This window comes from Triturus cristatus, chromosome 2_1 (genome assembly GCF_964204655.1).
Source record: "Triturus cristatus chromosome 2_1, aTriCri1.1, whole genome shotgun sequence".
Classification (NCBI taxonomy): Eukaryota; Metazoa; Chordata; class Amphibia; order Caudata; family Salamandridae; genus Triturus; species Triturus cristatus.
Window position 1 is genome coordinate 1,015,540,764 of NC_140581.1, and position 72,089 is coordinate 1,015,612,852.

Genomic DNA, 72,089 nt, shown 5'->3' on the forward strand with positions numbered 1-72,089 from the left:
ACCTTTCTCTTTCCCCTTCTTTTCTCTTTTACTGTCTTTCTCTCTCTTGCTCTGGGTCAAAGTCAGACAACAAAAGATAAGTCCTCGTGCTAAAAAAAAAAGTGTTGGTGGGCCCCACCTGCAACCACCGGTTCATATTAAGCACTGTTCAGTGTCAGACCACAGTACCCGATCATGACAGATTTTCAAGATATTCACACAAAAGAGGTCTACAAAGAATATATCTAAATTGAATACATTTACACAGGCAGTGGCTAGATGAATATCTGACAATGGTTTGGTCCTCCTGTACATATAGTAGACATCCCTGAAGTAGTCTCTTCAAGTGTGAGTTGGCATCAGAGTAGTCAGAAAATGAAAGGGAAACAGCAGAAAATCGGAGTTTGAAGCAGCTACTACATTTAACAGGACTGTTGATTTTGAAGATGGAGGAGAGTTGTAATACCACATCATTTACACAGTGCTATAAAAGTAGAAAAAAATAAAAGTGGGAGTACTCACTGTCCAGAGTAGCTGTTTGGCACTGGTAACTGTGGTACTCCCTCATTAAATGTATTGTGGCAGTGCTGAGAAGTGCAGGTACTCCCTTTCAAATGAAAGAAGTGCAGGTAATTTGTACAAGAGAGGACCTGTCCATTCAAACCCCTGCCGCTACAACGATAAATAGCCAAGCATGGATAGGACATACAAGGCACCCATGCTGGAAGATGCTTACATTAATTGAATTAGTGTGCACCCAGGGGATATAGGCAGGGCCCTCTGATTGAAAGTGATTAGTGGGAGTGTACACAACTGGTAGGTGAAAGTTCTGTAGACACTTTTCAGGCTAAGGACCCACTCTATTATCCAAGCACATTTATAATGTATTCAATTGTTACACTTCCTATTACTTTGCTCATAACTATGATCAGGAACAGCCTGATGCTACAGACAGTAGGGCGCTGAGGGCAGACACCAACGGGCAGCACCACAGACAGTAATGCTGGGTATCTAGGCTTCTGGACACTGGTGAGGCCAGATAATGGCTTGTGCAATACTGAAAAGCCACAGTCTGCCCTCATCCAAGCTGAGGCATCTGATCAGTATCTGAAGTAATACTCTATTGGAGACTGGCAAGGCAGGGAAGGGTGGGTAGCTCAGCTCATGCACCACATCAATGGACAGCACTTTCAATGCTCGAATCCTAAATAAAATTCATAAGCAGGCTTATTCAGCTAAATGACACATGAGCTTCTAGAGCTCTGACAGAATGTCTGACAAAAACACTAAGCACAAAGAGATACACACACTATTCGACCTGCAAGCCTTAATTTTTCCCAAATGATTCCCAAATGTTTTGCCTTCTCCCATCCTGTTTTGCTGAATTCATTTTTGCAGGCCTTGGGACTCGGTGCACTTTACCATTGCTAACCAGTGCTAAAGTACTGGTGATCAATCAGTAAAACATGGTGAAATTGGCTTACACCTAATTGGTTGATTTACTTTTCTTAGAAGTCCTCAATAAAGTGGTATACTGTGAGACCTGGCACCATTGGCGTGGGTCTCCCTTCCATTGTTTGCTGTTACCATCTGTGTTTTTGCTATGTTTTTGCTGGTCTAGATGCTTCGGCACTTTGCCACTGCTTTAAAGTGCCCCCCCCGCTCGGTTCCATGATGGAATATCGTTAACATAAATATCGTCAGAAATAAATATCGTCACTAAAATATCGCTTACATTAATATCGTCATCCTATACTTAAACAAGGATTCACACAAGTATCGATTATTTTTTTATCGACAACCCTAATATCGTTCACACTAATATCGACAACATAAATATCGACTACTACATGATCGACTTTATTTTAAATAACATGACCTTAGACATATATATCGACTACACTAACATCGACGACCTATCTGCTTATAGAAATATACAAAAAATATCGTCTTTTTATTACCAACTCGATATGCACTATTCTTTTATTTTACACACTTTTTTTTAACTATTTAACTTTACAAAACTATTCACACATATAATTATTTAACGGTTTTCTAATTCTAAATAACGTTCTCGACCAATGATTTTGAAATTTCACTAATTGAACCAATCAAAAGATACCATTAATTAACTCACTAATATAAAAACAATTATACACTTAACGTAATTTACCATTTTTGGGCCAAACTTGGAGAAAAACAGTTACCTCGCTGAGAGAAGAAAATACAAACCTACGACTACAACTACAAAACGTCATACTACACTTGAAGTAAGTAAAATCCCATTGCTTTTTTCATTCGAACTTAGCATAAAGTAGATAAACTCCCTAAATTAAAAAGTGTTCTTCTTTAGAGTGAAAAAAGAACATGTTGAACTTATCAACAACGACCAGAAACTTACATGTAAAAACATTTATTAACTACCTTATCCATGTCTACTTAGATAGCTGACAAAAATTATTTAAACTTGCTAAGTAAATGTACAATTTACTTCATATATTAACAACTACTATCATCAAAATACTATAAGTAACACAATGATTAGAAAAAAAAAATGAATGCTGCACTAGGTTGCTGTCCAGTAGCACAGGCGCAAAGGAGGATAGTTCAGTTAATCCATGAATGTATAGGCAGCATACGTGGCAACTGCTTCCAACAAAAAATCGTTTGCAGGGCCACTAAAAGTCTCAGCCATCCAATTAATTAAAGAAAAGGAACATACGTGTTCTTCAACCATCGGAGCCTCTAGCACAATCAGAGGGCAACCGGAATGTTCCTCTAAATAGCTCATAGCCAAGAAGTCGTAGGCAGCCGTTGATATGTCCCAATTACCCAGGATACCATGCGCCGCACCACAAGCCATAATCCGGACACCAGAACAGGCCAACTCGTGAGACACTAAGGGCCTCATCAGTCGATCGAAATCCGGCACCGGAGACACCGTGTTGGTCAAGCACAAATCCAGAGGCCATTCAAAGGGACAATCCAGGCAGTGAAATACAGGTTGCAAGCAGGTGAAGTAGGAATACCTGAAGGATAATCCATATGCCAGGCTTAAAGTCGCCAATGGCAGAGTACCATAAAAGTCAAGCATCCTATCACGAAGAAGATGCAGACGTGACAGGTGCTCGTGTGGCACAGAAACAGCAGCCATTCCGTAGTATGAAAAGTAAAAGCAGCACACCTGCCACCAGCGCCAGAAGCAGCGGAACACCTTCAAAGATGCTCGAGAAAATCGAATGAAAAAATGCCGGAATCACACCAAAAATAGTTTGGAAAGAGGTCACGAGGCCTGAGCCTACAAGTTTAAAAAAATGAGCCAGGCCGGTCGTGGACGAGGCATTGAAAATAGTTAGGATCAAAGCTCCGAAATGTAGGGGGAGGTCAGTATTCAAAACCGCCTGTACCTCAGTGCGCGTATTAGCAACGTGAAGGACAAATGTTTCACGAGAGGAAGTCAATGACACCTCTTTTTGGAACAATACAGCTCTTATTCTGCTCAACTTGTTGAACTCTGCTTTCAAGGTTGGAATCGAAGGCCAGATGGAAACATCCAGCCGCCCGTGCGGGGGTGAAAAGAGAACATTATTGCAGGAGACAACCCTCTCCGATACAGTTACTATATATGGGATTCCCACTAACATCACGCAGCAAGCTTCATTATTCAAAATTAAATAACTACTGTTTGCAAGCAGCGTCAAAGAAGGCGTAATCACAGGCACTGGGACACCTCGTAGGATGCAGGCCAAAATGGGGGCTTGTACATTGCATGCACCGTGTAATTGAATGTGCCTACATACCAAGGAAAGATCTGGTGTCGTGGTACATTCCTCACCCTTCAGATAAACCTCAGTTCCGTCCCTAGTACATCTATACGTAAAGGGGAGGGACCAAACCTCATGTATGAAAGCGGTGCCCAGCTGTTCATATCTACCCAGAGCATAATGTTTCATACAAGACGAAAACTTAAGAAGTGCGAACGGTAGAGTTATCAACCCGTATATAAGCCACGTGACTGAATTGATTTCCGCCACAGAGAAAGGTAACGGTTATAATTTTTCAATATGTAATAATGAATATTTAGCATCTTTCATGGACATAAATAGCTGCTTATCAGTAATGTTAAAAGGAATGAATAACGATGTAGTGCTCAAATAGTCCCAAGGGACCCTCCCTGCCTTTAACGTCTGCAATGTCCATGCAAACTGCATAACAGAACGCAACTGGTTTTGACCATTATATAACACAGACATATCATCATGCACAATATCAACAACTGACGAAACAATATTATCTAATGTATAAATACTGGAAGAGAGAGTGCTAATGCTGTTATCTATAACGGCTAAAACCTTTTCCATGTTTGCTTGGTCAATAGCTCTCAATCTTGAAGCCGCCTCAATTTGCGAAAATTTCCACACTTCGTTGTAAATAGCATACGCCCACCTTTTGGTTCTGCCACCCACAGGACCTTTAACAAAAGAATTCAAATCTATTTTGTCATGTAACTTCGATAAATGAACTTTGACAGATGCTAAGGTGGAATGTCGCAGCCAGGATTGACATAACTTTCCCACAGAATATGTAGTTACAGTATGTGACGACTCAAACCGAGGGTCTACGCGTTCCAGAGGACTAAATACCCTTTTGATCAAAAATAAATTGTAAACTCAGGGAAAGTTCTGGATAGTAAACCATAATAAATTACTATTCTAACTCCAATCCAACATAAGTCAGGGAAAGTGCTGGATAGTAAACCATAATAAATTACTATTCTAACTCCAAACATAACATAACTCAGGGAAAGTGCTGGATAGTAAACCATAATAAATTACTAATCTAACTCCAATCCAACATAAGTCAGGGAAAGTTCTGGATAGTAAACCATAATAAATTACTATTCTAACTCCAATCCAACATAAGTCAGGGAAAGTGCTGGATAGTAAACCATAATAAATTACTATTCTAACTCCAAACATAACATAAGTCAGTGAAAGTGCTGGATAGTAAACCATAATAATTTACTATTCTAACTCCAATCCAACATAAGTCAGGGAAAGTGCTGGAAAGTAAACCATAATAAATTACTATTCTAACTCCAATCCAACATAAGTCAGGGAAAGTGCTGGATAGTAAACCATAATAAATTACTATTCTAACTCCAAACATAACATAAGTCAGGGAAAGTGCTGGATAGTAAACCATAATAAATTACTATTCTAACTCCAATCCAACATAAGTCAGGGAAAGTGCTGGATAGTAAACCATAATAAATTACTATTCTAACTCCAATCCAACATAAGTCAGGGAAAGTGCTGGATAGTAAACCATAATAAATTACTATTCTAACTCCAAACATAACATAAGTCAGGGAAAGTGCTGGATAGTAAACCATAACATAAGTCAGGGAGAGTGCTGGATAGTAAACCATAATAAATGACTATTCTAACTCCAATTCAACAAAAGTCAGGGAAAGTGCTGGATAGTAAACCATAATAAATTACTATTCTAACTCCAAACATAACATAAGTCAGGGAAAGTGCTGGATAGTAAACCATAACATAAATCAGGGAGAGTGCTGGATAGTAAACCATAATAAATGACTATTCTAACTCCAATCCAACATAAGTCATGGAAACTGCTGGATAGTAAACCATAATAAATTACTATTCTAACTCCAAACATAACATAACTCAGGGAAAGTGCTGGATAGTAAACCATAACAAATTACTATTCTAACTCCAATCCAACATAAGTCAGGGAAAGTGCTGGATAGTAAACCATAATAAATTACTATTCTAACTCCAAACATAACATAACTCAGGGAAAGTGCTGGATAGTAAACCATAAGAAATTACTATTCTAACTCCAATCCAACATAAGTCAGGGAAAGTGCTAGATAGTAAACCATAATAAATTACTATTCTAACTCCAATCCAACATAAGTCAGGGAAAGTGCTGGATAGTAAACCATAATAAATTACTATTCTAACTCCAAACATAACATAACTCAGGGAAAGTGCTGGATAGTAAACTATAATAAATTACTATTCTAACTCCAATCCAACATAAGTCAGGAAATGTGCAGGTTAGTAAACAAAATAAATTTTTCTATCTAAATTATTTTTTAGACCCTATTCCCCTATAATACCAAAATAACGCTTCTTCAATATTAATTTAATATTTTTTATTAATATTAAAAAATAAATTTCGTGTAAAAATTTTAATTTCGATGTTAAATTTTGATTTCATGATACATTTCTAATTTATTAATATTTTATGCAATTTTTAAAGACTACATTTTTAAATTACTACCCACCCTAATCCCCTATAATACCAAAAACCCGCTCCTAAAATTTTTATTTGAAATTTTTAAATTTAATTACAAATTTAAATTCGTAAACAATTAGAAATTTAAAATTAAATTTTTAATTTCGTAATTATTTTCAAATTTGTTTATATTTTATAATAATTTACTATTCTAACTCCAATCCAACATAAGTCAGGAAATGTGCAGGTTAGTAAACAATATACATTTTTCTATCTAAATTATTTTTTAGACCCTATTCCCCTATAATACCAAAATAACGCTTCTTCAATATTAATTTAATATTTTTTATTAATATTAAAAAATAAATTTCGTGTAAAAATTTTAATTTCGATGTTAAATTTTGATTTCATGATACATTTCTAATTTATTAATATTTTATGCAATTTTTAAAGACTACATTTTTAAATTACTACCCACCCTAATCCCCTATAATACCAAAAACCCGCTCCTAAAATTTTTATTTGAAATTTTTAAATTTAATTACAAATTTAAATTCGTAAACAATTAGAAATTTAAAATTAAATTTTTAATTTCGTAATTATTTTCAAATTTGTTTATATTTTATAATAATTTACTATTCTAACTCCAATCCAACATAAGTCAGGAAATGTGCAGGTTAGTAAACAATATACATTTTTCTATCTAAATTATTTTTTAGACCCTATTCCCCTATAATACCAAAATAACGCTTCTTCAATATTAATGTAATATTTTTTATTAATATTAAAATATAAATTTCGTGTAAAATTTTAAATTTCGAGGTTAAAATTTGATTTCATTATAAATTTCTAATTAATTAATATTTTATACAATTTTTAAACACTACATTTTTAAATTACTACCCACCCTAATCCCCTATAATACCAAAAACCCGCTCCTAAAATTTTTATTTGAAATTATAAAATTTAATTACAAATTTAATTTCGTGAAGAATTCGAAATTTCAATTTAAAATTTGGATTTCTTAAATATTTTCTAATTTGTTTATATTTTATACATTTTTTAAAAAACAAATTTTAAATTACTACCCACCCTTATCCCCTATAATACCAATAACCCGCTACTAAAATTTTAACAATTCTTTTGTAGAAAATATTTTTTAACACATATTATTACTAGTAGGAGTTTTGTAAGTTTTTTAAAAACATAATACATATTTTTTTATAAATTTTATAACAACTTATATTTTTCTGTCGATATTATATGAAACGACATTTTCTTCAACGATATTCTGTTCATCGATATTTTTTTATGACGATATTTTTGTCATTCTCACAAAACGATATTTTTTAAAAAGATATTTTCTATAACGATATTTTTCACAGTCGATATTCTTACCACGATATTAATGCTAGTCGATATTTTCCCGTCAATATTCTATCTTTATACCCCCCGCTCGCCCATTTGTCCACTCCCTCCTCCCAACTGCTCCTCCCTCCCACCTCCCCTTCTTATGGCGGCCAATGCGCGGTGAGGAGAGCGACCCTTGACCCTGCTCCAGGCAGGTCGCTCCCCACGCTGCAACAGCACCACCTGTTGCGCCTGCGTTTCCCTGCTCGCTGTTGCTGCCACTGCAGCGAGTTCGAGGCCCTCCTCCACCCGCAGGCTACCACATGCGCCTCATCCCTGGTGGCCAGTGGCTGGCCGTAAGTTTGCTGGTACTGTATTGCTCTTAGTTTATTGTTTAACTGTTTTGTTGTTTCCTCCTCTGTTTTGACGGTTATCTTGTTCATTTTGCCTCCTTTCTCCCTCGGTATTGCTCCTAGTTTATTGTTTAACTGTTTCGTTTCTCTCCCCCTCTGCTTGACTGCTATTCTGTTAATTTTGCCTCCTTCTCCCGTTGTATTCTGTGCCCTGTGCCCCCTTTTGCCTTCTGTTCCCTAGCCATCCCTGCCCCTGTTTCTCCCGCCGCTGCGTCCCCTGCGGCCCGCCCCCCCTGCTCTGTGCTATATTGCCTCTGTGTTCCCTGATCACTGTTCACTGTTAATTCCCTCGTTATTCCCCTCATTGTATTCTGTGCCCTCTTTTTGCCTTCTGTTCCCTCGCCCCCGTTTTTTCCCGCCGCTGCGTCCCCTGCGGCCCCGCCCCCCCTGCTCGCCCATTCGTCCACTCCCTCCTACCAGCTGCTCCTCCCTCCCACCTCCCCTTCCTATGGCGGCTGTGCGCAGCAGGTGCGCCGCTAGTGCGCCGAAGGCGCGCCTAAGGCAAGCCCGTCTACGCCCGTCCGCGCCTGGACCATGCCCAGCATCAGAACCACTGGCCCCCGCGAACACCACGACACCCATCTCCGCTACGACTCCAGCACCCTCCACGCACTCAGCGCCAGATGACCACGCACCTGCTGCCTGGCCGCCCTGAAGCGCACCTAAGGACCCTTCTCCTGCCGGAACTGCAGATTCACCAGCATCCGGCCCGCCAACCCACCGACCAGGAAAGAACCCAACTACCTCAGCTGCATTCTTCTCAACACCCGCTCCACCCGCAAACACGCCGCTGAACTCTGGGACCTACTCAACTCAACCTTCCCAGACGTCGCCTTCCTGCCGGAGACCTGGCTGAACCCCTCCTCGGCACCCGACATTGCCATAGCCATCCCGGATGGCTACAAGATCACCCGCAGGGCCCGCACCAATGGAGTAGGAGGAGGAGTCACCATCGTCCACAGGAACACTCCCAGAGTCTCGACCAACACCGACGACATCCTCAGCACCGCCGAACACCTGCACTTCCAGGTCCACACCGACCCCAACACCACCCTCAGAGGAACCCTCGTCTACAGACCCCCCGGACCCCGACCACAGTTCAGCGACTCCATCGCCGACTTCATCAGCACACACACCCTCGCTTCCACAGACTACATCCTCCTCGGGGACCCGAACTTCCACCTCGAGAACAACAACGACACCAACTCCACCACCCTGATTGCCAACCTTGCCAACCTTGGACTCAGAGAATTTGTCACAACACCCACCCACTCCGCCGGCCACGCGCTTGACCCCATCTTCTCCGCAATCTCCCACGTCTCCTTCAACCACACCACCGAACTCCACTGGACCGACCATTGCTGCATCCACTTCACCTTCTGGAAACCCACCAGCACCACCGCACCCAACAGATCCCCCGCCGCTGCTGGAACAAAGTCACAGAGGACCAGCTAACCACCACCCTCACCCGGAGCCCACCCATCGACCCCACTGACCCCGGTTCTGCCGCCCGCAACCTCAGACAGTGGATCGACGACTGCACGAACACCCTTGCCGCGATCAAGAAACCCTCCAACAACCACACCAGCAAGAAAACCAGCTGGTTCACTGAAGACCTCCAGGCCTCCAAACAAACCTGCCGAAAGCTTGAGAAGAAATGGCAGCGTGAACGAATACCGGACAGCCACGCAGCTCACAAGAACGTCACCCGCAGACACCATCACCTCATCAGATCCGCCAAAAGGACCTCCTTCAAAGACCGCCTAGACAACAACGCACACAACAACAAAGAGCTCTTCAATATCGTGAAGGGACTCTCCAACCCCAGCCTCAACACCAATGACATCCCACCTTTGCAAGACCTGTGCGACTCCCTTGCCACCTTTTCCATCGCAAGATTGCAGACATCCAAGACAGCTTCAACACCACAACTGCCCCGACAACCACTGAGACCTCCGCCCCCACGACCACCATCTGCACCGACCGCCTGCTCTCCTGGACCAACATAAACGACGACGACACCATCAAAATCATGAACACCATCCACTCCGGATCTCCATCAGACCCATGCCCACACCACATCTTCAACAAAGCCAGCACCCCCATCGCACCCCATCTCTGGAAAGCCATCAACATCTCCTTCGAGACAGCAACCTTCCTGGAGAGCTGGAAGCATGCCGAGATCAACGCCTTACTCAAGAAACCCAAGGCGGACCCCAAGGACCTCAAGAACTTCCGGCCCATCTCCCTGCTCCCGTTCCCGGCGAAGGTCATCGAGAAGACCTTCAACAAACAACTGATCTGCTACCTTGAGGAGAACAGCATCCTGGACACGTCCCAGTCCAGGTTCCACAGCAACCACAGCACCAAAACTGCCCTCATTTCCGCCACCGACGACATCAGGGCCCTGCTCGACAACGGAGAAACCGCGGCCCTCATCCTCCTGGACCTGTCAGCCGCCTTCGACACGGTCTGCCACTGCACTCTACGCACACGCCTCCACGACGCCAGGATCCAAGAGAAGGCCCTGGACTGGACCACCTCCTTATTCTCCGGCAGAACACAGAGAGTCTGCCTCCCCCCTTTCCGCTCCGAAGCCACCGAGATCATCTGCGGCGTACCCCAGGGCTCATCCCTCAGCCCAACGCTGTTCAACATCTACATGGCACTGCTCACCCACGTCACCCGACTGCACAACCTCAACATCATCTCCTACACCTATGACACCCAACTGATCCTCTCCCTCACCAAAGACCCCCACACCACCAAAACCAACCTCCATGAAGGAATAAAAGCCGTCGCCGAGTGGATGAAGAACAGCCAACTGAAGCTGAACTCGGACAAGACGGAAGTCCTCATCCTCGGCTCCACCCCCTCAGCCTGGGATGACTCCTGGTGGCTGACCACACTGGGAACAGCTCCAACACCCACCGACCATGCACACAACCTAGGGTTCATCCTCAACTCTACCCTCTCCATGTCAAAGCAGGTAAACGCTGTCTCGTCCTCCTGCTTCAACACCCTCCGCATGCTCCGCAAGATCTACAAGTGGATCCCCACCGAAACGAGAAGAACGGTCACCCAGGCCCTCGTCAGCAGCAGGTTGGATTACGGAAACGCCCTCTAAGCAGGAGCCTCGGCCAAAGTCCTGAAACGACTTCAACGCATTCAGAACGCCTCTGCACGCCTGATCCTTGACATCCCTCGCCGCAGCCACATCACACCCCACCTGAGAGACCGCACTGGCTCCCTGTCAACAAGAGGTTCACCTTCAAGCTCCTCACCCACCACACAAGGCACTCCACAACACCGGACCAGCGTACCTCAACAGACTACTCAGCTTCTACACCCCCACCCGCCAGCTCCACTCCGCCGACCTCACCCTTGCCACAGTCCCCCACATCCAAAGAGCGGCAGATCGTTTTCCCACCTCGTCGCCAAGACCTGGATCACCCTCCCCATCCATCTTCGGCAGACCCAAGACCTTCTGACCTTCAGAAGACTCCTCAAGACCTGGCTTTTCGAGCCGTAGCAGCACTCCCCCCCGCCAGCGCCTTGGGACCCTCACAGGTATGTATTGTGCTTTACAAATGCTCTGATTGATTGATTGAAAGTGCAAGTGCTTCCTATTGTAAATTGCTGTAATGGATTAGTGACTCCATGATTGGCCTATTTGATTTACTTGTCAGACCCTAGTACAGTGTACCATGTGTGCCCAGGGCCTGTAAATCAAATGCTGCTGGTGGGCTTGCAGCACTGGTTGGTTGTACCACCCACAGAAGCAGCTTGTAAAGTGTGGCTCAGGACTGCCATTGCAGAGCCTATGTGCAGTCTGGGACTCCCATGACGACTTAGCAAGTACACCCACTTGCCAGTCCTTAAACCTTCCCTTTTCTGCATGTTAGTCACCCCTATGGGCAGGGTGCATTGTATGTGAAAGGTAGGACCTGCCCTGGTGTGCATGGCATGCCATGATAGTGAACTACAACCAATTTCGTTTTTCACTATTGCAAGGCTACCTGTTCCCATAGGACAGAATGGGCAGTTGATTATACAAGGAACAAGGTAGAAAAACAAGTTTAGTATGTCTGAACTCAGAATGTTTAAATACATCTTTTAGTGTGGGTGATTTTTAGGTCTCGCCTGACCCAGCGCATTCGCTGGTCTGGCGAGACTTTTTGTGAGGGCTAAAAAAATGCTACCATGGCCAGCCTAGAGCTACAGTGCATGTGCGCGGGTGCGCGCTTAGGAGCAGAGGCTGGCAAACCTTGTCATGCTCATTAAGCGCCCATGATCACTTTCACTTTCGCCCACGATCACTTTCGAGGCGCCCCTTTGATGTTCTCAAACATCAAAAAACATGTTGTGTTAATGCTTTGCTGCGCCCGTTTGACTTACAATGTGCTTTCTGTTTCCACAGATGTTTGAGTTCCTTTATTTTGAGATGCTTTTAGTATTACTGTTTTGTGACTTAAAGAACATTAAGGAAATGTTACTGTGAAACTGGACAACGTTCACAGTGTTTATTTCTGATCGCAGCGGTTGCTTCATGTCCGTTGCACCATTCAGGGAGTCCTTTCGTTGGCGCTTTCATGAGGACATGATGAGGAAGTTGGAAACTTTTGGCACATTCTCTTTAAAAGCACAGCATGTTGGCGACTGGTTAATCGATTAGACCTATGTAGCGCTTTAGATCTCAAAGCGCCATGGTGGGTGCAGCAGTTACAACTCATGGAATATGGGGTGCAACTCACAAGGAGGGGGCAGGTTTGAGTGCACATTGGCTGCAATCGAACTCTTAATATGATGGGCTGTGTGTATCCATTATCAGCACTCAGTCTTCGCTAAGTGATCTTGTTAGTTTTGTTGTTGTGTTAATGCTTTGCTGCGCCTGTTTGACTTACAACGTGCTTTCTCTTTCCACAAACTCAATGTTTGTGTTCCTTTATTTTGTGATGCTTTTAGTATTACTGTCACACACACAACCACAACCACACACACAACCACACACACAACCACAACCACACACACAACCACACGCACAACCACACACACAACCACACAACCACACACACACATAAAAACAACCACAACCACACACACAACCACACACACAACCACACATACAACCACACACACACACACACAACCACACACACACAACCACACACATACACACAACCACACACACACACACACACACACACAACCACACCCACACACAACCACACCCACAACCACACACACACAACAACCATACACACAACCACACACACACACGTACAACCACACAACCACACCTACAACCACACACACAACCACATACACACACAACCACACACACACACAACCACACACACAACCACAACCACACACACAACCACACACAACCACACACACAACCACACACAAACACACACACACACACAACCACATACAACCACACACACAACCACACAAACAACCACACACACACAACCACACCCACAACCACAACCACACACACATACACAACCACACCCACACCCAACCACAACCACACACACACACACAACCACAACCACACACACACAACCACACACACAACCACAACCACACACACAACACACACAACCACACACACAACCACACAACCACACACACAACCACACACACACAACCACACACACACACACACAACCACACACACAACCACACACAACCACAACCACACACACAACCACACATACAACCACACACACAACCACAACCATACATACAACTACACATACAACCACACATACAACCACACACACAACCACACACACGCACACAACCACACACACACACAACCACCCACACAACCACCCACACAACTACACACAACCACACACAACCACACACACACACAACCACACACACAACCACACCCACACACCCACACACCCACACACACACCCACACACACAACCACACACACACACAACCACACACATACAACCACACACACACAACCACAAACACAACCACACACACAACCACACACAACCACATACACAACCACACCAAGCATTGGCATAGCCAATAGGTCTCGCCTTTGGGTCCTTATAAGTGTTTAGCCACACAACATTGATGTGGTTGCACCAAGGATATTGTGCTGCATAACTAAATACTTAGAAGGTCCCAAAAGCGAGACATATTGGCTATGCCAATGCTTGTTACATTCTGTGTTTGAAAATACCACTTTTAGAAAATAGGTATTTCTTGCCTAACCATCCAGTATACCTCTGCTAGGTTTGTGTATTCAATGTCTGGTTTGTGAGTGACAGGGGGCTGGAGATGGCTTTGGCTCCAGCAGTCTGATGAGTCAGGGCTGGGCTGAATAGGACCTGGGTTGAATAGAGAGTAGGGGGAGGAGATTTCCTTTCACTTGCCTGAGCCTACATAGAATAGAGAGTAGGGGGAGGAGATTTATTTTCAGCTACCTGGGCCAGGTCTGCTTTCAACAATGCTGTCTCCACCTCCTGCCAGGAAGCTGCACCAGGGAGGACAGAACTGGTTTTGACTAGGTACATACACTCTCTGCCTTCAGAGAACAAAGGATTTAGTAGTATAAATATTGGGGCCCAGACCCCAGACCTTTAGATCACTTCTGGCAATCAAGACAACCCTTTGCCAAGGAGAGAAACCAAGGAAGTTCAAGGAGGAGACTGCCCCTGTGCTGTGTGCTGTTTTGGGTTGGCCTGCAGTGGTTACTCATTGCCAAGGAAAGGAGAAAAGGAACTTTGTGTGTACTTTGTCATCTTGAGGAAGAGCTCCAAGGGCTTGAAGCTGAGCTTGCCTCCTGTTCTGAAGTCTCAGGGACACAAAGACTTCACCACCAGCTCTACTGAATTTCCTTGCTGGGAATTCTCCCTACAGTGAGGTGCCTGCTCCTGTTTTTGGGACCTCTAGAGACTGCGTGTCGCTGGGAGCTGGAAGTGCGAAGCAACGAATAAGAAGCGTGTCACCGCCGCAGCTGTTGCCATCGCATCGCCAAAGAAGCATGCCGCAGCTGTTTGCCGACACATCGCAGAAAGAAGCGTGTCGCATTGCCGGAGAAGCGTGTTGCCGCCGCAGAGGTTGCCGTCTCATCACCTGAGAAGCATGTCGCAGGGCCTGTCGCGGCTCAAGAGTCCACCGGATTGCGGGACGGCCATCGGGCATGCACGCATCGCATCCAAGTTGTCGCATTGCATCAAAGACATAATTTTGACGCGGTGCCATCTTGTCGCATCGTACCAGGATGCAGTAAGAATCTGAGCATCAACTCCCCATGCAGTAAGGAAGTGGCGCGTCAACTCTCCTGTGCAGCAGTAAGGAACCGACGCATCAACTCCCCATAGTGTAAGGAATGGTGCATCACCTTCCCTGCGACCCGTTTGTTTGTTTTGCGGACGCATCTAAGGTACTTTGAGAGTGAAGTGTCGCATTTACTATCTACATTGAACTAAGCTATTTTTACCATTTTAAAGTCATATTCTTGATATTGTATTGTGGATTTTTGTTGTTGGTCTTGAGTTAAGTCTAGTAAAGATTACTTATTTTTCTAAACTGGTGTGGTGTCCATTTGTAGTGTTTTCACTGTATTACTGTATGTGTTCACAAATGCTTTACACACTGTCTCTGAGATAAGACTGTCAGCTCGTGCCAAGCTACCAAGGGGGTGAGCAGGGGTTATTTTAGGAGTGTATCCCCCTTTCCCAGACTAGAAGCAAGTTCCCTATTTGGACAAAGGTGCTAACCATTGCCAACTAGAGACCCCCATTTCTAACATATACCATATATCCAAGGCTTTTAAATGAAAAAATGCTACTATTGGACCTGGTAAAAACAAAGGAAGGTTGGTGTACCGTAGGGATAAATTAATAAAAAAGCACACATATCACAATGAAATATTTAATTTCCACTGGGATTTAGACTCAATCATTCCTCAGTTTCTTTATCAATTAATTACATGAGCCTGTCTGCTTATCTGCTAACATCCCATCACATCTGTAGACAATCTCCTTACTTCTTTGATGGAAACTCACTTCCACTTCAAAGCTGCCACCAGATATAAAATTATGACCCACTCTTCAGGTCACTTCTGGACCTGCGGAGGACTCTCAGAAGACTGCTCTGCTTCCGGTAGCCTGCTGTGTTCTTCAGAGGACTGCACTGCTGCACCATAATGACTGCCCCCTGCTGCCTAAAGCCTGTCCTGTGCCTCCAGAGGACTGCCTGCTGCTTGAGACCTGCTTCCCTGCTTGAACCCAGGACTTCCAGAGTGGCTCCAAGGGCTAGTTGGCTGGCCTCCAGATCAGAGCCTCAGAGCCTCAGAGACAGAAAATGCTCCAACCATTAGACTCTACACCTGGACCCAGCCTGAGTGGGCCCTGACCCTCTAAGTTGTGCCCCTCTAGACCAAGGCCCTTGTAAGTGGTGTTAAAGGTGACCAGTTAGCCCAAATCCAAAACTTGGGACTTAGAAATTTTAAGCCAAAAAGTACCCTGAGAACCAAGAAGAGACGCTGCACCTACCTTCTCCCTGATCAGCACACCTGTTCAGCGGCTCCTCACAGAAGGGGTATCCCCCCAAGGATCCCTCATCAATTGCAGCCTGCAGCTTTATGCCGCAGGAGATTTTGGACTTCCAAAAATGAGACTAAGTCCGAACATAGAAATCTAAACTGTGACTTTGTCCAGGAACTCCAGACGATGTCGCCTCCTCCTCGGACACTGCCAGCTGCATTTTCCCATTGAAATATACCTTCTCACACATTTTTTACTCAGAAAGCCTTCTATTTCCAAAAGTTAGTGCAGACCAGGCCCAATCCATTTGTGTACACAAACCATGCTTCATCGAGGTCAGCCATAACTTTCAACTTTGCTCTGGTCTGGTGCGACTAGATGTCTGCAGGTGGTGCTTTGATCTTTTATGAGCTATTTTTTTTATTTAAACTTTGAAACTTCAGAACTCTGACTCTACAGATTGAATTTGTGCCAATGCTTCTCTGCCATAACGGAGGAGCTGCCCGTGAGCCTCACTGCTTTTTTGTGCCAAGCTATCAGAGGGTTGAGCATAGGTGATTTTAGTGATTTTTTGTGGTTCACCCTGACAAGGATTATGGCTGTTACTTGGAAAGGGTTCACAACCAACAACTACATTTTTTCACACCATCCCTCCGTGATAGAAATTTGCACAACAGTTCAGTTCTCAGCCAAGACAAACAGTCATGTATTCATTATAGGTGTAACTCTTTCCTGGTACATTTGATAACTTATTGAGCAGTGAATTCTTTCCACTGCAGCTACATACAAACTTTGGAAACACTTGCAAATGCCAGAATGAGAACTTCAAATCTCCCTGATCTGCCCATGTCATCCGAAGTTCAGCACTAACAAATGCCTTTAATAATTAGTTGATTAAGCTCATGTGTGGATTAGCACTGTGGAAATGCATTTACTTGACTTAACCAAGAAGGAGCTGATTACGTTTTTCGCAATATCAGCCCACTTGTTCATAGCACTAGTCGGACTTGCATGGGTGGCATACCCATGATGTAAAGGGATGTCACCAGTGAGGGTTACCTACCTCGACACAGATAGAGTACCAGGGTAGGCCATTTTTTAACAGGCAACACCACCTGCAGGTGGACTGGAAGAGTCCCAGTCCCCTGAAATATGTGCTGGGGTGCCGTCCGACACCCGCTGGTAAACATTAATTAGTCTTGAAGACTAAGAGGCTACAATGAGCCACAGGTAATGGGGTGGGTACCAACAGCTTGCATGAGCAATTAGCGACAGAGCACTCAACACGTCCTACCTCAAGATTAAGGTTACTATTGCCATTGTGCATGTCCAAAAAAACTTTCCCAGCATGGAGATGCAGGAAGTAGAAACAAATGACAGTCAGTAGAGACCATTTATCGGGCAGCAGAGTGAAACCAACTCTTGAAATATATGAACTGTGGAACCTACTGGGTGATCTGAATGCCAACATCATGGGGTCATTTAGACCAATGAAGAACATTTGCACCAGTTTCTGCACATTTATCCATTTGCTCATTTGTTTGGACACGCATTTATCAGAAACCTGTAGGTGTTGGTAACTGCCCCTTAAAGTAAGAAGTATGGGATAGTAAGTCATATGAGGTACATCAACTCACCCAAGACCTGATATTAACGAAATTTGCACCAAGGTTTTTTGCAATTGTTATTAGTCCAGTGAATAGAAGATTTTCTAGCTATCGCAACAAGAATTTTCAATTCTATTAAGGACATGGAGGCGAGGATTATACTTCTCTTTACTTTACTGACATTAACAGCAGCCAATAAAACTTTAAATTAGCATAACCCCGGAAGGACAACCCCCTCCATCGTATGCACCAATCACAAGTCAGTCCCATACATAAGTGTCCATGTATGATCTTCCTCTTCCTTTATCTTTGCGAAATACCTTTAACTTCAGCCTTTAACTCGACTGTTGAGCTGGAACGGCGCCAATCGCACCCTCGGCTATAACTTGAACCTTAACCATCGAGATTCTTTATGATGCTCCCAATCAACTCCATCATGATCGCTCAGGTCTGTTTAGGCTGGTCTCCTGCAAAGAGAATAGTAGTCGTGATATACCATTCATAATACCTATATTTTCAAATTATTCATGTTATTCAATATTCATAACACTTATATTTCCGACATAATAAGAACGTGTGGGAAGAAATCCAAATCATTATACCTAAAAGTATATGAAATCACAAATCTTGAAATGAACACTCTATCACATAAAATACCATCATCCTATTTCTAGGGTGGGATAATCCTCGCCTCCGTGTCCTTAATAGAATTGAAAATTCTTGTTGCGATAGCCAGAATTTTTTTTATTCTATGTCAGTCCATGGAGGCTCTGATTATGCTAGTTTAAATTTGTTCCACCACCGTAGAGGCCACATCAACAATCGGTTTATGATAAGATGTTTTAAATGTTGAATCAGAGGCCCAATCTGCCGCAGTCATTATGTCCTGTAACCGGGACCTGGTATAGAAAGCCTTAGAGGCCATCTCTTCTCTAACAGAATGTGCTCCAAACATTGCAGTATCAATTCCTGCTAGTCTTAATAACCAAGTATCCCACCTGGCCAAAGTTGCTGCAGTGACTGGGCGGAAAGGTCTCTGTAGGCAAATCAACAATTTCCCTAAAACATCATTCCTGAACTCCCTAGTACAATCCTCATAACATTTCAAACATTGTACCACGCATAACTTGCTATGATGAGGAAACGCAGGATATGAAATACATTCGGATTTTGTCTTTGTCCTCCTTAAAATTGTGAAAGATACTCCCGAAAATACTCTTCCTGCTAGATCCAATGCTCGCACATCCAAAACACGCCTGCAGGATACAAGACACAATAACACCGTACGTTTTGCTGACAGTTGCTTACGTGATAGTCCCTTGTTTGCTGGCCAATTCTTAAGGAAATGTAACAGTACATTAACGTCCCACTAAGAAGAATACTTGGGCTTCGGAGGGTTAACCAATCGTATGCCCCTCACCACTTTACACACCAGAGGATGTTCCCCCACCGGTTTACCATCCACATGTGGATGACCCGCTGAAATTGCTGAACGAAAGTTATTAACTGTCCAATAGGCCATGCCTGACTTTGCCAGTTCTGAGAAAAAATTAACTATCATATGGATACTGGATCCAACTAACCCATCTATGCCAGGCTGATTCATATTGTTTGTGCGTAGCGGGTGCCCAAAACTGAGATATGAAGAACAGAGCCTCCTGTGAAACTCCAGGCACTTGCCACTGTCGCCTGAAAGTCTCCATGCCATGAGTGATAATCGGTCTTACATCACCAACGGATGAGGCAAGCCCAGAGGGTCCTCCAGTATCTCTGGAAATGAACGTAGACACACTGGCGGTGCAAGGTTAGAGCCACCGGAAACAACACCTGTGCTTTCCAACATGGTGAGATCAGTATGACTTCCACTCTCTGCCAGCAGATCTGTGCTAATACCCTCGGGATCAAGGCGAATGGCGGAAATGCATATAGAATGCCCGTCGTCCATGACTGAAGGAATGCGTCCGAGCTGATCACCTGAGGATCTGCAGCAGTAAAACTGAGGTAGCTGTGTGTCGAGTCTGGACGCAAAAAGATCCATCGAACACGGACCCCACTTGTTCAGTTCCCTGAATGTACTGGGATACAGCCTCCAATCGATGGCATCCCATAGGAACACCGGGAATTCCAGTCTGCTACAACATTGGAAGTTCCCGGCATGTACTCTGCCGTCACAGATATATGATGCTCCAGACAATAATGCCAAAAGTCTTTGGCTATCTCTACCAGGAGACGAGACCTTGTGCCGCCCAGACGATTGATGTATCGTAATGCTGACACATTGTCCATTCGCAGTAGAATACAGCAACTCGCTTGTTGCGGTGAGAGTGTTCGAATCGCAAATGAGCCTGCAAAAAGTTCCAGGCAGTTGATACGGAGTTTCGATTCCTCCTAGGACCACCGACCCCCAGTCTCCACAGAGCCGCATCGGGCTCCCCAGCCCCATCTGCTGGCATCGGATTATATGACTATCTCCGGGCTGGCTGCAAAAATGGCCTTGCCATTCCATGCGTCCATGTGGTCCAACCACCAAGTCATCTCTGTCCGGACCTCTTTGGAGATCAGGATTTGTTCTGCATTACTCAAACCCATGTAAGTGCAGAATCTTCAGTCTCTGAAGCGCCCTGTAATGTAATGGCCCCAGAAATATCGCCTGAATTGATGCAGCAAAAAGCCCCACCAGTCGGGCAAGCGTCCTCAAGGATATAGTTGGAGAGGCAAGCGCCCTCCTCAACTCCGTCTTGATAGCTACTCTCTTTCTCAAAGGTAACAGTAGTTGTGCTGCGATCGAGTTCACCTGAAACCCCAGGAATTCCATTGATTGTGTTGGAATCAGAATAGACTTCTGCGCGTTGATGATGAATCCCAACTCCTGTAAGAGTTGGACTGTCCAGGTCAGATGAAGAAGAACTGTGTTCATATTCTGTGCCATAATCAGAATATCGTCCAAGTAGATTTTAAGTCTCACCCCTCTTTCTCTCAGGTACTGAACTATGGGCTTTAGCAACTTAGTGAAACACCAAGGGGCGGACGAGAGACCAAATGGCATGTCCGAAAACTCGAACCAATGGTCTCTCCACTGGAATTGCAGAAACCTCCGGTGAGGAGGAAAAATGGGCGCTGCCAGATACGTGTCTTTCAAATCCAGACACACCATCCAATCCTTCTCCAACAGGATGTCTCGTAGCAAATGTATGCCGTCCATTTTGAAATGGCGATACACTACCCAGGAGTTGAACTCTCTCAGATTGAGCACCAGTCAGAAAACCTGGTCCTTCTTGGGCACTAGAAAAATTGGACTTACGAAACCCTGTGGGTGAGGAAGTGTTTGTACAATTGCCCCTTTTTGCAGCAATAATTGAACCTCTTCGTCCATGAAGGACATCTCTACGAGGGAAAAATGTTGGGGCGGAGGAATTTGTGCCTGATAAGGGGAGGCATAGAATTCTATCTGAAACCCTCGTACCTTTTGAAGTATCCAAGGATTGTGTGTGTGATTCTCCCACCTGTGGTGAAACAAAGCAATTCGACCTCCCACCATGGTGTCCCCAGTTTGCATTAAATTTACCTGATTAAGACCTCTTCCACCGCGATTGCCGGTAGGGTAGAAGTTGGAGCATTGGACACCACCTCGACCACGCTGTTCGAAACCTCGAGAGGTCTGGTTAAAACCTCGGCCGGTCGTTCGACCCCTGAAGCTTCTGACCCTTTTAAAAAGGCCAGTGTGAAAAACTTTTTTAATGTTCGCTTGTGCCTTATCCAGAGCGGAGAACGTGGCCACGTACTTTCCCATTTCCTTTACAAACTTCTCACCGAAAAACATGCCATTGGCAAGAGTGCCTGGTTCTGTGGTCGCCATCTCTGCTAATTGCGGGTCAATCCGCATAGGGAAAGACCTCCTCCGTTCTGCCGATAGGGCACAGTTCGCATTTCCGAGGAAGCACATAGCTCTTTGTGCCCAATCCAGAACTGCCGAGGGGTCCAAAGGAGTATTGGAGTTTTTGACAGTTACAGCGGCATCCAGAATCTTAGTAAGGGGTCCTGTAACATCGATGAGTTTATCTTGACAGGCCCTCCAAGCCCGGTCGAGCCCTTTTTTAGGGTCCTTCGCGAACTTTCGCATAAATGTGGCCATATTAGGATCCAACTCTGGTATGTCTGCCACCTTTCCCAATAATGAAGGCCTGGACATTCTGGGCCCGATTCACAGAACTAACTTAAGACAAAGTCCTAAACTTACTACCATTTTGGTATTCACAGAAGGCACTTACTCATTTTGGTATTCACAGAAGGCACTTACTCATTTCGGTATTCACAGAAGTTAGGAGTCCTAACTTTAGGACTCCTAAATGCCTTCTGTGAATACCGAAAGTCTTAAAATTAGGATTTTTCTCAATTTAGTAGTAGTAAAGTTAGGACTCCTAACTTTAGGACTCCTAAATGCCTTCTGTGAATACCGAAAGCCTTAAAATTAGGATTTTTCTCAGTTTAGTAGTAGTATAGTTAGGTCTCCTAACTTCAGGACTCCTAAATACCTTCTGTGAATACCGAAAGTCTTAAAATTAGGATTTTTCTCAATTTAGTAGTAGTAAAGTTAGGACTCCTAACTTTAGGACTCCTAAATGCCTTCTGTGAATACCGAAAGCCTTAAAAATAGGATTTTTCTCAGTTTAGTAGTAGTATAGTTAGGACTCCTAACTTTAGGACTCCTAAATGCCTTCTTTGAATACCGAAAGTCTTAAAATTAGGATTTTTCTCAATTTAGTAGTAGTAAAGTTAGGAGTCCTAACTTTAGGACTCCTAAACTGAGAAAAATCCTAATTTTAAGACTTTCGGTATTCACAGAAGTTAGGAGTCCTAACTTTAGGACTCCTAACTTCTGTGAATACCGAAGTGAGTAAGTGTCTTCTGTGAATACCAAAATGAGTAAGTGCCTTCCGTGAATACGAAAATGGTGGTAAGTTTAGGATTTTGTCTTAAGTTAGTTCTGTGAATTGGGCCCTCTGAGTGCAATGTATCCCTGACTTCTTTCTCAAAATTTCTCCGGAGGTTCTCCTGCGCATAGTGCGCCATTTCGACACAGGGAACCCACTCAGTGGACCTTGGATGCATTATGTTCCTGGGGTCAAAGAAAAGATTCTTATTAACCTGCGTGTCTTTTACATTATGGGACTTGCGTTTACTCTTCGTCGCCTTCTGTGGAGCTTCCGACTCCTGATCTGAATCAGACGAATCAGGCGCGGTAGGAGAAGACTACTCTGTCTCCCCTGTCTGTGTCACAGACGCGTTACGAGACTGGGGAGAACCCATATAACCAAGGTCATTCATTACATTGCGGGCCATCCGAGCAAGAACCTCAGCCGAGGTATGACCCGAAGTTTCCCCTTGCGAAGCACCAACCGTTTGCTTGCCATAACTCTTTAGTGGTGTAGTAAATGGTTTTAAGGCCTTAATTAATGCTCTGTTTACTGAGCCCTGGACGTGGGTATCCAGAGCCTCAACCAACTGCTCCTCCATTTGGTGCTCATAAGGTTCTTCATACTCTGCATACTCATTAAACTGTACCCACTGATCTTCCTCCTTGGCATAGTACGCCATCCTGCTGCAGGAGGTCTGGAGGAGCTTTAGGGGGGAGAGAAACCCTGGGGTGTCTTTGCAATATAAAGGCTCTTGCCTAGACAGTCCCTACGTAATTAATAAAACTCACCCTATACCAATTAACTAAATTATTTATTTGCCTTTGTATTGAACTATTGATGTGAAGGGAGCCACTTCTAATCTCCCTTCAGGCAGAGCCCTGATCCGAAAAGCGCTCCGGTAAGCGTTCAATTGGGACCGGGGATCGAGCAGTTGAGTTGTGCACTAATGCGCGAAGAGCCGGCCGCTGAGGAGAATCGAAAAATGGCCGTTTGCGCATGCGTGCATAACATGGGCGTGAAAATGGTACACCCATGACAACCGTCTCGAATAAAGACGAAATTACATAAAAAACAAATACAGAAATAAAAAGCACATGAAACATGCGTGAAGCACGACGATGAAGCGCTCGTAGCAGCGCAAACGGGTTCGGACCCAATATCGTTTAAGAAACATACAATTCAAATATATAAACCCTTCATGAAGAGAATAAAAAAGTTACTTATCTCGCTGCTGCAGCAGCAATGAAAGAGAAAGAGGAAGATCATACATGGACACTTATGTATGGGACTGACGAGTGATTGGTGCATACAATGGAGGGGTTTGTCCTTCCGGGCTTATGCTAATTTAAAGTTTTATTGGCTGCTGTTAATGTCAGTAAAGTAAAGAGAAGCATAATCAGAGCCTCCGTGGACTGACATAGAATTTGGGGAATCTCATACTACTTGAAGCTTCATGTATTTGCCACAAGCGGCAAAGCTACAATTCACCCATTTCCTGCAGCTAAATACTCCGCCCCACATGAACTGGATATCAAGACGCAGGTTATGGTTTTCTTCCAATGGCGTTTTGGTCCTTCTCTGTTTCCTGACGGCTGAGAGGCTCCCACTGTATTTCTTCGCTATCACTTAAAGCGAGCAGACACAATGGAAGTTCGTCCAGTTGTGTCTTCTCTAGGAACGTACGGGCAATTTATCCCATCGGGCATTTCTCTGGGGGTCTGGGGTCACTAGTGGCTGGTTTTTGAAGATCAGTGGCTGCTGCCTCTTTCTCCAGACCCTGGGTTAGATGGCATCACACACTTCGGGGAAAATGGAGAGAAAAGGAGAGAAATTAGGCATGGCTGGCTTGAGGATTTTTGCCAACACTTACTTGATGCCAGAAGCCCTGTTCTGTGACTTCCACAATCGGTGACTGCTGCTCCTGGTCCTGCGTGTCTCCAGGCTCTTTCTTATTTGTTTTTATGTATTTATCTTTGACCTCCTTAGCTTTACAATAGGCAAATCGGGCAAACCTTTTTAAAGTTCTGGGCAGAGCTGCGAGGTGTCAGGCTGCACAACATGGCAGAGCCCTAGTCAAAAGGATCCCTTGAGATTGATAGGTTTGTAAATGCATTAAGAGTTAACTAAAGCCAAAGAGCTGATTGGAACATCAGTGGCTGCATTAATTGACATGCCTTAGAGACGCAACAGGCATTTCCCCCCAACCACCACCTTCCCCCGAGTTTTTGTTCCCCCAAGGCACCTTGGTATTACAGAAGGGGCTCAGATGCTTATGCAGCCCCTTTTGTAATTTGAATTGCGCCGTGCTAAATGTACACTGGCCGATCTCAAGACAAAGTTCCCTATTTGCATGGAAGTGTAGCCAATGCAAATAAGGGAATACTTTGCCTTTATGCCTGCACCATATTACAGATGGGACACAGAGGTAAAGCGGCCATCAGCAAGTGCGTTGATTGTGTTGCAGAATGCACATAGAGATGGAATCCCTTGAGCGAGGGTAGGGAGTCCTAGAAACCCCTACAGCCATCACCCGGCACACACCTGCATGGAAATCCCTGCCCAGTGCACAGGGTGCCACTTGCAGTGATAGGCAGACTGATAGCTTCAGCAGCTGGTCTGCCTTTCAGCAGCAGCGGCTCCTTTGCTATGGCGGCAGAGAGTCGCCCCACCTGCCTGCAGCCGAAAAAAAATAAAATAAAATGATAATACCATTTTGTTTATTATCGTTTTCTTTTTGTTTTGGAGCTGAGGCTTGGCGGGGGCGCGGTCTGGGTGGTGACAGGCTGGAGGGGGGGTATTGGCCACTGCCTTCGCTGCGCATGTGGGTTTGGCTGGCCGTCTCAGGCCGGCCAAACCAACATGCGCAGTGAAGCTCTCTCCAACCCCAGCTGCAATGCTGGGTTAGAGAGAACCGACACAGGCTCCCAGTCTGTCTGGGAGCGCAAATCATGAACGCTCAGGCAAAGCCTGATGCTGCTTTCAGCAGCATGAAAGCAGCGTCAGGATTCGCCCCAGTGTACTCTGGGAGCCTGTGCCTGGGGAAGCGAGGAGCGCCATGCGGTGAGCAGGTAAGTGTTTTTTTTTGTTTGTTTCCCACATGCCCGTTCACCACCTCCCCCGCCACTCTGTCAACTCGCCGGCCGCTACTCCCTTTCAACAATGAGGACACCCTTCTTTAATTAGGTAATATTCGCTGTCCATGCAATGGTAACCTCAAGCAACTAATGTTACCTCTGAAACCGTTAAACTTGTGTTTTCTTTCCGCAATACCCCAGTCACCAACTCAAAACATGAATGTGTAAAAAGAAAATGTATCAGTATGGGGAATTATCCTTGTAGGATGGGATGGGCGTAAGAATCCTACGAATATCTTCTGTATTTATAGAGTGATAACAATAGATGGTCTGTACTCTAAGACAATTTATTGTTTACTGTTGTAATGGGCACTGACAAGGTTAGTTTTAGAACTGTAAGTGTGTGTATTGATTCACAGGCTTGTGTGTGGACGGGTTTGTGGGTAAATCTTATTCAGGGAAAGGATGAATGGGATTTGGTTGAAGAAAGAGAGGATGGTTGGATGAACAGATGGATGAAAAAGAGCCTGGCTGGGGGAATGGGTGAGTGAGTGCATATGGATTGAGTGCCTGGATGGATGACTGGATGAATTAATGATTTCATAAATGACAAGGGTGAGGGCAGTGCTTGGGGTCGTGGGAAGGTTCTGGGGAGAGTCGGAGAACCGTGTGATTCTGTGTGTTGGGGCCGGTCAGTGTGTGGGTGAATGAATTTCACTCTCTTCCAGCAAGAAACAACACATTTGTTTGATGTTAAACGAAACTACCCGCGCATTCACTGACCTACCTTGAATCATCCACCCGCCCTTCTATTTTGGGCCGGCGCTGCCCTGTCCATTGTCTGGATCTCAGTTCAGTTTCGCTGACAGGGACGCGCGCGCTCTGTATCCGCTGTCAGTGGAAGTATTAATGGACAGTAAGTGGCAGGGACGAGCTAGCAGAAATAAACTCGGATTAAAAACCGCGCCGTCCATCTCCGTCCCAATTATCCAGTGGATCGGGTTACACTGTATGCTGAATGCACAGAATACAATTTACAGGCTGCACTCACGGGGGGAGAGGTGCATTGCCGGAGCTCATTACGGCACACGCAGCAGTAGAAGGCAGTTTAAGGTGCATAGTGAACCGCGCTTTAACGAATGCCACAAGCAATGCACTACATTGACTTTTTGTATGTCTCTTCTGACAGACACTAACAGAACACGAGGCTGTAGTTCATCCGTCATTCAAACATGGGTGTTCTGTTCTCTTTTTTGAGTCAAGTGGTGATTGCAGTTTGAGTTGTGACTTGTATTGCAGCACGGCTGGGCTTTGCTCTCGTTAACCGAGCACTATGCAGACTGGCTGGAACTAAATGGGTTTTGTAATTAGCAATGTTAATCACAGTACCTACATTGCAATCTGTATTGTTTTGTATTTTAATCTCATCATTTATGAAGCGCCTACTACCCCTGACGAGGCTTTGAGGCACATCCTTGCAAGTGCCATAGAAAAGGCGATAGCTCTGAGGCACGCGGCCGTGGCTCTTTGAGACAAGCAAGGAAATTAATTAATGCTTTATAAGGGCTAATTCATTTGCAAGGTACTGAATGATTGTCGAGGACTGTAACAAGAGCAGCGTCTGGGGCTATTTGCCACAAGTCCCACTCTGTTCAGGTCCTCGGGCACTGCTAAATATTGATAAGGCCGGATTCTTGCCTACCTGATTATCTCCAAGAATCCTCACAGGTCGCCAAGATCTTTTTATTTGCCAGATAGCGTGGAGGGGATGAACACAATTATCAAAATATATCTACCACAATTGGACTTCATTTGAAAAGGGCCACTGACTCCGAATCTAAAATTTGTAAGACTTTATTACAACGAAAAATAACTGAACATACAAACACCTCAAAACAAGATGTAAAAGGTAAATGGGCACTAATACAAAAGCTAGCCTACGTAAGATTCTCATCCGACTCAAAACGAAAAGAATTACAGATTCTAAAATCATCAAAAAGGCGATGGTGAGACCAATATCTAAAGTAGGAATCATTAGTCAAAAAGAAAACCGTTAGTCTGTCCCTACTCTACCTCTAAGGTGACATCCCTACTTAGCATTCCCATCCCAGGCAAGAGAATACAGAGAAAAAGGTGTCAGAAGTGAAGACTCCTTTAAGAAGTACCTTCACTTAGTCAGAGCTCATTCTAAGATGCTCCTGCTAGCTTCCCGTCTAAACCTCATCTGCTCAACCCATGGGGCACTGTCCCTAATACAAAAACCCAAAATCATAGAACACGCCCTTCGGCTCACCTCTTCGGCCAGGTCTTCTCTCTGTAGTTTTCCACAAAGTTGTCTTGCATCCAACGACGGTTAGCTTGACCTTGGGTCCCAGGCACCTTGCGGAGCAAATGTATCTTTCTCACATTCCAATGCACTCCCCTGTTGGCTTCCCACAGCATCCTAACTCCTAAAACAAAGATCTATTCTCCCTAACGAGCTACATGTCCTTGCACCTGCAACAGAAACATGGGAACGAGAAAAGCCATTTCACATCTTTAAGATTTTACATTTCCCTGCAACCCAAAGCCTTTTCCAAGGGAATAATTTTCGGCCTACAACATTTGCTAACATAAGGAATGAACAGGCCTTCCCTCTAGCATATAAGTGATCAGGCCTTTAGACATTAAACACTATTAAACCACACTTTAAGCATTAGTTCACTATTTTCATATACATGAATAAGCAACCTATGCGTAAACTTTAACATGGCATACATTTAGCCTAATACATTGCATCATACGAAAACTAATGATTATTTATTTGTTGAGTACATTCACAATAACTTGCAACGTTAATCCTCACAAAGCATTATTACAGTTCTAATCACCTCTAAGTTAAACGATTGCATCAATACATTTTATATGACACTTCTAAACATACATTGATTAATATGCGGGTGCTGGCTAACGGTGAATATGATGCACCCCTACAAATTTCAGAATCTTGTGACGCTCTATCAATATCTATAGCCTGCTTTTGTGATATTATTGTATTTTCAATAAGGAAAGTAACTTTAGCTGCCATTAGGTGCCGCCATAAAACCAGCGAAAGGTCTACGTTTGTGACCCGAGCCCCACAAATTCTTCAGCCAAGCCAGTGGTCAGTGTTTGGCCAGCATTAGGGGAAGCAGGTAGCTGTCCCCATGGACTTTCTGATTCTTTCCCAGTGTTTGTGTCACATTGTGCTACTTGTGGCGTATGGCCCGGAAAAAAAACTAGATGAACTGAGAAGCAGGAAGCAGACTTGTGGTCGTGGTCTGTTGTCACTACTGGTCTCCACTCTTGCATTCCTTGAAGTGTTAATCTTATCCTCATAACAGCAGTGTGGTCCACCTCCATCTCTTGGAAGAATTGTGTTGGACTGGGAGTAGAAAATTATGTAGCATTTAATAAGTGTCATCCTTCTGACACTTCACAACAGAGGAGACCACAGCTCCTGTATTGGGTTGCAGACATTGCAGGAGGAGGTTGCTTCCAACTTCATTCTTCAGATTTGGTGGGTTTCATCATGTTATGATGGTTGCTGCTCACAGGTTGCTGGTATGAGTGGAGTAGTCCAGTGTTAGGTTTAGGAAACACCTCTAATTTGCCGAGTACATCTGTTTAGTACATTGGTTTTGACCTGATCAGTCAAGTAACAACTGCTTAATTTTTTGACTTACCTGACACCACATCACTTACGCTGGATGAGAGTCTCCTTGGTAACATATATCGGGGAATGTGATACGAAGCATGAAGGGGCCACCTCTTTCTGTGTTCCTGGTCCTTAAGTGACATATTTTGCATAGAATACTTGTATGAATGCATAATTTGTATAGCGCAAACCTAAGGCAGAAGAACAGCGAATGATTGGAGGTTTAAAGGCAAGGATACAGTCAATGATTGGAGGATTAAAGGCAAGGATACAGCCAATGTTTGGAGGGTAGTTGGTTTCTAGGGAGAGAAGTGTACTGTTACTTCATTTCTATATATTAGTCTTTAAAGAGGCGCATCTTCTAATGTTTCCTAAATTGGAGCAAGCCTTGGGTGCATAGATGGAAAAAGTCTGTTGCCTTGTTTTTGCACTTCTTTGTCTGTAGTCTGATGGTGTCCTGGCTGTGAGTGTGTCAAAAGACACGAGACATGGTGAGCTTGTCAGCCAGATAGGCTGGGATGCTGGTCGTGAGGGCTATGTAAATATTGCACCTGGTTTTGAAGATGGCATGAGCCTGTTTTTGGATCTTTTAGAGTTCAATCAAGAGGGATGTAATGTGATTATATTTCTCCAGGCCGTGGATGAGATGTGCTTTGGCGTGTTAGATGCCTTGAAGGAGGACCATTGTGGAGTCTAGGGGCCATTTCCAACATCCAAAGACATCACAAACAGCCAGGTTGTATTTGTGAATTGAAAATAAGGAATAACATTGAAATCTGATAAACGATTTTCTAATATAATTCTCTGAATGATCATTTGAAGAGATTCATATTGTGGACACTAATAACATTTAGAGAAAAAAATCCATTTTATTTGTCTTTTCTATTTGGAATTCACAACTACAAAACATTTGTTTCTTGGCATGATATCCCCTCTAGTGGTCTAGAAGACTTTCTGCCGGGTTAAAACTCTGATACCCCGAGTACCTTGTATAAATCGAGTTCCTTCAGACTCATAATTAAGGTTCTCTCCTGACATAGGAAGTATTTCCAGATCCCTTGCAGGAGGAGATGATCGTTTATATGCTGCCTTGGCTTTAACCCTTTTGAATTGTATCGTTCTTCTGTTGCTTTTGAGGTTTGTGTCATTTTGTCATTTTTAGCAGATTTTACTGTTGGATTAAGCTGGCTACTTTCAAATCTTGTCACCTTGGTGGCATGGCAACAAAACAACATCACTGTAGACATACCTATCTCATGAACACACATGCTGAGGTGTCGTTGATAGTCCTTTGCTGAAAACACACAGGAAAAAGCCCCGCTACTCCTCTTGGAGAGTGTTAGGTGTGATTGAGAGTTCGGTATCAATTGACTTTGCCTTTTAGCTCTGTAGGAAAATACCTAAGGGCCTGATTACGAGTTTGTCAGTGTGGCGGCAGGCCGCCATGCCACCGCCCTGCTCCCACGCGCCAAACCCTACTGCTGCCAGATTTCGAGTTAATTAGTTGTCTGGCAGGTGAGCAGCATAGCGGTCTCACAGCGGTGCAGTTTAACCGCTCATAAGTGAGCCTTAGAACTGCATGGCCGTGGGACCGTCACTGCACGTTCCTGCTCGGCATGGACTGAGCAGTCCATGTTCTGCAGGAACAGGGGTACATGCATACTAGAATAATGTAAAATCACCAATGATCTTAACTGTGACTAACCTCCAGAGACTTACGTTCACCATAAAAAAATCCTGTAAAACCCATGGCTATTTATTTCCCTTATTACAGTGAACATATATGTATTAAAAGGTAGTGTTTTCCCATGAAGTAAACATTTTTTGGGTGGAGGAACCTCCACAAATCCTCCATGGGAATCTGCTCAGTGCATTATGTGGCTGGAGTAAACTTTTTTCCATTAGTGCTTTTGTTTTGCAGTCTGTTTTTCTCACTCAGATACTCACTCAAAAATCGGTTCATCACTTTTTTAGGTCAAGCATTTGAGACCTCTTGTATATACTTTAGTATATACTTATATATGTATGTACTTTATGGGCTCTGGAGATCAGCCCTAGGACTTGTCTGCTTCCACTTAGGGACATTTGTTCTGTTCAACTGCCTCTATTTAACTGTCTTGATAGAAAACGACCAGTAGAGGTCAGTAAAATACCAGAATTGCTTTCTGCTTGTTCAACTGCCTCTATTTAACTGTCTTGATGTAAAAACGACCAGTAGAAGTTAGTAAAATAGCAGAATTGCATCCTGCTGAGGGTCTTTCCTTTTTTGTATTTTTCTGGTAACACCCTCTATTTAACCTTCTTGAAGGAAAACGACCAGCAGAGGCCAGTAAAATACCAGAATCACTTTAGCATTCTCTAGATTCCAGTCCATAGAATTGACTCCCACAAGCACCCGTAGACAATAATATTTTTTTCAAATCTAGTATTTTCAGTGATATGACAACCGAAGGCCCTGATTTTATATTAAAACAAAGCTTTGGTCTATACCATTTTCCGCTGAAAGGCAATATTTCTCTCCATGTGTTCCCATGCCTGGCGTGTCACGCAGTTTGGTGCTTACTTTCCCTCCATGTTAAAGAACAGTAAATGTTTCAGCACCGAGGCTAATGTGCTGCATAGCTAAATACATATAAGGTCCCAAAGGTGAGACCGATTGCATTGCAAAAGCTTTTTTACAATAGCATCTGTTTTGAGCTGATGCGAGTCTATGGTAGGGAGGCAGAAGGATATCCCCAACTTTAATTACTGCTATTGAAGGTTTCCTACAACATGAACAGCAATCACTCTGGATTATAGACCAATGACTTTGGTACAAGTCCCCTGGTATTTTGAGTGTTAATAAAGCACATGGGGTCTCACTTATGAGACGGTTGCATCACGTTTGCACCAACGTGGTACATGCATGACACAAACATCTAAGTCAAATTTTTAAAGCCATGCAAAGCCACTTTTTGCGTGGCTCTGAGTGGCTTAAGAAATCTGGAGTAACAAAACACAGCGCAAATCGTAGAGTGTCATTGCGTTGCTTTGCCATAGTAGGCCTTCCATGGGTGTTGGGTGGCTGTTCCCATGCAGCTGACATGGATTTTGACGTATCCCCAGATTTACAAGCACTTGCAAACCTGTGGATGCGCCTAACACGTACTCCTTCCCAGGGGAGGGGTAACGAGGAGAAATAGCTCTGTTTCTCCTTGTTTCTTCACATAGAAAGAGGAATATGCCTCCCAAGATTATTTTTTGCAGGGATCTGCCCCTTCCTGCACAATAACAATCCTGCTTGCAACACAGGTACTCTTGCACCATGGTGCAAGAGTGCCTGCGTTGGCCCTAGGCTGCCAAAAGGGCACCAGCACAAAGGAAAGGACAGGAATGCCCACATTGCTTCAAATAGGGCGCATTCCTGCCCTTTCCCTGTAACACAGTGCAGCTCAGAAAGATAACTTGCTTCACTGCAGAGCGTGATTTCTTCATACATGAGGCCCATGGTATATACCAGTACCACAGAGTTCAGTATTTACTGTGTTCTGTGTTCCACTTCCATAGGTTGGAATGAGGCTTAACATCCTGTTTCGGGGTTGTGATGCTCTGTTAACCTCATGTTGAGTCAGTTTCAGAACCTTTCCTAATTTGGCCAGGTCTTTCCTGCTAAAATGTGGCTAGGGAGAAATTGCAAATGCGTGGTAATTGCCCCACAATGAAAAATATTTCATGTCTTCTGCGAGCAGGATATTCACAATGATTTAACTAGAGTTTAATAATTAAATTGACACCAAAACAACAAAAATCCAACCATGGAAACTAGAGGTGAGGTGTAGTCAAAGGTTGCCGAGCAGGATGGTGTCCAAATGATATATTACTCCGGCGTGATTTCCTGTGTGCTCTCTGGAATATTCTGCTTCGGCAGCTCTTGAAGAACCCCTGAAACCCCCAGGGCCACACTGTCTGGAAGCAAATGAAGAGGGCCCTCTGGGCCTAATTGGCTGCGAACATTAAGATGGCAGGAGATGATCTATCTGCAGAAGCTTGCAGCTCAGCAGCAGAGGAAAACTTGTGCACTGAAGAGAAAGGAGCCTTTTGGGGACATGATGTGCGATGCAGCATCTCAGTTCCTGGAAGACCTCTGGCTAAATTACAAACATTGTGTGTGCATTGCTAAAAAGACACGAAGACCGACTGCTGAGTTTCAAACATATGATTTAGTTTTCTCATTTGACAAAGTCATGACGCAGCTCGTATTGAATAGCAGAGAGATTTAGGATTTTTTTGTTGATTGAGCATCCCAAACAGAAGCAAGACAGATGGCAATTTGGACTGTGGGGGTTAGGTTAAGAGAAGCAGCCGTGGCCCGTGCAGGTAAGAGCAGTGGGGTGGAGGGGCTGGGTCGGGGAGGGATTCATTAGACCGCCATGAGGGAAAATTAAATAAATAATGTATTTTCCATCGCCATCGTCTGTCAAAATCCCCCTTCACTTGGCCCCACCGCTCTTACCTGCACAGGCCGCGACTGAAGAGAAGAATGCAAAAGACAGGATGTGATGGATTGGGGCAACGTTATTTGGACAATACTAGACCGCACACGGCACAGTTGATTTTCACATTATACTTATTTCAATATCAGGCAGAACCAGATAAAGTGACATGTCCAAAACCACAAGAACTTTTAGTAAAATGGTCGAAGCCTGAAATGGCTGACCAGTATTCATGGTCACCAGAGTGGGCACTAGACAACACGCCGCTTGCTTCTTTGGCCATTTTTGTTGGAGTTATGGTGAACGAAGAAGAATTATAGAACTTTGCCACATCTGGGGTGCCTGCTTCCTTAGGAGAAATTACAAATCCATTCCTAGTTAGTGGAATTTTAAGATAGTGAATTATCTACTAGTATGGTGAGTTATCCACTGCGAATAAATTAAAGATTAACAGTGAAAACATGGGTGCGCCCAATAGGAAGTGCAGTGGGTGATCTTTGAAAATGCGCAGGGGATAGAATCCAGATTTGGGTGGTATTTACATTACCTGGTAATTACCAGGTGCAGGAAATACCTCACCCTTCATCACATTTCTGTGGGTCAAACATAACAAACCTAACAAGGGAAAATAATATGGTATCTACTGAAAGAATCTGCAAGTTATTCTACAGTAACTCGGAATTGCACACAATAACTTGCTAACCCCATTGTGTCAGATTTGATCAGGTAAAATAAATAGCACCTACTTCTTCGCTCAGCACTGAATCAGGGCTAAAATGTATTATTTAACAAATGTTATTGTTTTTCTTACATTTGCATTTGTTTCATTATGTATTTCACCATCCCAGTTACTCATTCATTCACATCTTCATATACTTCTTTCAAATCAATCCTTTCTTCCAACTGTTTATTTTTTTTTTCAACTCTAACTTCTACTATTAACTTAGGTCATGTAGGATATTGGGGTATTCGTTTTGGGGGCTAGGTACCCACCTCAAGTAACAATAACAATCCCTGTTAGGGTAAATCACTTAAATTCACTAAATTAACCTGAGCTCAACGCACCGGTAGCTATGGTACAGAGCAGACAAGTTTAGCATAGAGGCAATGTGTATGGTATTTATGCAGTACCAAAACAGTAATAGCGTCAAAATACAACCCAGGAAAAATAACAAACTAATTTGGAATAATAGAGTACAGTTTAATAATTAAATTTACACCAAAACAACAAAAAAACAACAATGAAAACTGGAGTCATGAATTTTAAAAGTTTAAATGTGAATATGGTGTCAAAAAGTGTTAAACTCCCACTACGATCATCTGGTTTCACTTGTCCGGTGCAAAGGCGCAAGTTAGGGCAGACTATTATAGAGCCTGGGTTGGACCCAGAAAACAAATTTGACCTGGTCGTAAGATTTACCTTTGGGGTTAGGGCGTCATTTATGAGGAAGTCACGCAGTGCAGCGTCGCAAGTCACTTTGCTGCGCTTGACTGCTTGATAGTATAGGAATGCGCCTTATTTTAGTCAATGTGGTGCATTCCTGCCCTTTCCCTTGCACTGGGTCCCTTTTGGCAGCCTAGCATCTATGCAAGCACCCTTGAACCATGGTGCTAGTGTGCCAGTGTTGCAGAATGCAGCACACATAGAAAGAGAAAGAGAGGATGAGAAATAGAGATGTTTCTACTCCTTATTCCTCCCCTTGGAAGGTGTACATTTTTGACGTATCCTCATGTTTACAAATTCTTGTAAATCTATGGATGCATCAAAATCCATGGGAGTTGCATGGGAACACCCACACAATGCCCATGGAATGCCTACTCAGAGCAGAGTAATGCAACGCAGCGATTTGAAGTAAATCTGACTTAGAGGTTTGTGCAATGCATGTATCATGGTGCATTGTGCAAACATGATGCAATCCTCTCATCAATGAGCCACTTAATCTCTTAAATAGGAGTCAAAAATCGTCTATGGAGCAAAAACAGCAGGCTTCGGTAGAAAAGAGCTCTATGTCATCGGATAGCCACGGGACGAGGTTTCGGTGAAGTCGTTTACTTTGCACTACATAGCACGCAGATGGCTCACATAGCACGCAGATGGCTTTATTGGCAATACCAGACAATATTCGTCTCTCCTTAGACGCAGGAACTCCAGTCATGCTAGTAGTACTGGATCTATCTGCGGCTTTCAACACAGTTTCCCACCCCATTTTAATACAAAGATTACATGAAGCAGGCATCCAGGGCATAGTGCTACATTGATTTAGGGAATTCCTTGACAATTGCACACAGAACATTTGTCTTGGCCCTTTTACGTCAAGAACGATGCACATCAATAAAGGAGTACCTCAGGGCTCATGCCTCAGCCCAATCTCATTTAATGTCTATGTAGCTCCTCTGGATCAGATTGTGAGAGCATTTCGTGTGGAGATCATGTCATAGGCAGATGACATCAAACTCCTAATTTCCTTTTGCCCTGATCTTGACAAAATGAAAACCAAATTTGTGCATTGTATGTCAGAAATTGCCAACTGTATGCCTAACAATTGCCTCCAACTCATTAGTGCAAAAACTGAGATCATGCTAATTGGCAAAGCTGAAAAGCTATTATCAGCAGAAGGGTGGCCCTCCGCGCTTTTCCCAGACCCCTCCCCTAAGTAAGTGGTTATTAAATATCCAACAATGCTTGGGCTTGTAATGAATATTTCAAAAAGTCCCAGAATTACATTTGGAGATGTTTCCTAGCAGGAGATAACATTATAAAATGTAATATTCTCTCTCAGTGCTTTGCTATGAAACAGCAATCCTCTACAGTGCTGAAGGGAAAATAGCTTTGGGGCCTCTTCACTGTAAAGACATGTTTAAGATGAACCTTTTACATGTCCTATTTATAAAGCCAATGCACCCTGCCTTATTAGCATTAAGGCCAACGTATGGGTGATGTACTAATATTTCCAATGAAGGTTTAGGCCTGTTAAACAGGATTATTTTGACAGTTCCGATTTCAAGTTTTAAAGCTGCACAGACAGGCTATACATGGAAGGCCTGCATTTATATTTACATTGTCACTGTATTAGATGGCACAATGGGTGCTGCAGTCCACATGTGACAGTTGACTTACAAGCCCTGCGTACACTCATGTACCATATACTAGGAACATTTATGTAAGCTAAAGATGCCAATCAGGAGTATGCCAATTTTGCCATACTAAAGGGAGATGCACAAGCACTTTCCCATTGGTTAGCAGGGGTAAAGTGCACAGAGTTATTTAACCAGCAAAAACAGTCCGAAAACTGGTGGTACACCACACAAAAGATGGTCATTTCCAAAAGATCCCTTAACTGGCTTCTAGACATCAGTTTCAGCATCTGCATTATTTATGTTTTCTTTTCCTTGGTGTCTTTGTCTAGACAGGTTATTGTTCAGGGCTCTTAACACTTAGGAAGTCCTCTCTCAGCTTATCTAAACTCAGAGGTTTTGCTTCTGTTCCCTTAAATATCCAGTGGCCTCCTGTAGTCTCTGGTTAGCTCACTGGTGGTAGTATTCCAGCTCAGGCCTGTTAAAATCTAATAGTATCTTGTACCATGCTATTGCCAGGTCAAGGCTCTTTAACCCTCTCCTTGCCTCCGTGTGTCACATACTCTCAGATTCCTCTAAACTTTGGATTTCTGAATTCCATCACCTAAGTTGCGTCCCTTTATCACCTTCTAACTCATCGCTATTTTGTGCTTTGCTAGTACCAAAGCCAGTCTCTGAATCCACTGGTTGCTTTTTTGTCCTTGGGGCATGTGAATAGACCTACCACAAATGCGCCTGCTGTTTGCTCTATTTATCAGTGGCTTCATTCATAGATTGTGTGACTTCTTTCCAATACACCTAGTAGCCCCAAACGATGGAAAAAGTAGGTATTTGCTTCTCTACATCTAGAGCATCAGTTCTTGACCTGTGGGCTCGAAACCTATGAGGATCAGTGACACCTATTCAGGGGGTCCGCAACTGTTTAGAAAATTAAATTATATTAGCAGATTATTAAAGTATGCACAAATTTAATAGAGCAAAATTACAAATGCAGAATTTCAAAATGCTTTGTAACTGTGAATGAATTTGTAAAGGCCAAAAGTTAAATTGGTATCCTTAGCATAATTCCTTGGTTCAACACAAGTACAGCAAACAGTAGGGTAGCTAATTGGTGTCCTAAATTGAAGCACTAGTATAAGCCGACGAAAACAGAGGATGCATTAGGAGCAAAAAACAGACAAAGTGATATGCTAAAGTTTAGCAAATTGCTGTGTCTTTTAGAAATAAAAATATATTTTGGACAGCACCAAACATCCCGTTAAAATTAAAATGTAGATTTTTATATATTTTTTGTATGTGAATTATAGAATACGTAATGTTATATGTATTTGTAAGGTGCACTATCACCCATGAGGGTATCCTGGCGCTAAGCAGATGTGTGTGCCTAGCCCTACCTACAGTAGGTTGGTTAGTTCAAAAGCCAGGTCTATTTGTGTGTTTGTTTGATGTATAATTGTTTTTATAGTTTTATGTATTTAGTTGAAGTTCAGTTCATAGATATAGCTTAAGCTGGGGTCCCTGCTTCCAAGAATGAGTCAGTGGAGGCTGGAGGGGGGACTCAAAGAAGTCAAAAGGTTAAGAATAACTGTCAGTACTGAATTTATTGATTTTACTGGGTGTACTGAAAATTGAACTGTATCAGTTAAAACCAAGCAATTCTTGAGACTCTGGTGTTGCATTTAATACCTTAATCCCTAATAGTTCTATCGATATAGGGCCTCATTTATGAGGTTTTACCGTAGGGCAGCGCCCCATGCCTCCCTGCTGCGCTGTCCTATGGTAAAAGAAAAGGCTGGAATGTGCCATATCTATAAGATACGGAGCATTCCTGTCCTTTTCCCCTACACTGGCACGCAATGGGCTGCCGTGCGCCAACGCAGGCACCTTTGCACTGTGGTGCAAGGGTGTCTGCGTTGAGGGGATGATTGTTTTGTGCTGGAAGGGAAACCTTCCTGCACAAAAACAATCACAAGAGGTTTTTTCCTTTCTCTATGTGTGCTGCAGAATGCAGAACACATAGAAAAAGGAAAAATGAGGAGAAATAAAGATATTTCACCTCGTTGTGCCTCCCGGCGTACGTTTTTGGCGCTGCCTCAGATTTACGATTTCTCATAAACCGGGGGCAGTGTCAAAATGCGATGGATGTTGCTTGGAACGCCCCCAGCAACACCCATTGCACGCCCATTTAACGCAGAAAACTGCATTAAAAGGACAATATTTACAAAGCAGCATTAAGCCCAAAAAAGTGGCTTAGTACTGCCTCGTAAATATGGAGCAGGCTCCTGCGCCATGGAACGTCACAAAGTGACATTCTGACGGCGCAAGTGGCCTCATGAGGCCATATTTCACCCCTTTATCTTCCAGGGTTTCTACAACATTACCTACTATGTTGTAATTTTGTGAGAGTTCACAAACGTTTCTAAGGGAGTGTTCTTATCAATTATACACCTAGAATTACTCCCGGAAAAGTTTTATGTAAGTCTGTGCATGTGAGGTAAAAATACAACAGAGACCCCCATTTTTGTTTGCATGAAATGGCTCCTTCCTGGACGGGAAGGAAAATTAAGTACAAATGCATGTTTCCTCCCTTCTTACTTATGCCCAATGTCAGTATTAGAGTATTAGAGTACATCCACTCTATATAGTACTGTAATCAAACTTCTGAAGTTGCACATGTATGGGTGGGTAGCATGCTACTCAGTGGGAACTCTGTGGATGGAAAAGAGTGTGTTTTAGTCAGGTGGCATACTTGGTTAATGTATGCTATTGTGTGTGAGGACCAAAGCTGTGCTCTGATAGTATTTTATGCTGCTTACATGAGTAAATTTGAAGCGAAAATGGGGGAGTGAAAGGACGCTTAAACAAGAAATGCTGGTGTATGTGTATGAGGGGAAAATGAATGCAGCCTACCTCACGTGGACGTTAATTGGTATGTCATGTGTATGGCAGTGACGGCACAGACCGTGTTTGTGACTAGGTTGTACAAAATATGCGTACTTTGCTTTTACATAATTCCTTGAAATTTCAGAAAAATTGCACTAAATTATGAGCAGTTACATGAAATGAAAAGCCACTTTTGGCCCCAAATTTTTGCGTAAAATGCGTCCTTGCATCCATTTTGACCTCTAGTATAAATTTTGCGCTAAAAAGCACTACAAACGACATCTGCTTGCATTGTCGACATTCTCGTTGTTACAGTGCTCCCATTATACATTTTTACTATGTAGGCATGCAATTACTTGACGTAATACCATAATTTGGGGAATTTTGCATTACAAGCGTAATTTGAAATTACCAAATTTACATCAGCATAGCAGAAATTTCACCCGGCCCAGACGTGACAAGCATGTAGCTGCACTTATGGATGAGTGTTATGATTTGAAAAGAGATGCAGGCATGCATAATGATACTTACCATTTGCGGATAGGTCTGTGGCATACCGTTTATGCCATTTGACTATCACGGCCATGGAGGTGCCCAGAGATGAAAAGTATTACCTTTGGAGGTGAAGTTTGGATCAAGTATAGTAAACTCTTTGAAATCCACCTAAGGGTGGCAGCGGAGCAGCCCACGGGAATGGACTTTCCGCATCAGCCATGTCCAATATTCAGATGAGTAAGTAATCCGTGGGCTGTTATCATGTATGCTCTGGGAGAAAAGGGAAGAGTTGAACAATTATTGTAGGCCAGCTATGAGTTTACCCATGTGGCACAGATAAATTCATCATGGTATAAGTTATGAAGGTTAGTCTAGGAGTGGCAGATGAACACTCAAAGAGAGTATTGGAAGGAAGTGGGATAGCCTGAGGAAGTAGGGCCTGGGGGTGCCAATGGATGACCTGCTGTTCTGCAATACATCAACGTGCCCATCAAAATAGTCATTCTGTTCCCAAACGAAAAGTTTAGTTCTAGAGTACATTTCAATTCAGTTGAGCCATTTACTAGAACAGTAGTATTAGTAGAGTGAATCACACTTTATGCCAGTTTTGAAGTTCACACAAAACATTTGGTAAATAAGTAAAGAATTAAAGTCAAGTAAGCCTTAAACACATTAGAGAGTGTAACGATAGGAGTATAGCAAATGTGTGTTACATTGGAAGTAAGTGCCAGATACTGTGAAATCTACGCTATGGTGACCCCTGGGTTGAGGATTTCTTTGAGGATCCCAGTACCCTTTTGAGGCACTTTTCCCTGGATATCTGGTTCAAGTAGTGTAGCCCTTATCCTTTCTTGATGCAGGATTTGTAGATCCCCTTGGGTTTCTGGAGGTGGAGTTTGTCTATTGTGTTTCTGGATATCTTCCATTAATAGTGAAGTGCAGCTACTTGTAATGTAATCATCTTTAGTTCCCTCTTGATCCAATGAGTTATATGCTGTTGTCTCGGGTGCCCTGATGTTTTGACAGGGATGAGTTTGGACAAGGTTTTGGAGAACCTTTCTACAGGTGGTTGACATCTTTTTTTTGGCCAGGTTGTAAGAGCCCTGAGAGGTGAAAATTGAGTTCTGGGTGGTTCAGTTTGGGTTATTGTAACATTTGGTCCTGACAAGAACTTGAGGTTGACAAAGACAAAGTGACGGTCCCCCCAGAAAATAGGTTCATGCTTTTCGATCATGATGACTTCAGGCAGGATGAGGATTGCATCCAATCTGTAGCCACAATGAGTTGCTGAGAGAGGTTTAGAGCTTCTAGGTTTCTTTCAATTGTACTTGGCTGTGACAGGGAAGCTCAGCCAAACAAACTATTTGTCACCCAGAATGCAGAGGTTAGTATCGGTTAGGGATATCTCTGTGATGCTGTCCCAGAAGGCATATGTGAAAGCTAAATTGTTCAGCACTGGTCAGTAGATAAATTAGAATGCAAATAAAAAGGTAGAATGCTGGTGTTTAGTGGACTTTTGGAGATTCCCAATCTGTGAAGGGTTTTGATTCAGCGCTGGTGTACACTGATTCTATGTAGATCGCTGCTAAATCACCTCTTACACTCTCCTGACAGCTACGTTTATGGAATTAATATCTTATGTGATTGCCTAATGGACTATTGTTGCAGTATCGCCACTGAACCATGTTACAGTGAAGAGTGGGGCCAATTTTGAGTTTGAAGTTAGGTTGAACATTGTCAGTTCTTGTTCACTGAACGTGCATTGATCACAAGGCAGTTCAGGTGAGAAGGTAGCTGGGGTGTAGAGGAAATGTTTTTGGCATGTGACATAGATGGCAGGAGGAAAGAGAATAGGTATAATCAGCTGAGGGAGAAATGGAAGCTAGCAAAGTGAGAATTGGAAGTTGAAGATTATCAAAAGTAGTTGGTGAATGGTGTTTTTCCTACTCAAAAAGGTTGAGTAAATTTAATTGGGTTAATAGGGGCCTGTCAAAGTGGGAGGGGTTAAGTTGGCCGATGTGTAAAAAGTGGATAGGGTGTTGAAATGTTGGAGATAGAAGCATTGGAGAGTAGAAAGTGAATTTTGGAGAGAATAAAAGGGTTTGTGGGGTGAGGCAATAGAGGCGGAGATGCAGCCCAACAATTTGCACTGCCTTTTATGCTGAGAGTGTGCATTGGGAAGGAACAAGGTTAGAAAGTGTTCGCAGAGTGCAAAAGGTGTCAATGGATGGTATGTGCAAGTTGCACATTGTGCTGCGGGTGGGAGCCCAAGATTAGGAGATTGAAGAACATGATTTGGGAGAGAGAAAGTGCCAAGAAGTTTGGTGCTGCTAAGGTGGGGATAGGGTAAGCAGCGGTAGGTAAGGATTATGTTAAGGCATGGGTTGAAAGTTATGTGGCCGGTCAGAGAAAGAGGAAGCATTGGCAAGGGGGGACACAGGGTTGTTGTGGAGGAGGAGAAAGGATGAGGAAATGAGAGTAAAGTTGGAGATTGAGGGACTGGAGGTGGTTAGGGAAGGTTTAAAGATATCAGTGTGAAAAACAGATAGATAATAGGATATTGGGTTAAGGAGAAGAGCAGATAATTTAAGGTGTAATGTGAGTTGATGTGATGGTATGAGTGTACATGCAATCACAAGATAGACCAGAGTTTGTGAAATTAATGATGAGAGAAACGTTAATGTTCGAGGTGAAGTACTGCATTAGGAGAGGGGGAAGTTCCGGTGGGGAAGTAATGGGCTGCTATTCAAGTAGAAGTGTTTCGAGAGATTCGAGCAGTAAGGTTTAGGAGAATTGAAAGGCAGGAGGAGGTATGCAGGGAAAGGTAGTTAAAGTTGGGGAAGATAGGTGTAGAGGGATAAGTGGTAGGGATAGGAGATTCGAAGCGGAGAGGAAGGTTGGATGATGGTGGGGAAAAGTAGGTGAGATAGATGAGGATATTTTCTGGAAATCAGCAATCTGCCTTAAATTGCAGTGAGCCTAATTTCTCTTCATGAGGTCTAGGACTGCCATACTACAAGAACATTTTGAGAAAGTGGCATTATACAGTGCAATTTTCAAACTAAGGTGAAAGGGCACACTGAAATATTCTGGTCCTTTTATGGTATGCCAAGCAAACCCAGACCCTACCCAGTGAGTATTGCAGATTCACCTGCTTGAAGATAATTTTGACAAAATGGTGGAAAAATTGTGCTTCTTTTGCTCAGTTTCCCACGCATTATCAAGCAGTTAAAAAAAATGTAATTTCACATTGCATTTCACATTGGAGTTTATCACTGTAACATCTGCTTTATTTGGAAATGCAATGTTTTTGTTCCCAAATGTTAGCTAGTTTATAAACATATATTCATTTTCCTTTCAATTATACCTTTTCTATTTTAGTGAAACTAATTCAAGGCCAGCATTCCACCAATCCCCTAGGTATAGCACTAATATGACACTACCAGCATTTCATCAAGGATGGGTACCATCATTCCATGTATGTCGCTCAATGTGCAAACATTTACAACAATTTGCCAGGACTAGTATTATGTCATGGGTGGGCCCCATAATGCAGTGGATGTCTCCAATATGCAAAGAAATACCATCAGTATACTAGGAGCAGCTTTTCGCTTTGGGTTGCCACTATCATACCACAAATGCCCCCACTAAAGCAAGAATAATGATCAGTATGCCAGTCCCAGCATCTTACTAAGAGTGGACAACATCATGCCATAGATGGTACCAATATGCTAGAATTGCCACATATATTCTGGGCCCTGCTGTGGATGCCCACAATATACCATGACTTATCACAGATACATTAGTACCAGAATTTTCGACAATGGCTGGAGCCATCATGCCAATAATGTCCCCAATATGCCTTGACATACTACTAATATTTCACTATCAGCTGGTAATTAGGGGTGAACACAATAATATCATTGATGCCCCAACATACCAGGAGTTACCATCAACATATGAGGTCCAGCATTTCCCTAGGGGTCTACAGCATCATGTCATGGATTCTCCCAATATGCCCTCAATTAACATCAACATGCCAGGACCAGTATTTCACAAGTGATGATCACCATTATCATGTGGATGGCTCCATAATTCCAAGAACTTACAACCATTGCTCCATGACCACCATTTTCTCAGATGTGGCCCCTATCATGCCATTAATGTCCCAAGCATTCAAATAATGACTACTAGCATTAGTGTTTCACTAGATGTGTGAACTGACATGCTGTGGATGCCCCCAGTATGGCAACAATTACACCAATATATCACCAAAAGTACTTTTCTGATGTTGAGCACCATTATGCTTTGGATGCCGCTAATGTGGAAACAGTCCTCACCAATATTAACACCAGTAGTTCACCAGGGGTGGCCACCATTATTTAATTGATGCTCCATATGCCAAGAATTGCCACCAATATTCCAGTAGTAGCATTTTGCCATTGGTGTACATCTTCATGACCAGAATGCCCCAATACATCAGAATAAACAACAGTGTGCCAGGGCCAGCAATATTTAACAGGCAATCCCTATCATGCCACTGATTCCCCCAGCATGCAAGAATTACCACCAATATGCCAGCTACAGCATTTCGTTAGGGTGGAACTCCTTATGATATGGATTTCCACAGTAGGCCAAGAATTTCAACCAATATGACAGAGCCAAAATCATTACCACGGGTGGACACCATCAAGCCACAAACACCCCCAATGTGACAAAAAAGATCTCCAATATGCAAGAAACAACATTTTGACAGAGATCGGCCCATCAACCCATGGATGCCCTCAACATTCCATGAACTAACACCAGTAGGCCACGACTAGCATTTCACCAGTGGTAGGTATAATCATGCCATGTATGCCCCAATATACCAACAATTACCACACATGAGCCAGGGATTGTATTCTCATGCGCACACACATACATAGTAGGCAAACACACACATACAATGAGATTCCCAGTGCAGACCCTTAGGGTCTGATTACGACACAGGTCAGACTGCATTCTGCGGCCCGCTCGGATGCAGTTGGACCGCCAAAGGCCATGTCAGAAGCGATCGGTCCGACTTCCAGATTAAGATGCATCCAGCCTGTACTCTGATCGATCGCTAAAAGACTACTGACTCCAACAGCCTTCCTCAAGAGGAACAGCAGCGATAGGGCAGTACAAGGAGAGCCGACCGCCATCCAGACTACGATGAGGTTTTTCAACCAACCTAACTGTGGTGGTCTGACCACCTGCCTTGAGTCATCGGAAGGGGTGAATACTCTACCAATTCCCTTTCTCCCCATCGGACTACAGCATGGATCCCTTCCTCCAGATCCCCCATACACCTCAGCAGCTGCACCCCAAAGTGGACGGTCCTGTGGGCGGCGAAATCCAGGTAAGTCCTTGTGTGGCATGTATCCCCGTTGACTCAAAAGTGCTCCTAGAGCAACACTCCAGCAATGGGGTTTATGGTGCACAAGGCGTGTCATACATGTGTGTACATATGCATGTTTCCTGTGCATTTGTACTCACTTGCAGTGACATGTCCTGGGAGCGGGACACTGCCGACAATTAGACCTCTGCAGTAGCAGCAGTTGCATCATAATACGACGGGCGCTACTTTACCGTCCTCAGCGGTTGGAATCAGACCGCGGCAGTCAGACAGGTGGTTTGACCGGCATCATAATCAGGCCCTTAGTGAGCCCTGTGCTGCCAATCACGCTGTGTTATGCTGAGCTGTCATTAGCCATGGATTAATGATGTGAACGACACCAGTGCAGAGCTGTGGGCCCTGATCCTACTGTGCAAAAGAGTGCTACACATTACCATTAAAAACCCCAAACTCCACTGTTGAGTTGGATGAGAATGGACATACTACCAAGCAGACATGCACAGCTTGGACATTTGTTCTGAGGGTTTGAAGATGTGAGCGGCACCGGATTTGCTATAATTTTCTGTGATACTGAACTGTCCCACTTGCATTCAAGTCCAAACCATCACATTTGCTGGGCAAATCGGGCTAGTATGTCTTTAAAAATGGAAATATATTGAACTAAGAATCATTCGGATCAGATCGATGGCATATCTTTGCATGAGCCAGTTAACTCATGATATCTGGTCAACAAGCAATCTATCAGTAAGAACAATTATAACAGTTTGCCTTTTGCTTTGTGCTTTGCACCATTTTTCTGTAATACCAGTTGCTGCTTTTAATCAGGGATCAGGCCCTACTTGGTATGTAGTACTTACAGATACAATTAATTGAGATACTTTAATTTTGAAATATTTTAGCAAATGTTTCAAACTTTAAAGCAGAGATTAGCATTGTATTATGTCAGGGACTAGAGTTATCATCAGATTGAGGCTGACTGGATCTTACTAGGGTTAGTTTTAAGATTTGTGTTATGGTTAGAGTCTGTACTAAGTTTAAGTAAATGGTTAGCATTGAGTTTAGCCTCAGAGCTAAGATTATGTCTGATGGAGAAACACATCCTGGCATACAAACACACATTTTCTTCCAAATGAATTGGTATTTGAAAAAAATATTGTGTGGCAGAAATATTGTGTAAAGAATATCAGGATTTCATATATATCATGGACAGGAATATTGATGTCAAAAATATGATTTTAAGTGTTGTTTTATATCTATGTAAAAAATATCAATGTAGTAAACATCACTAGATATAATATAATTTTTTAGTGTAAAATAGTATGCAATGTATTGCTTTTTTATTTGATGTGTTTATTTTTTTAATGTTTTAATTTTTTTAATTCATTAAATTGTTTTAATTTTTTATTTTTTATTGTTTTGTTTCTTTTTATTTATAGATTTGTTTTTAATAGTGGGATGTTAAGTTCATAGGGATAAGTGTGCGGAGATTTTAAACAAATCTGTATTATAATTTTTAAATGTAAATTAATGTTGCTATATGTAAATTGTTTTATTAAATTTAAAATTCACTTTATTATATTAAATATTTAAAAAATGTGAAATAAGATATATATATTTTTTGAAAATACAATATCAAATATTTGAAATATATATTTCTAATTTATCATATTATTCAAACTTGTAATTTGTAATTGTTTTAATATTTTGTTGAATTAATGACATTTGTTTTTAGTACCGAGATGTTGGGTTAATGGGGGGTGGGGGGATTTTTAGAAGATGTGTATTAAAATATGTTTTATACGCAAATTGTTTTATTGATTTGAAAATGTTTTTTATTATTTTATATATATTTATTAAACCATTAATGTGAAATAAGATATTTTTTATTGTTTTCTGAAAATAGGGGGCCCGATTCTGATGTTGCATGGACCGCCACCGACAGGCAGTCGGTGGTGGTCCACCCAATATCCAGAGTCATGGTCCAACTGCCGGATTACAATGCCATCAGTCGGCGTGCTGCAGTTAGGGGTGAAAGACCGCTGCCTCTGACAGGACCGGAGACCCTGTTGGGGCAGCTGTCAGACAGGTAATCCCTGAATGGCAGCAGTGCTAGCGCAGGCACTGCCATTGGGATTACATTGTCCCTTACCCTCAGCCTTTACACATCAGTCTGACCGCCATGAAAAGTCAGTCGGCAAGTGAGTTTGGGGGCCCCTAGCAGGGCACCTGTGCCCCCTGGGCCTCCACTATGTGGCACAGGGGAACATCAATGCACCCTGTGCCAGGCACTACATAGTGCCTGGCACATGGTGAAGAGATGTTTCTAAACATGCCTTTTTGCATTGAGACTTGTGCTGTGTCGCATTTCTTGCCTACAGCACAAACCTCAATGCAGAAAGACTTGTTTCCGACCGCCTAAAAGGTGGTCTGATCCTAATTCGGTGTTTGGGACTACCGCCTACTTGTCGGGTGGTCCCGATCCCGAAACTATGTTGGTCGGCCGCTCGTCCGACCAGCATTGTAATGAGGAACCAACTATTACATTTTTCACATTATTTCAAGTATTTGGGAAATTTGTTATAAAATATTATATTTGTATTTATTTTAAAGTTTTTTTTAGTTCAGAAGAAAATGTTATTAAAGGCAAAAAGGTGTCAATATACAATACATACTATCAGTCATGAAACAATACACCACATATGTATTCCAGCATAAATACACAAATAAGGATAAAAGGTAAAATCACAGCAAAAGAAAATCAGAAATGACACAGCGCATATTTATATAGAAATTAGAAGAACATCAATAAAAATTATGGGGGTTTAAGTACTTCCTGCTGAGACGGGTTTGGTGAGCAATGTTGCAATGCACAATTATCAAAAAAGGTTTTAACAGGTGACCACAACTAAAGTCGTTTTGTAGCCATTTGCAAAGGAAAGATGAGGAATGTATCCAATCTAAGATTGTGACAAACATCATACCACCAAGCTTTGTAAGACATTTTCGCGGAATCTTTCCAATTTCTTGTTATCTGCTGAAAAGCCACTGCTATTAATAAATCGACAATTTTAATATTAATTTCACAACTATCCCAAATTGGTGAGAGGCTTCACAAGAAAATATATTTTACAAAGAATGAGATATTGGTGCCAAAAATTAAGTTGATTTGAGACCAAACCTGTTTCCAGAACTTATGTACAGGTGAACACGAAAAAAGCATATGAAACAGAGTGGCATCAGGAGACGTGCAAGACCAACAGGTATCCTGTACAGTGGAGAATCTTTTATTTAAGGTGTGTGGAGTTAGCAAAAGCCTGTTATCGATGTAGAACAGTGTTTGTGTTAAACTAGCTGTTCTTGAGGTTTTGCGTATTTTAGTCCAAATCTTGTTCCACATTGGTAGGGACCATACTACATTAAAATCTTCCTCCCCAGCAATTTCAATTTTGGATTTTTGTCTTGTTATACCTGTAGACTGAAGGAAGGTATATAAAGTGGATGCTTTAGGTTTGGTGCCTACAAGAGTGGGCAAACCAGTAGGCAAGGCATTAGTATGAGAATTGGCAGAGTTGCTAGCAAGTTGAGTGTATATGTCAAGCACCGTGTTGCGGAGAATATAATATTTAGAAATAAAAGAGGCAGGCAAATTATAAAACTGCTGAAGCGAAGGAAAAGAAACAAGTTCATTGTCTGAAAATAATTGGTGGACGCAAATCAAACCATGTTGCCTCCATGTTTTCCAATAAAAGGGCTTATTATTTATTAATAAGGTTTTATTATGCCAACTGGTTGAGGCTAAAAAAGAGTCAAGAGTGTCATGAATTAAAGGGTATAAAGGGCAAAGAAGTTTGGAAGTGAACTTAAATAGGGGAGTAGATAATGTTTGGGGTTTACGAGAAAAAGAGAGATATTCTTGAAATGAAAAAGGGGATAAAAGCGAACTTTCAACTGATGTCCATAAAGGACAATCTGCTGTGGAGTCAATCAACCAGTATGAGGCCTGTCGTAGTAAGAATGCTTTTTGATAAGCAGGGAAATTGGGAAAATTAACTCCTCCCTCAGCTTTAGGACGTGTTAATTTAGAAATAGACATACAGGGTTTTTTGTTGTTCCATAAAAAGGAAGACAATACTGAACTAACAGATTTGAATAGTTTAGTAGAAATGGGGACTGGAATATTGGAAATGGTATATAAAATTATAGGGGAAAGCATCATTTTTATAGTGTCTAAACGGCCCCACTAGGAAAGGTAAAGGGGGTGCCATTTAGTAGTAAGCTCCGAAATTGTTTTAATACAATTATTCATGCATAAAGTTACTGTGTCTTTTATTGTGGGCGTGAAATTTAAACCTAGATATTTGATATGGGAGGACTTCCAAGTAAAATTGGTTGAGACGAAATCAGCTTTAAAAGTGAATTTAGTTAGAGGTAAGATTTCACACTTATCGCTATTCAGTTTATACCCTGAGATCATTGAAAAGGCTTGAACTTCCATTAGAATGGCAGGAATTGACTCAGGGTTGGAAATGAAAATCAAAATATCATCAGCCTACGCTGCAAGTTTGACATTAGTATTAGGGGTCTGAAAACCGTGTATTTGTGCATTTTGATGAATTTTTGAGAGAAAGGGTTTAAGGGCTAAATTAAAAAGAAAAGGGGATAAGGGACAGCCTTGACACACTCCTCTACCAAGATTAAAAAAAGATGATATGAGACCATTGGCACAAACAGCAGCGCATGGATTGGAATATAAAAGTGAGATTAGGGATGTGAACTTAGGGCCAAAGCCAAACCATTTGCGAGTGTAAAATAGGTATTGCCATTCAACTCTATCAAATGCCTTCTCAGCATCTAACGCTATAGCTGCAAGAGAATGTTTTAAATGCGGAGCTTTAGATAAAATATTGAAAAACAGTCTCTTATTATCACTAATAACTCGCCCTTTCACGAAACCAGAATGCTCCTTGCCCAATATAGTTGGTAAAATAGGGTCTAAACGCAAGGCTAGTGCCTTGGAAAAAATCTTGTAATCTATATTGACAAGTGATATGGGTCTATAATTTTTACAATATTTCAAATCTTTGCCTTCTTTGGGAATTAGGCATATATGAGCGTCTGAGAAAGAGCCCGCTGATTTCCCCAAAGAATTAAAGGAATTGATCAAAAGGTGTAATTTAGGCAATAATAATTTAGAGAAATAGAGATAAAATTCGACAGTGAATCCATCTGGTCCAGGTGCCTTATCTTTTTTTAAGTGTTGGAGTGCAGCCAAGAGTTCTTGTTGTGTTATATCTGTTTCTAAGGATAATAGGTCGGGAGAGTTCTCCTGGGATTTTTGTATGGTTGAAAAGAAGTAAGATAGCATGTGGCTGGTAGGATTTGTCTCAGAAGTGTATAATGATTTATAAAATACTGCGAATTCATTCAAAATTTCCGTATCTTTGAATTTTAAGATAGAGTGATCATCATAAATAGAATCAATATTCAATTTGTTGTGTTTGGTTTTCAAATAATTGGCAAAACTTTTTACCGCCCTTATTTTTCCCACCATAATATTTTGCACTAGATTTCAGTAAATACAATGAGGCATTATCACTTGATTCCTTATAAAATTGTAATTTTGCTCTTATAAGTGCATCGAGAACATCTTTTGAGTTGGATGTGTAAAAAGAATGCTCCAGTCTCTTAATATCCTGAAGTAGGGAGCACGAAAGCTTGCGAGCGATGTTGCGCTTTCTGGCCACATAACTTATAATAAAATCTATTGCTGAAGCCTTAAAGGCGTCCCAAATAGTTGAGAAAGGTAAAGAGTTGGTGTAGTTTATGGAGAAATATTCCTCAAAAAAAGGTGGAAAATGAGGAAGAGAATGCGGGATCCAAAAGAAGGGAATTATTAAATCTCTATCTTCTGGGAGCATTAACTTTAGGTAAAATGTCCAAGTCAATTGAAATAGGGGCATGATCCGATAATAATATAGGTCCTATTTCTGCATTCATAAGTGCTTGTGATATATTGTGTGATATAAAAAAGTAATCGATACGTGTTGAGAGTGGTGTACAGGAGAATAAAAAGTATACTCTCTGGTGGTTGGGTTACACAGCCTCCAAGCGTCTAAGAGTTTGTGCTGTGTAATAGTATGAACAAAAGATTTATGTGGTTTGATAGGAATAAATGAGACTTTAGAGTTTCGGTCTACAAAAGGATCAAAAATCTGATTGCAATCTCCTGCTAGTGTAAAATTATCTTCCATGCAAAGTGTAATCTGCTTGGCAACTGAAAACCAAAAAGAAGAGTCACCACCAGTAGAACCGTAAACGTTAAAAAAGGAGACTGGAACATTCCTTCAACATCAGTTTAACATTAAGCCATCGACCATCTGCATCAGATTCTTGTGATAGGAATTTAAAATTAAGTGACTTACGACAGAGCATCATAACTCCATTGCGTTTACCATCATCGTTGGAGTAGAATATTTCCCCCACCCAACCTTTTCTTAGTTTTAATGGCTCATTCTCCGTGAGATGAGTTTCCTGCAGGAATATTATATCTGCATTTAATTTAGCTAAATGAGTCAGAACTCTTTGTCTTTTTATGGGGGAATTCAGCCCTCTAACATTCCATGATACTAATTTCAACGGCATAACGGACTAGGAGTAATAGTAAACAAGAATTATGAACAATGGCATATCAATTCAATAAAAGAGTCAGAAAAAATATAAGAGAAAATAAATACTATAAACATAGTTACCAGGACCCAAGCAAGAAAGAGAAGATAAACAGAAAATAGTGAAAGGAGATAAAAAAAATTTGAAGGAAAAGCAGGCAAACAGAAGGATGCATAGCTGAAGCTGTGATTCAAAGGGAAAAGATAAGAAAGCGAGCTTGGGATGAGAGGAGTAAATAACACAGAAAGCTGGAGATTAACCACCTCAAAATTACGATTGAACGGAGCGAGACACACAAAAAGTAAGAAAATTAACAACACTCAAAAGGAGAATAAGGAAAATATATGGAAGGGAAAGAAAGTAAAAGATTAGGAACACAAGAAGGATGGAACTGTAGGAGGATAACATACCTACATGAGGAAAGACCAGGTAGATTTGGGGAGGGGGATGGAACCACATGGAATGGACGACATACCCAGAGGTCGGCTAAGCGGACGACCGGGAAGACATCATAAGACAGGAGTAGAGAATCTGTGGAGGCGAAGCAGAGCAAACATTAGAATAATTTAGCAGAGCGAACGCTAACAGTAATATTTAAGAAAGATAATAAATAAATATTTAAAAAGTAAGACCTGGTGAAGGTCATATCAAATGTACCACGAACATGGAACAAACACAGTTTTGAACTACCAAATAGTATAGTAGAGAGAACGAAAACTCAACCAGCAAGTTCAGTAGACAACAATGTCAAGCATTCAAAGAGGAGGTAAGACCAGAGGAGTCCATGGCAGTCGGTTTGCATGAATTGATGAAGCTTTGTAAATGCAGAGGATCCTCATATGTAGTTCTTCTGTTATTGTGTGTAACTTTAAAGAGGCAAGGGTGAAAAAGACCATATCTGGCTCCTATTGAGCGTAAATCAGCTCACATATTTAAAAAAGCCTTGCACCGGTTAGCAGTAGCTTTACCATAGTCTTGTGGGAAATACAAAGATGAACCAGACCATGTGATTTTTGGAGAAGCTCTTACTGCTGAGAGGATCTTCAACAAATCTGTGTATTCTAAGAAGTATAAGATGACTTCTCTAGGCCTTGATGAGGACGAAGCCTGTGATGGAATATGACCTAACCGATGTGCTCGTTGAATGTTGAGTACCGTTCCCTCTGACATGTGGAGCAGCTTAGGGAGGAATGATTTGAAAAAGGTAATAGAGTCTGTCCCTTCAAGTCCTTCTCCCAGGCCATAAATGTGTAGATTGTTTCGCCTGTTATAATTTTCCAAATCTTCGACTTGTTTCTGAAGCGCAGAGACTTGAGAATGAAGATGAGAGACAATGACACAAGTTTCTTTGAGGGAAGAAACATTTTGTTCAACTGACGAGACCCTTGTTTCAAGTTGAGACCAATTATCCGTTAAGGTTTGTAGTTTGGTGTTAGTCTCTTCCATGAAGGGTCGAAGAGCTCTGATTTCCGCCAATAATAGCTCCAGTGACACTGGTGATGTTGATTTAGGAGGTGATGGAGGATCCTTTTTTAATCGTTTGGTATTAGATTTCCCTAAAGCTGTAGACGAGTGCTCCATTGTTAAATTCAAACCTGGAGAAGAGGAAGCTAGAGAGTCTTCTAATTTGGAGAACTCAGAGAAAATCTTTGAATTCTTTATAAAGATGTGCTTTGGCTTAGAAAATGAAGAATGGGGTATCTTCGTTCTGCCCATAAATCACATTTAGCGTACTCCGGGCTGGTGCGAGCGTGCTGGGAGCTAGGCACAATGAAGTAAGAATTTTGCAAAGAGAATTGGGCTCGTGAGAAGAAGATTCAGTATACTGAACATAGGAGTACACAGTCGAAATAGAGCAAGGAAGACTTTTAGTGAAAATAACAATCTTCAGTCAGTTAGACTCCATGCCCTCTTCAAAGCAGTGGTGTGATATAAGTAAAAATACACAAGCTAGAGAGTAAATGAGGAATCAAAAAAGGGCGTACTACAGCTTGCGTCACCAGTGTTGGAGCAGAAATCAATGAATTAATGAGATACAGTATAAATGAATCGCATGTAGCTTGCATAATAGCAATGTCCCCTGTTAAATATGCTGGAAATAGCAGGGAATAGTTTTTCTAGAATCAGGGAGCATTATAACATGAAAGCATGTTGTGGAAGGTAAATGTGAGCATAAAATGGTTGCTGCACAAATTACAGTGAGAAGGCTGAAGCAGGAGCCAATGTGAGAGATGCAGCTCTGAATGACAAAATTTCCACACAAAAAAGCAGCTAAAAGTCACTTCTAATGTACTGGCATTGAAGCAGGCGTCTTTAGGAAACAAGGGCACCATTTCAGCTCCGTTGTGAAGAGACACTCGTTCGTGCGATAAATGCAAAATGGCGGCCGCAATGAAAACTGAGCCACGGTAGAACTCACTGTGGTGAAAGACGCTTCTAGTTGTCACATTGGAGGTCCACGAGTGCCTCAGAGCGTGCTCTGAGTCTTCATGCGTCCGTATATGTCCCCAGCAGAGCGGCAAATTGCTTCGGAGTGCCGAGTCTTCCAGGCGAGCCGAGAACCTCACCCGTGCGCCACCATTCGCCTCGGGCGACAAGCCACGCCCCCCTATTTTAAAGTTTTAATTAAAATTATTAATTTTTTATATGAAATTATTATATATGCTTAACAATTTGTGAAAAAAAGTGTGTTAATGTTACAAAATGTAAACATTTGGATAAAATTATTTATAAAATATATTTATTTGCAAAAAAATATTTTTACTTTTACAACTTAATGAGTTTTAGAAAATATTTATTAACATTTTGGAAATATTATTAAGTTAAAAAATATATGTAACATTTTTCTTTATTATATAAATAATAGTTTAAAATAGTGTGCTATAATAGAACATTTTAGAACAATGTATAATTTTTTTAACTTTGAAAAAGTGTAGTATTAATTGTGTATTTTGTTGTTTTTAAATATAATATGGAAGGTAAAAAGTTTTATTTTGAATTGGAACCATTTGATTTGTATTTTTAAAATGTTATACATTCCCCAATTTTGTTTAGATTGGAGTGGGAATAGTAAATGTCACCCTTTTAGAGTCCAATAACTTCCTCAAGTTGATTTGGGTTGGAGTGGGAATAGTAAATGTCACCCCTTGAGTGTCCAACAACTTCCCTAAATTGCTTTAGTTTGGAGTAGGAATAGTAAATGCAATCCCTTTAGTGTTCAACACCTTCCCTGGGTTGGTTCAGATTGGAGTGGGAATAGTAAATGTCACCCCTATAGGGCCAGATTTAGTTCTTGATGGTCTTACAGCCGTCTCTGGGTGGCGGCGGTCCCAAGTACTCTGCCAAGACAACAGTCTTTTGCCCAACGCAATTAGATGCATACAGGCTGGCTAGCCATCCGCGTTGATGGAGTGTTTCCCACCACAGTCACGGCACACCGCTGCTGATGCTGCAGACTCTTATGCTGGCACATAGTACTCCATCGCCATTAAGGCGGTGGATCCGCTCAGAGCCTATTTAGATTTCACTGTCTCCTAGTGACAGTTCCCTGAAGGAGGGAGTCCATCGCGGTACGTGCTCAACAATGCACCATCAGTGTGGCCATTGAATAGATGCTAGTAGAACACACCTAATGTCCATTGGTCAAATGGAAACTCTTGCATACCACACTATCAAACACGCTCTGTTTCAGACCATGATTCTTTGCCATTCCACGGCACTGCAACATTTTATACCTGGGATTTTGAGAGTTAAGTGAGATTATTTTGTTACTTTTCCCTGTTTCTTGTTCCTTTTTCTTCTTTCATTTATTACCTTGTGTCTATTTTTTTATTCAATCTAATATATATAACACAGGACTTGCACTAGGCAAGGGAGAATGTTAAATGGATGATTATGTAGAGTGCTTCAAATTTGGAACTGCCATTGATTTTCCAGGTAATCACTGAAGTGAGGGTTACAACTTGTCTTGTGCAATTTCTGCATGATGTCAAATTGCACTCCCAATGATGTGTGATGCATATGTTTTTATTGTGACAATTGTCCTACTTTATTTAAACACACCTGTATGGTGAGTTTTTGACTTTTGATGTGATTTCCTTTTTTTGTGCAAGTGTCCTTTTATGGAAGGTAGCTGACACCAAATTTATGAAAACAATGTGGTTATACAAGTGCGTTACTTTAAATGTTTTAAATTTCAACATTAGAGACATTTGCATTGCACATTGTTACTCTATTGCTTGTGTGAGTTATTTAAAAATACACAAGTCCTGAGCAAATGTGAACAGCCAAGTGAAAAGGTAACAGGCAATGGGGAAGGTTAGTTTTGATTCCGGTGACTACGGTGTTGATGTGCATCGTAATCAGTCAGAGGCAGGACGTGCCAGATCGGACCCATTGCATTACAGGAAGAGGGAAGGTGAGTAAAGGTGAATTTGGGCCTAATATACATACCATTTCGCCAGGTGTGGAGGTTTCCTCGCCAGAGTTGTGTCAGGGGGAAGGCACCTCATGATTGGCCCGGCAGACAAAGTGGCTGTACCGCCTCCGTCAGTCATTTTTGCCATTCCCACCGTCAATGTGGTCAAGATTACCTGGCAGTGATGGTCAGACAGCGACCAACATCTAAATAGGGCGGGTGGACTGCCAAGCCAGTAGGCGGGAAGACCACTGAGAAAGCCATGGCAGGACCCGATCTGCCAGGATCTAAATTAAGCCCTTAGTGTCCAACGCCTTCCTTGAGTTGGGATAGTAAATTTAAACCCTTTAGGGTTCCAACACCTTCTCTGAGTTGGTTAAGATTGGAGTGGGAATGGTAAATGTCACCCCGTTAGTGTCCAATTCCTCCCCTGAGTTGGTTTAGATTGGAGTGGGAATAGTAAATGTAACCTCTTTAGTGTTCAACACCTTCCTTGAGTTGGTTTCGATCGGAGTGGAAATAGTCAATTTCTCCCCTTTAGTGTCCAACACCTTCCTTTAGTTGGTTTAGCTTGGAGTGAGAATAGAAAATGTCACCCCTTTACTATCCAACATCTCGTCTTAGTTGGGCTAGATTGGAGTGGGAATAGTAAATGTCACCCTTTAGTGTCCAACACCTTTCTCAAACTGGTTTTTCCATGCAAACTCCATGGTTATTGATGCATTCCTATATTTACTATAACTGGTAGACTGGGAATGCACCAGAATAAGACACTTTCTCAAGTGAGGCGTTAATTCTTCTTTTTATGTGTGCTGTATTCTGCAGCACACATAGAAGAGAAATATGCCTCTCAGGATTGTTTTTGTGCAGGAAGGTGTCCCTTACTGTATAAAAACAATCCTGCATGCAACGCAAGCACCCTTGCACTATGGTGCAAGGGTGCCTACGCTGACACTAGGCTGCAAAAATGGCAGCAGCGCAGAGGAAAAGGCAGGAATGAGCCGTATTGCTTTTCAATACAGTGCATTCCTGCCCTTTTCCTGTCACGCAGTGCAGCGCAGCAAGGTGACTTGCTGTGCTGCACTGTGTGACATTCTCTTAAATAGGACCCCTGTCTTTAAATTTGTTCACAATACTAGAAGTCCAATACAATATCCATTTGCCACACATCTCCTTGTAATTGCTACCTTATTCCAGGTTATTTTGATATAGTTTCAACATAATGCAGTTTTATATACCATTTACAGACAGTTATTCCCAAACAAAAAAGAGTTTAAGCTTAAGACACTCTATGCAGCTGGGTTCATAGACACACTCCACTCCATAATGGCAGTTGCTACTGCTTGGCTCCCCTCCTGCCCAATCAATGAAGTGGTCATTCTGCTATTCCGGTTCATGCACAATTTTGCAAGATGCCTGAAACACACTACCAACTGCTGATCAAACCCAAAAATGAAGGCTGACAAGTTATAGCTTCTGCTCTGTCCCGCAGCCAACCTGGCTGCCTAGAGAACCCAAAAACAAAATGATGAGTGAATCAAAGTATAGTCCACACTGTGACACTTTGGGGCCTCTTTATGCCCTGGTTTGAGTAGCTCTTCCACCATGCAATGCGGTGCAAGGGTGACACAAACCTTACATGTGATTTATGATGCCACGTATGGCCACTTTGAATGGCCCTGAGTGGTTCCATAAATCTGGAGTAAGGCAACACAGCGCAAATTGCTGCATTGCCTAACTGTGCCCTAGGAAGACATTTCATGAGTGTTGCATGTGTGTTCCCATGTAACTCCCATCATTTTTGACGCATTTCCAGATTTACCAGAACTGGTAGACCTAGGAATGCACCAAAAAGATACGCCTTTTCAGGTGAAGCGTAATAAGGAGAAATATTCTGCATTATGCAGCCACATAGAAAGAGGAATATGCCTCTCAGGAGTGTTTTTGTGCAGGAAGGTGTCCCTTCCTGCACAAAAAAATCCTGCATGCAACACAGGCACTCTTGCACCATCGAAGGAGAAAAGGTAGGAATGCACCATATTGCCTTAAATACGGCTCATTCCTGCCCTTTTCCTGTCACGCAGCGCAGCAAGGTAGCTTGCTGCTCTGCACTGTATGACATTCTCATAAATATTCCCCTTGGTAAGTAAACAAAAACATTTATACTTTCAAGATCGTATAAGTAAACTAAGAAATGGGAAAATATGGGTGTCATCATTTCAGTCTCTATCAACTGTTACCCTCAAACACACTTCACCCCAACCCAATATTCCACATATCCATGCAAAACCTACCACATTCTACCTTATACATCAACACTACCCACCTTTCCCTTATCAAGCAAATGTTAGCAAAAAAAATAATGAAGGTAAGTAATACGTCACATGAATAAATCACAGACTCTGGAAATGTGAAGGAAAAAATACTCCTGCAAAAGCAATACTTAATCTCCGCACTTCACTGGAAGTGTCTTGTGTATGATACTACGTCTGAAACGATGGGGCAGAGCAGTTGCCAGTAGGAGCTTCAGACATGTTCCCAACATGCAGACAGCTGCCCTCTTTATTAGAACCCAGATGTGCACCAGTTGACTTAACAACCTCGTGACACTCAGTCAGTACGAAGTATATATAATCTTTATTGCTTGATTAATTAAAATCATTGCAATCACAACATCTTATATCTCCAAGAAAAACACATTTACATTACAAACAAAACATCATCTCATCACATAACACAAAAAACTGTCACATAAATACAATTTAAAAACTAATCGATAAGCCCAAATCTAGCCACTTTGCATCGTTAATCACAGAATATTATTGCACATTACACATTTTAAAGTGACGGTGTGCATTACATACTATTTCCATGGATATAGCAGAGAAATATTCTGACCAATTAACATTAATTTCCCCTTCCTTTCAAAGTGCTAATGTGCAAAAAATGCATCAGTTTGCTGCGATGATAACCCAGCTATTGTTACATTTTAAATTAATACCATAAACAACAAAAATTAATAAGTAATAACATTTATAAGCCGTTAAAACTAATAGCACCAAGGCCATAAAATTAGAGAGGGTCTGCCCTATATTAGACATTTTTCAACTGCCATTAAAATTTTTACCAGTTGACATAGTAATGGAACCGATTCACCAGACATGATTAATGCCTGTCGGGCAGATCTCACGCCACTCATCAGAAAATAAGGTCACAAAACTAGACGTCTAAGATTAATCAGCTTCGGGCATACACATATTATATGTACAAGAGTTTCCTGTGGCCATCCGTAAAATCTACAATTAAAATCCGGCCACTGTTTGATCCAAGATCGAGTGCCCTCCTTTGTTGGGTTTATACCCATACGCAGCCTTAAAAACATTTTTTTAAACTTTACGGAAAAGAAAACATTTAAATACGGCTGAACACGCGGGGATTGGTATGAGTTGATCACGTATCATGCATAGTTTTTCTCAGCTAATGCAATTTTATCCAATTTAAACGATTCAACTTTAATATGCTTTTTTAATATTAATTTAAGGTTGGGCATTTTCAAAGCTGGCAGTTCAATTTGCAGGCCGATATCTCGAAAGGCAGTTAAAATATAAGCTCTCCATTTAACCGTGTTAGCAGATTTATCAATTTCTTGCCAACAAATATTCCCTAAAGATGCAGGGGCTGATGTTGACAATGCAGCCATGCATTTTAGTAAAGATCCTTTTGTTACCAAGCACTGTCTCTGGAGACCAAATTCCAATCTAATTGCTGCTTGACACACTGACCTGGCAATTCCAAAGGTTGCTTTAAAAACCTTAACAATCAATAAGTCAAGCACCTTCACATCTTTTCCTCTAGTAATCGGGGAACCATAAATGAGGGTAGGTTGTAACTTGGCTTTGATTACTTTAAGAATAAACTCATATGATTGACAGCTCAGTGATTTCTTTAGACATTTAAAAGCATGGATCAATGTCACAGCCTTGGCCCTTAGATCTTTAAGGGGAAATTTAAAAGACATGTGATTGTCAAGTATCACCCCTAAGTATCTATACGTCTTAACAATATCAATTGTACCTGCTCTGGCCTTCCAGGGATTAAACTTCTGTTTGACTCAGTCAGTACGAAGTAGTAGTTGCATACTTCTCCGACCCTGGGACATCAACATTCATAAAAGCATCTTATCCAATCAAGTGCTGATTATCAGGGGGGGCATCATATATTGAATACTCTGCTACGATTTCATACCTTCTACCCAAAGTGCAATATTTAACACCTTTGTTAACTTCTCTAGGTCAGACCATCTTGAACCTAAGTTTACATATCAACTATCTTTCAGATATATCAAGGCAATAAACGTTACCTCTTTTATGCAAAATATGTCTCCCTATTGTCTTTTTACACTCATCCACTCTTTGCCTCACCCCATGCTAAATATCCTTACAAACCCTCTAGAACTGTCAGTGATTTGCATTTTGCCCTTCAACCACCAAAGACCATATGTGAACCTGCCTTCTGCCCTCTTAGGAGTTTGAAAAGTGGGTTGGCTCTAACTGATTTGGAAGTTGTTCTAGAGGACAATAGCATATCTTGATGAACTCCAACAAAAGTCCATGTTAATAACCAACTGCACATCTTCCATGACAACACGATGATGCTGCAGATCGGAACATATAAAATCTCCCTACTCCCACGGACAGAGTAATTCCACAGTCATACGCACATACACTCATCATACGCTAGGGCCCATCACACTAACATTCATTCTATTACTCTATCCACACTGAATTTATGGGAGAAATCCTAAACAATCTGCATCTAAGGCGAGGTCAATGTAACCTAAAGAAATTGTCTTGAGTCATGATTTTAAACACTAGAAATACATTTGAATACTCAATAAATGACGAAGAAATAACCACCCGACACTGTGATTCAAACAAAATGGTTGTTTATCTAAATTAGTTCAAATGAAAGTCAATCAATAGCAAATCATTATTCTCATAATTACCTATTCTAGCTAAATGGGTCAGGACAGGTCTCTCAGTAAAGTCTCCCGAGTCGCAGTCCTCTCAATCCGCATCGATCCTCTCTCGAGCATAGGTTCGGGACAAAGTGGCCTCAATCGCTACGGACCCTCTCTAGTCTAGTAATATTTATAGGGAAAGTAACATATCAAAAGTAACAAACAAACTCTTAACGTCCGTTGAGCCGCTGAGCAGAGCGAGCAGGAAAGGATGTTGACTCGCAACATTTAGAAAAATCTCCGCTCTCGAAAAATCACAAAAATAAAAACACGGAAGAAGGAAGCTCAAACTAAAAAAATGATACATCCATGAATGCTCTTCCTCAGAATCATAGTGAAGCCAAAGTTTATCAAAGTTCATTGTGGCTTTCTTTCTTCTCCAAGGGCAGCCGGCAGCAAGCTTGGAGCTGCTGTCCTCACGGAAACTTTTAATTCAATCAGAGGCCGAGGTCAGATGACTTTCAACCATATTCAGCGAGGCCTCTCATCATATTTCTGCAACTCGAATGCAGGCTGCAAATATCGGCCATCTTGGATTAGGCCAAAACAGACCATCTTAATTAAAAGAAACACAAAACAACGTTACCACATCATAATGATTAAACAGTGTTAATTCCCACTAACACCCTTATGTGTATGTAATTACCTAGCCATCTGCAACACAAAGTAGCATTAGGAGCACGTTATTTTAAAGCGCAATCACATTACATATAGCACTTAAGCCAAACAAATTTAATTAATTCGCTCACCAATTTAGTTCACGTATTAATAAAGCAACATAAACGCATTCCCGCGTGTATCTCTCTCATTAGTAATGTTGGTTAGTCAAAAAACTTAAACAAAATTAGTAATTAGCAACTAATTATCAGTAATTTTAATTATGACATATAAACATAAACTGGAGTTTAAATCTCAATAAATTTTCAACAGAAAACTCTGCTCCAGCAATCCCCCCTTTGGTGATATATTATCACCACAAAAACCAACCAAAAAAAAAACTTAGTCCCATTTTTAGGAGAAATTGAAATGTCTTTTTACAACACTACACACCAGACTCTCTTTCATCATCCCTCTTCGACTCCAAGTAAACACTCTCCCTCAATTCTTCTAATTCTATTTCCTGTGGGTCTCTCTTTGACCTCTTTTGTTTCTTTTCAGTATTCTGTCTTATTATTTTCTTTTTCCCTCCCCTATTTTTACAACACAAACACCCTAATCTAAGTATCAATAAGGCAACAATCACACATGTCAAAGGAAACAATATCTTACCAATTATGGTACTACCTAATTTAGCAATGAAACTCTTAACAGCAACTATCTTATTAGCTATTTTAGTCCAGATACTTTCAGCTTCCAGTGGTACTAATTCTTCATGCAAATCAGTAATATTTTTGATATAGACCTTTAGATCTTTGCTTTTGTCAGGAATGTAAGTGCAACAATGTTGAACTTTCAGCATTCCACAGACTCCACCCTCTTTGGCCAATAGAATATCAAGGGCAAGTCGATTTTGCATAGACATGGCACGTACGGCAATCATCTCCGTATTTACCAAAAGAAACCCTCCAGCGGTACTTGTCGATAAGCGATCCACCACTGTTGACAGTTTCCGAATTCCATATGCATTTATGAAATTCCCACTGCTGGAATTAAAGCTCCAAAAATATCTCCTACAATTTCTGACCAAGTTTCTCTCTTAAAGCGTGTTAGTAGATTAATGTGTTCTACATCTTCTATCTTATCTATATGATAAATCTTTGGAAAGACCAGGCCAACATAACACATGCCATACCAATGGTCAGGCAACCTGTAATAAACCTTATTCCCACAAATATAATACACTCCCGGGAAAACTGGATCTTCTCCACCCTTGAATCCCCATCCGGTTGCAATAAAGTATGTATCATGGCACTCACTAGTCCCAACAAAATAAGTATCATATTGGGATTTCCTCCTGGTAATGCATAGTTTACCCTTCTGTGGTGCATCTAAAGCCAAAGTTGGTCTGGCCCCTTTCTTCAACTCTTTTCCCATCTCAATGTCCCATATTGTCTCACTCATTTTATATTCTCCTGCCTTTTCATGCATGCTCACTCTCCTTTTCTCTACCATATCTAGGAAAGCCTTTTCTTCTTCTTTCAAACTGCAAGTTAGATTGTTTCTAAAAATGTAATCTAATGTTAATTCTTCTGTTGCAATAAAAATCTCACCAAAAATGTTAGCTTCTTTAGCAGGGTTCAGCTTCTTATCCATAGGCAATTGCCCAAAAATGTTATCTCTGTTAGACATTTCATAATCTATTTTCCCTAACAAATAAAACACACTACTTAACACACTACATGAAATCCCATACGTAGCCGGAAGATGGTGATAAGTAACACCCTCTGAAACGGATGCAGGCAATTGCATACAAACGTAGCAATCCCTTACTTCCATTGTCTTTACGTATTCGTACAACAACTTTGAAAAAACATTGCTAGAAAAATCATTAATCGATCTATCTTTATGTATGTAAGTGTTACTAATCCTAGTTGGATCTACTTTCTGCGAACTCTTCTCTATGTTAGTCTCATTATCGGTATGTATTCCAAAAGTATCTATTGTAACCCTAAATGTAACCAGTAAAGCAAGTACACTCCATAGTAGCATTAATAGTCCCATACAGCAGCAGCACATTCTACACCATCTTTTCAAGAAGGCACATCTACTTTGATTATTTTCTGTGTTAGCCATGTTATTATTCTGGCAGTGTCTTTTGACTTAGCCTCTACTACTCCGCTACTGAATTTTTAGAACTCTAGATTATTTCAAACAGCTAATTTCAGATTTTCTTCTTTTTACTTTTCTCCAAGTGACTCCTTCAGTTCACTCAATTTGGATTTTCATCACTTTTCACTTCTTCTTCAGCAACATCAAACTGTATCAGATCTTCAATATCCTGAGCATCTGACTCTTCTCCAATGTCAGTCAAGATAACTTTCAGGATTCCAACAGTTTTCTCCTCCTCAACGACTTCTCGTACAGTCCCCTCTGGATTTCCTTGACTTTCTGCCTCTTCACCTTCAGACAGTGCCACGTACGTCCATTCCGGTGACCTGTACTTCTGGTTAGGTTTTCTGATTCTTTTGATCTCCTTTGGATGAATTTGCTCGTGTCAGTCTGTACCTTAGTCTCTTTATCCTGTTAGACCAAAGATCTCCTCTTACACTCCTCTTTGGTCTCACTTCTTTATTATTCCTTTCTCCGATCCAAGTTCTCTTTCTCAGAACTCGACCCTCTGGTTTCTCATTCTCACTTTCATCTGATTCTGTTTCATTTGCCTCCGGTTCATCAACGATTTTCTTTTGCTCCACAGACTTCTTCTCCACCAATTGAGATTTCCCTATTCCTGTCCCTCCTCGGGTCTCCGACACGCAATCTTCTTGCTGTCTACTTGTCCCTTCACCTAGCTTATCAGGAATGTTCCCTACACCTCCTCGGGAGTCTTCCGCAATCTGTCCCTCTCTATCTTCTTCTGACCCTACTTCTTCAGGAGTAATCTCAGGTGGATTTTTAATCTCTTCATCTGACTCAGGTGTAGTCTCTGTGGAATTGCTCTTTTCTCCTCTTCCTTCACCACTCGTTGTTGGAACTTCAGGCACCCTTACAGAATCCGATCTCTCCTCTGAGACTCTCAATGTTTCTCTTGAAGCTCTTGAAACTTCTTCTGGTAAGAAAAAAGAATCACCTGACTCTCTTTCTCCTTCCCCCCTTTCAGGATTCTTTTTTCTTCTCACTGTTTCAGTGTCTTCGTCATCACTGGAATCTGACTCTTCAAAATACTCTTTTCCAGTCCCATCCTTTGGATTTGGAACTCTCAGAGTATGACATGCATGAACCCAGTTCTTCACACCAGCACACTTTACTGCAGTTGTCGTAGTCAGAATAACTTGTCTTGGCCTTCCCCACCTTGGAACCAAGCAATTTCTTCTTCTGTGCACCTTTATCCTCACCCAGTCCCCTGGACTTAGATCATGGGCTTGCTTCTTTTCAAGTGTGGTGGCGTCTCCTCCAACCTGGTGAAACACAGAATGAACAGCGTCAGCCAGGCCTTTACAGTAATCCAAAATCATGTCATCAGTTATTGTCATCAACTTGTTGACAGGTACACAAGCATGTCGCATCGTACGTCCCATCAATATTTCATGTGGACTCAGCCCTGTAGTTCTATCTGGAGTAGACCTAATAGTCATCAGCACTAGAGGCAAGACATCAGGCCATTTCATTCCAGTGGCTAAACACATCTTACCAATTCTGTTTTTGATTGTGCCGTTCATCTGTTCAACAACACCAGAAGCCTCTGGTCTGTATGCACAATGTAGCTTCTGCTGTATGCTCAATGCTTCACAAATTAAACCCATGAGCTCATTGTAAAAGTGTCCACCTCTGTCTGACTCAATTGTCACTGGGAACCCATACCTAGGAATCAACTCTCTTAACAGTAACTTTGCCACTGTTTTTCCATCATTTCTCCTAGTCGGATAGGCCTCCACCCATCTTGAGAACAAACAGACTGCCACTAGAACATATCTCAATCTGTTCACTTGGGGCATTTCAATGAAATCTATTTGCATTCTGGTAAAAGGACCTCCTTCTCTGCCTATTGTTCCTAGACTCACCACTGTCTTCTTTCCAGTATTGAACTGCTGACAAATCAAACATCTTTGACAGATGCTCTCTGCAATCAGCCTGAACTTTGCATTATACCAGGTTTGTTTAAAGGACCTAATCATAGCGTCCCTCCCCAGATGTCCCTGACCATGATACATCCTTGCCATTGTTGACAGCATCGAGTTAGGCATGACTGGTCTTCCATCTCTATAGATCCAAACATGATCTGTCTCTCTTGGAGCACAACCTGCCTTGATCCAATCTCTCATTTCCTCATCTCCTGCTTCATCCTGCAACTGTTTCACTTCATCCCACGTTTCCAGGACATTAGTAAACATCACAGAACAAAAAGACATTTCCCTCTCTCGTCCCCTGTTAATCGAATGATTGTTCTTTGCACAATACTGTGCTATGTCATTAGCAAAACGATTACCAAGTGTAACAAAATCATCTCCTTGTCCATGAGCAGCACATTTTACAACTGCTAGTTCTTTAGGCAGCTGTATCGCCTCAAGCAACTCCCCAATCACTTCAGCATTCTTTATTGGAGTCCCACTCGACGTCAAGAAACCTCTCTGCAGCCAAAGTTGGCCAAAATCATGAACCACTCCAAATCCATACTGACTATCAGTCATTACAGTTACTCTCAGATTCTTCCCAATCTTACAAGCTTTCGTCAATGCCACCAATTCAGCCACTTGAGCAGACCTTACTCCTTTCAAAGGTGAAGCTTCCATAACTTCTGAAACCTTGCACACCGCATATGCTGCACTTAGCACACCATCATCAGTTCTCAGACATGATCCATCCACAAACAGCACATGATCACTCTCAGGTAGTGGAAAATCTCTTATGTCTGGTCTGGGTTTTGTGCAGTAATCAAGCACATCCAAACAATCATGATCAACATCATCTCCCACATTCACATTTTCAGCATCTGGCAACAGAGTTGCTGGATTCACATTCACACATCTCTCAAGAGTCACATTAGATGCTCCCAGAATTATTTTCTCATATTTAGTCAGCCGACTATGTGACATATATTGAGTTCTGCTTCTCGTCAAAAGAATTGCCACATCATGAGGTACGAATACCCGTACAGGATATCCCATTATTATACCCTCACTCTGTTCCAAGCTTCTGCATGTAGCAGCTACTGCTTTCAGGCAACCTGGCAAACCCACAGCTACGGGGTCAAGTGTTGATGAGAAGTACGCAATTGGCCTTCTCAGTTGTCCATGTTTCTGGATTAACACTGAAAGTGCACATCCATTTCTCTCACTGCAATACAATTCAAACTCTTTCTCATAATCTGGCATTCCTAAGGCAGGAGCTTCACACATTCTGCTCTTCAACTCTTCAAACGCTGCCAATTGTTCTGCATTCAGTTCCAATGGGTCTCTTACCTCACTTTTAGTCAATTTAATCAGTGGCTTTGCTATCAGGGAGAAATTACTTATCCACTGACGACAATAACCCACCATCCCCAGAAACATCCTCACTTCTCTCTGGGTCATTGGGGCTCTCATTCCTCTGATAATTTTGATCCTGTCATCGGTCACCTTTCTCAGACCTTTTTCAATATTGTGTCCAAGATAATGTACCTCTTTCTTGCAAAATTGCAATTTGGCTGGAGATACCTTTAACCCTCCATCTGCCAGATGATTCAGTAAAGCTATGGTATCTACTTCACAAGCTTCACGTGTCTTCGATGCCACAAGTAGGTTCATCAATGTACTGTACTAGTACTGAGCTTTCAGGCATGATCAAACTCTCTAATGATTTCTTCAGTAACTGATTGAATATCGAAGGACTCTCTGTATACCCCTGTGGGATACGACACCATGCTAAAATACGCTGTCCAAACCGAAATGCAAAAATCGGCTGGCTGTCATGATGCAATGGAATTGAAAAGAAAGCATGACACAAATCAATTACCGTGTACCACTCAGCATCATGAAGAATCTGATACAAAATCACTGACGGATTTGGCACAATCGGACAACATGCCACCACAATTTTGTTAACTTTTCTCAAATCTTGTACAATCCTGAATTTCCCATTAGGTTTCTTCAGCCCCATTATCGGTGAATTACACGGGCTACTCAGTAATTCTCTCAAAACACCCTGTTGAATCATCTTATCAATTATAGGGGTTATTCCCTCAATTATTTCTGGTGTCAATCTGTACTGTGGGATATTAGGATAAACGATTCCCTCTTTCACTGAAATCTTCACTGGATCTACATTATTCATCAATCCCACATCTTCTCCATTAAAATCCCAAACTGCTGTTTTCACTGTGTGTCTCAACTCTTGAGGCAAATCATCTGGATTAAACACAGCATATGTACCAACAATCTCACTCTCTCTATTATCTAGAGTCATCCGGTACAAAACATCCTCATCTGGTGTCTCAAAAGCTATTCCATCTGGAGTACAGAAAATTGTGCAATTCATCTTACACAATAAGTCCCTACCTAACAAATTCACTGGACTAGTGTCACAGACTACAAATCTGTGCATGTCTGAAAATTTCCCTATTCTTACCCTTACTGGTTCGGTAAGACGAGTCTTAATCTGTGTATTAGCTACACCAACCACTTGGATTGCTTCGTCCGAGAGAGGACGATTTCTAATATCTGCTGACCTGACAGTTGATCTCGTCGCTCCTGTGTCTACCAAAAAGGTAACACTCTCCCCATTTATTTTCCCATCTACAAATGGTCCTGCCTGGTCTATTTCTAGAGTTGCACCAAGTATGCACTCTTCCTCCTCTCTTCGGCACCGTCAATAGTCCCCTTCAGACTCACTCCCCTCATTCTTTAACCAGTACTGCTGTACCGGGTTAGTATGTCTCGGTTTGTTTACCTGCTCGTCATTGTAGAATCCTGAGTCTTGGTTATACTTCTGAGACCCTCTATTCTGCGGCAAGGGCGGTTTTGGCTCTTGGGTCTGCTGTCTGACAACCTTCTGCTGTTGCTGCTGATGATTACACCCCTCGTTCTGCACCTGTTGATTCAATGATTTATTCTCATTACTCACTAATGGTGGATTGGTACACTCGGATCTCCAATGCCCTAATTGTCCACAGTTGTGACAAGGGAACTTCTTTTTGGCTTCTTCTAGATTCCCCTTTCCTTTTCTTGTGCCATATCTGGGCCTATTTCCTGAATTATTTGCCTGTTCCACCATCTGTGCTTCTTGTCTTTCAGCAACTTTCACCTGTGCCCACATTGCTTTCTCTTTCAACTTTCTCTGTTTTGCCTCAATCTCATCACTGAAGTACTTCGCATGTCTCAAGATTTCATCAATCTTCTTACTCTGCCAATCAACTGTATGCTCACGTATCATTTCACTGATCTCAGGTCGCAAGCCATATACAAATCTGTATACAAAATGACTCAAATCCTTATCACCTAGGTGTTCATCTCCACTGAACTGTTTAAAAGCCAGTATCAGCCTTTCATAAAAAGCATGAACTGATTCTTTCGCTTCCTGATGTGTTTGATCTATCTTAACCCAGTCTGTCTCTTTAGGGGGTACCTTATTCTTCAGGAACACAATAACCTGCTCATATTTCCTCATGACCTCTGGATCTGGAGCTCCTGTTTTCGGATCTCTTGGATACTCCTTAGCAGGCCAATCTACAACTATTTTACACTCTGCCCACAAGTCTGCTGGAACAATTATATCAAACAGACTATTCAGGTCAATCCACAGCACTTTTGATAATTTCACAAACCTGTCTACCTGCCTATACCACTCAACGGGCTTTTCTCTCAGTCGAGGAAAATCATTCGTAAATTACAAAATATCCTGTCTAGTCCATGGGACATGTACATATCCTCCTCCAGGAATCTCTCTCATAGGATAAGCATCCACTTTTTTTTCTTTTTCTCTCATGGGAAATGCTGAGTAAGTCCTGTCCACTGAATCTTCCCTTTTCTTGTACCACCTATCCTTCCATTTTTCCACATCACCCCATTTTCGCAATAAGGCAATCATTTCCTTAATCTGCCCTGTTCTGCCAACACCATTTAGATTTTCAATGTCCTTATCCGAGAAGTCCACTCTGTAAGGCTTCTGCAAAGCTTTCACCTTATCCATGTCAACTCCCATTTCACTCGCTATACTCTTTAATCTGTCATGTGTACTCTTAGCCCTCCAGGTGATACTCTTACACATGTATAACAACTCTCCATCATGATGATTTTTCAACATTTCTGTAGGAATTGTTACTGCAATAAGTTCATCTATTTCTATGCGCAACCTGGCCACATCAATTGCCTGTGAATCTTTATCTTTCTTTTGAAGAACTTTCAACCAATCATTCAAATCCTCAGCTGTTATTTCTGTAGACTTTTTCACTACACTCACTTGTTCCGCCATCCTCTGTGGTTCCAAAATTGATCCTCCTAAACAACCAGTATTCAATCCTGAATTAGGCTGTACATCTGATCCTCCACTACATGTGTCATGTCTCAACCGTCTCAAATTATTTTCTCCCGTCCTCATTCCTGATTCCTCCAAAGAACAAGAACCAACCAAACCATTACCTACATAGGGAGCTGTCAAACCATTTTCACCCATTCTTTGTTTATCAAAAATAGGCATAACCGGACCTATGGTTACAGGCACTGTAACAGCTTCTAGATTTTTCGTTAGCTCTATAATTTTCTCTGTCAGCTCAGATGTTGTTCTGGCTAATTCTCTTGTTTTCTCATCACCGATTTGATTTTCTCTCTCTCGCTCTCTCTCTCTCTCTCCCTTTCCGTGAAAGAGCTACCACTCTTCAGATCAGGTGTCATTATCTCAGTTTTAACAATTCGCAAAGTATCTCTTATGGGAGTAGCAACTGGCGTTCTCTCTTCTGGTTCTGGTCTATATGGCGGTGGTCTCTTATAAATCATGTCATCCAAGACCTCATCCTCATAATCATTAGCCCCATACCTTCTCACTTCTGCATCAGGCACCTTTTCCGTACCCTTCCTCCCTTCCGTCTCTTCAACAGTCCTCATAGGATATAGTCCCTCTGACATACTAGCATCTCGCATCTCCTCATTCGATCATGATGAGTTTCACGATCATATTTCCTCCCAAAAATATACCTATAATTGCCTCCACTCCTCTGCTTTTCTCGCTCATGCACCTCATCTTCCCATTCCACCAACGCCTCGAACTGTGTCGGCCTTGGTCTAGGCTCTAGACACAT